Raw genomic sequence first — 69,503 nt, forward strand, 5'->3', positions numbered from 1 at the left:
GTTTTGAAAGAATCGAGAATGGATTCGTTGCACTATATACTCGTTGAGTTTTTGGTTACTGGGTTTTGATTTAGTGTATTCACTGTGCGGTAACCAAACTTGTTTATGCATAAATAATTATAGGAAAAGTGGTAAGAAAGATTTTTCGACTGCGATTTTAGAGCGAAAGAAGTCTGCCAATCATCTTGTTGTTGACGAGGCGATCAATGATGATAACTATGTGGTTGCTATGCATCCTGCTACAATGGAGAAGCTTCAGTTTTTTCGTGGTGACACTATGCTAATAAAGCCAAAAAAGTCCAAAAAAATGCATATAGGTTTTTCCGGTTTTTTGGATAAAAAACCGAACCGAAACCGGTCGGTTTAGGCCGGTTTCGGGTCTCTCTTTTTTTTGGTTTGGTTGTATTTTTTAGGTAAAAACCGAACCGAACCAAAAATGATCACTCCTAAATCTGACACTCCCAATATGGTCGCCAATTGTTTTGGGTTTTTTTGTAATTGCCTTGACTAAGATGACTTTGTAACTTGTATTCCATATTTAAACTTTTAGACTTTCACTATAATTCTTGATTTATAACTTTAGACTTACAATAATACCATAATATAATTCAAAACTCAATAAGTAATCAAATACTTTAATACATTGAATGTAAATACGAACTTTAATAATTCAAGATCATAGAACTTGCATTCATAGAATGATCTTTATTTTGATTACAACCACGCACTAAAATGCCTTGATAAAAGAGCATGAACTAATATTTTTGGTTTTTTATGGTTTTTTTTGTAATGAAAATTGCAAGCCTATTGATTATCGTTTACAAGTTACTTGCCTACTAGTTACTATTTACTAATAATCAGGTTTTGAAGTTCATGAAAACTTGATTGAAATGCAAGCATAGTGATTATTGCCCACATGTTGCTTGCCTACTAGTAAACAAGTTTTGAAGTTCCTACAAAATTGATTGACATGCAATGCGGTTGTTGTGATTTTTTTTATTAACGTAGGTGTCCAGGCCAGCTTGCTCGTACGTACCTCGACTAATCTCATGGGCCCTGAAGTTAACGACCATGTAATCTTCTAGTGGCCCTGAGGTTTGTGGAACTCGATCTGATAACCCCTAAGAAGCAAACCTATGATCTAACCAGTTGATCTATACCCCTTATATACTAATATTTCAGCTCATAACCAAATCCTAGTTCGCTAATAACCAAATACTGTTCTTCTTAATTTAGTTTAACTTTTGTGACACTCTTATCAAGTCTACCCTTCCTTAAATCTATCTTTCTTATCTTTCCTAGACTATATAACAATTAGATTATGAAAGTAAATCCATTCAATTATAAAAGTGAAAATATTTCATTTATTATCAATTAAGGAGAACATATATTAGAAAGAAAAACCCTTTTATTAATGTGAACCTAATATGAAACTAGATAATTTACTGTAGTGAGATAAAAACAAACTATGCCTCATAAGACATCCATTTCCAACATCTATGATTAATATAACTGAGTCACAGCACCACCAAACAGCCTACAAAGCTTCCCTTTCTCGACTCTCTTCACATTTGGCATCTAAGAAGAGTGTTGCTGGACCCATTCTACTAGGGTTAGGATGCCAAATCCTGTTGCGGTGCGCTTCTTCTCACTGGATACAGGACCAGCCATGTCAATGTGCATCCATTGAACCTTCTCATCAACAAACTGCAAAATCAGAGATGTTTTTTCAGGATTTCCTGGGATGTGAGATAATGTGATGCCAAGAACCAAGCACTTGCGACTGAAAAATTATCAAAGTTTTCTTTCTTTTTTCAAAAAAAAAAGATATACAAGGAATAACTTGATTTTTGTCAAGCTTAAAGTGGAAACAACCACAGTGCTTGGTGGTGCATTAGAAGCCTCGCCGGTTCTTCATCCAAAGGTGGTAGGCGACATTCCCTACCAAAACCTGTTGACAGTGTCTGTCCCAACTTAGACAGAACTCCAAAGGTGGTAGGCGACATTCCCTACCAAAACCTGTTGACAGTGTCTATCCCAACTTAGACAGAGTACCTTCTGGATGACAACATGCATTCAAGAATATTTAGAGAAACCACTTATTGTTTGGTACATTACCCAGAGTTCCAGACAATTTCAGCTTGAATTGCAGATACCCCATATCCAACACTTCTACATTGATAGGATATTGTTACTATAGAAAATAATGGAAAATATCCCAAGTAGATGAGCTCTACACATGGTTGCATACCCAACTGGACACTGCTTTGCAAGTCCATGTAACATGGGTAAGGGCATTGTAAAGAACACAAATAAAAATTGGACAGACAACTACAAGAATAGGCAGTGGATTATCATGATCACGTACCTGTTTCAAAAACAGAGCTGCCGTGATAGCACCACCCTGACGAGCACCAGTGTTTACCATATCTGCTACTCCTGACTTCATGGACTCCCAGTAACTTTCCTCTAATGGCATCCTCCAGAGTTTCTCTCCGCTGGCCTCTGCTGCTGTGAATACCTCATTTGCCAACTCATCACTGGGTGTAAAAACACCTGCATAAGAAAAGGTTTTCCACTATTTAAACAACAGGTAATTGAGTAATCTAGTCTTGAAAGGGTGTCAGTTCCATAAATGACCACAAATACCAAAGTTTACTAGCCACCATGTTAATGTCTTTGAGACACTAGCAGACTTGAGTTTAGAAGTTATAAACAGTTTTCTACAAACTGCATAGACAACTAATGCATGGCCACATCTTTTTCTGGTGACAGACTGCATTTAAACCTCTAGGTACTTTTATCATAACAGCTGTGTATTTGTTCAGCAGTCAAAAACTTGCTGTTCAGCAAAACCCCCACCCCTCCCTTCTCCCAACTATAGAAAGAAAAAGAATTTCTTAAAACTCTATCCCCACTAGAATCGGACTTCCCAGCATGATTAATAAAAATGTGTTCAAAACTTGCTTTTCAGCACAACCCTGCAGGATTATTGAAAACATGTGTGTACCTGCAATTGAGGGCCCGAGGGCAACTCTACAGGCTCCAGTTAGTGTTGCCAAGTCAATAATCTGCAAAATAATTAATAACATTCAGCAAAATTCCAAATCCAAACTAAACGATCATGACTATCAGCATGCTACATCCTTACTGTGTTAGCTTTAGCAATGATAATATGAGGTCATACAACTACAATTTTGATTGCTGATCAAATATCAAGGTACAAAAAGTTCAGCTTATGTCGCATATGAAAATTAAACAACTCCTACCCAGTAAACATGTATTTTAGCACGACCATTCCAAAGCATACAAAAATTTTCATCTGATTGTCACAATATTATATTTAAATGGTACCTTCTCTACACCCTGGTTACAGGCATAAACTAAAGCATCTGCAAGTGTAAGTCTGCCTTCAGCATCAGTGTTGTTCACCTGCAACGAGATTATCCAGCAAGATATTACATAACTGGCTGAAGGACTTAAAAGAATTTTATCCAACCTTCTAAAGATATGAAGACAAAAGGCTCTACATCCTTTTGGACTTTTTTGCCACGTATTTAAATGTACAAATAAACTACTTAGTGACAGCAATAGTAAAGGCTTATCTCTCTTTTGATGCTTTTATTTTATTTAATTCTTTTATTGTACCCTTTTGATGCATTGACAATAAGAAACTAAATGCATATATATAAAAAAAAACCCTTACAGACAACAAAAGGCATCACTAAAGGGGTCACTAACAAGAGGAGAAGAAAACCAAAACTGGAATGTTTGCAGTTAACAGAAAAACCATAGCTACCTGGCACAAACCCAACAAGTCACAGCTAAACTTTTCTATTGATACTAGAGAATGAATCAGAAAGTCCATATCATAAAACGGTGTGAGATAGCTGGCTTCTGGGATTTGTACGTGCCTAATTCAACCAACACAAACCTGAATTATTGCTGTCTCTACTCTACAATGACTAGCTGAAAACAAACAGGACATGCTTTCTAACAAAATGACTTGATTAAAATATTACAATATTGCAGGATGCACAAATTCCAATAGTGAGGTTACCATTGTTGGGTGGTGATGGTTGGGGGTTGGGGTGAGGTAATGACAACCAGAGACTCTTAAATGTATGTCTAATCCATGCAAAACACAATACTCAATCAAATAAAAAGAGCTTCTATTTTTGTCCAATCTTTTTCCCTGCAAGATGATGAAGCTATACCTCAATTGTCTTTCCATTAGAGGCTGTAACTATATCTCCTGGCCTCATACCAGTTCCACTGATCATATTCTCGCAAGCTGCAACAATGAAATGGACCTGCATAACAAAATTTCAGCTGAGTCACAAGGGCATTTAAATTTTTAAAAAAATATACATGTAATTGCAAACAAATGGTTAGAAAAAAAGGACGAAAAGAAACTAACATTTTAAATTGATATGAACATGGTTTTAGCAATGATTATGAGAACAAGGACAAGACAAACAGCTTACCTCAACCCCACGAGGTTTAACTTGACCAATGGCTTTAGCTGCACCTAAAACTGCTGCTGAACCTCCCATATCAAATTTCATGAACTCAATGGAACAGCCAGGTCCTGTCTTGATGTTGTAGCCACCACTGAAAACATAAAAGACACAGCATTCAGGAACCCCTACTGGCATCCAAAACAGCAGAAAGAATAAAAGACAAGAAGCACCACTTCCTATAAGAAGTGAAAAGCACATGCTGAGAAAGGATCAGAAGCATGGCCTCCTTCTTGACAGAGCATAACCAAGACCGCTTATCATGTGAATGATCACTATCTAAATGATGCTACATGACACCATCACACATTGAACTTCCAAAAGTCAGCACCATATCCCCACAGTTGGTTTTGGAACCAAAAACTAACATTTTGGAAAATATATAATCACCTGTCAAAAGTCAATCCTTTTCCAACTAATGCTAACTTGGCTTTAACAGGTCCACTTGAAGGCTTATAACACAAATGGATGAAATGGGGAGGATTTGCAGAAGCTGCAGCAACACCTAAATAGGATCCCATTTTCAACTCTATGCACTGCTCTGCACTCAAGATGGTAGCAGAAAGAACATCGCTGTATGTGGAAGCAATCTTTGAAGCTTCTTCTGCCAGTACCGCTGAAATATAGAAGTCATCGCACACAATTAAACATGTACACACATATACATATTATGGGTGCATACCTATGTCTTGGGATGGAAATATGAACTACGGCCTATTAAAATATTAGTTCAGACACAGGAAGTAGGTCAGGTTGTAATTCTAATTATTGCATTATGCATGCAAGCCTTAAGGGGAAGCTGGTACAAACCAGGGGTGAGTACATTGGCAGGTGAATTGACAAGCTCTTTTCCAAAAATTACAGCAGAAGAAACATCTTCAGCATATTTGAGCTTCTTCACTAGCTCAGGTCCAGTTCCAAGACCAAGAATATCCACAGATTTAAGCACAGGTCTCTTTGAATCCGACTTATACCTATTATCTTCATATGTCCCCAGCACAGTCCCTGTCACAGTTTAAACCATTCAACATAAATTATTTCTAACAGTTGAAACAATCAATCCACACAATAGCATCAACTCCTAATACAAGTACCAGATACTATCGCCGAAGCAGTATTAAGTTTTGATTCATTCGAGATGCTTCCAGTTGAAGCAAGCACAATGCCAACATCACTGGCTTGAGCAGTCTTAGCAGCAGCCGCAATGGCCTCACCAAAATTGCGAAAATTATATGTGTTTGTTGCAGACTGTCCAAGGCCAATCAAGCCGATTCTTTTGGAACCAAGACCTGGAAGTCTAAGAACCAATGACTGGCCAGGTTTTCCTGTGAAATCCTCCTCAGAAGAGGCTTCACTTAATTGACCACCCAGCTTAGCATCTAGCTTTTTCAAAAGAGAGTTCTCGAACTTCTTGCTGTCATCCTTGGCCATATCTTTCTCTGTAACACCAACAGCAAGTATATCCCCTTTCCATTCTGCCACGTCAATTTCTTTTGCAGAAAAAGCAATCTGTCAAGGATTACACAAACACATGATCCATCTTTTTAGTACCCAATAAACAACAATCAAAATGCAAAGAATCACAAACTTCACCAATTAATATTTGATCAAAGCACATATCGGCAGGGGAAAACACCAATCAGGTCGCATATATTTATCACAGCTTTAAGGCATAAATCACACGTAGAGACGCGAAATCAAGGAGGTTTGAAAGCAAAGAAATGAAACCCCACCAACAAAAAACAGTATGATTAGAATTTTAACCCTTGATGATCAATCAAAACTATAACTTTATGCGAAACAAAAACAAAATCACAGATTGGTTTCAACCAATATTACTCATATAGATGTAAAAAGACATGCAAATCTATAGTTGGCTTTAAAAACAAAAACCATTAACAAAAGTAAATAAAACATTCCAACCGCAAAAAAACACACAAATCTATTATTGACTTTAAAACTTATAGCCATCATAAAAAATCAATAATCTTGATAATCTAAACACAATATACAAAGAAACAAAATGTGGGGTTTATTCTTTTAGGGGAAACTACAAGAGATTGACCTTAGGGACATCGATGTTAGCAGGCTGAGTAAGGCCAAGAGTGGCACGAGCTGAGTGAGCCATGAGTTTGACTCCTCGTCTTCTGTAAGAACCAAAGGGTGAAACTGAAAAGGTGAATCTAAGACAAGGAGCTGACTTCAACTTCGTGAGAAACAACGACGGGGAAGAGGAGAAAGATGATCGGACAACAGCAGCAGTAAGTGAAGTGGCCAAGGATACTACGATACATAGTATTTGGCAACGTTACTATAGTTGATTTTTAAATAATTTTTTATATTAAAATACATGTTAATAATATTTTTTTATTTTTAAAAAATTATTTTTTACATTAACATATTAAAACAATTTAAAACATATTAAATTTTAATAAAAATAAATTTTGAATTTTTTAAAAACACGGTTTACACCGCGTTCTCAAATAATTTCTACAATAACAGCCTTTTTCAATGTGGGTTTCTCTATTTATTTATAATGAATCCATCCCTCAAACAATTTAACAAGATATAGTTTAAACTAGGTACATTGACCCACGTGATATCACGGGTTAATTTTTTTATATATATAAAATATCAAAAAAGGTTAAGATCTAAAAGTGTTACGTCTTTTTACATAGTTATACCCAAAAGTCTTGGATTTGACTGCAACACCTGACCTAAGAGCAATATTTATAATATTATTAATAACATTAAACTTGCATGACCCGGGTTTAAGTGGGTATGACTGCAATACCAAACCCAATAGCTTTGGATGTGGGTTTGGCTGTAAGGTCGTGTCATAAAAGTGTGATAATTAAATGGATTAATTAAAAAGAAAAAAAACCAACAAGAAGAAAAAAACTAATGAAGAAAAAGAAAAAAAATATGTATTAACTGGGTTAACCCGTCAAACCTGAGATTTGTGTCGTGAAACTTTGATAACTAAATAAGAAAAAAAATTAACAGGTTAACCCAGAATTAACTGGGTTAACCCGTCAAACCCGAGATCCGTGTCATGAAAGTTTGATAACTAAATACAAAAAATATTAACATTAACAAACTAAATTAAACGAAAAAAATAATTAAAAAGAAAAAAAAATTATGGGTTAACTCGTCAAACCTGGTTAACCCGTTAAATCCGGGATCCGTGTCATGAAAGTATGATAACTTAAATCCGGGATCCGTGTCATGAAAGTATGATAACTAAATAAAAAAAATTAACGATAACAAACTAAATTAAATAAAAAAATTATTAAAACAAAAAAAACAAAAAAAATTGACGGGTTAACCCAGAATTAACTGGGTTAACCCGTCAAACCTGAGATATGTGTCATGAAAGTCTGATAACTACATAGAAAGAAATTTAACATTAACAAACTAAAGCAAACGAAAAAAATTAATTAAAAAGAAAAAAAACAAAAAAAAATTATGGATTAACTCGTCAAACCAGGTTAACTTGTTAAACCCGGAATTCGTATCATGAAAGTCTGATAACTAAATAAAAAAATTAACATTAACAAACTAAATTAAACAAAAAAAATTATTAAAAGAAAAAAAACAAAGAAAGAAGCAAAAAAAAAAACCCGAAATGCATAAAAAAACAAAATACAAAACAGCTAAAAATAAAAAAACAAAAAAAAGACAACTAAAAAAAATAAACTAAAAAACCTTTTACTGTGAACTGCACTGTGCAGTCCACGGTAAAACACTGATGCATTTTAGTATATGTTACAATTATTTTTTATTTTAAAATAATAATTAAAATTTTATTTTTAATTTTAATACTTAAAATAATTGTATAAAATGATAGTTACATCGCTATCTCAAGTACACATTGTTTAAAATAGACATGAATGACCCGGTGGTAAGAGCTTGGGACCAAGAGGTTTGCTCCCTTTGTTACAGTGCAAGCTGGCCCGGACACCCACGTTAAACTAAAAAAAAAAAATAGTGATGAATGGTGCATTGACACCAGCTTAGTGTGCTGACCGACCAATTGGATTAGATATAGGCATGGCTCTTGCTTCGGTTAGCTAGTGATTGATAATTTTTAGAGGGATAAATTCCATATTGTATTCCTTGTTTCATGCTAAAGTCCTTGCCGTCTATGTATGCTAAATTCCATATTTCTACTGCAAATAAAAAAGTGAAAACGAGACAAAAAGCTAAAACATTCTTCATTCTCTATGATTTCTAGCTGCTACGTGTAATATGACATAACCACATGGTAACTTACACGTACCGTCCTCATGATTTTGGTCTTTTTAAAACTTGTTATTGCTTTGAAGGTCTTGATATAAATATGAAAATGGCTCAATCGAAATACCAGTTATATAAGAACATAGAATATAATTGATGTCGTAATTATGAATAGTGATATCAATTAAAATTTTATTATGTTTTCCAACTGCGATATCAATTTAAATATCACGATTATAAAACATGACATCATTTAAATGTTATGGTTCTTAAGAGCGACATGTAAAAGTATGTTATTTCACAAAAACTTCTTGTTGCTATGTTAATTCATATTTATTTAAGTTATGTGTGTTAATTGCTCATTTTTTTCTAATATATAGTGGTACTACTTTTTTTCTTTTTCCAAATATATTTAGACATATTTTTTATAAATTTTTCTAGATATAGCTTCTAAATTTCAAACTTAAAAATCTTCTCCTTAAAACTTAAAAAAAAATGCATCTTCTTAACCAATAAATAAATCTAAAAACCAGCTTAAAAAACTAATATGGTTGAATAACCAATGATATAACCAAAAAGTAAATTAAAAAAAGCCCGGCATGTTAAGTAAGAATATGGCGAGTTATCGACTACGAGTTTTAGACACTAAACCCGAGGCATAATGATGTAAGAGGTTATGATTAATTGGATATGAATTTATTATATTTGAATCACTTGTATAGTCTATTATAAATGTATTTGGATTAAATGGACATGTTCAAGCATAATAAAATGTGCAGTAAAAGGCACGGTCACATCAAATGTTATGTTTATGTAAAGGCATATGACTTTTGATGCGATATTTAAATCTAGCTCAAATTCAATTAGGAGATTTTATATGCCAAGTTCTATAAGGAGTTAGCTACCGCAGTTAGTTGAGGTTGGGAAGGCCTTCAAATTAGACATAAAAGTTATATTTTCATAAGTTCTGTTTTTTTTTTCTAGTTAATTTTGGATATTTTGCTTTATTTCTTGTTATATGTTATTTTTATATTTGAATTGGAATTGGAATTATTCTTGTCTTATAAAGGTTAGTTTAGGGCCTATTAAAAAGAGTTGTAACCTTCTTTTAATGATGGATTTTTAGAAAAGAAGTTTTGAGTAACAAAAATGTGAATTAGGATTTCCATGTAATTTTTTGTTCCAAAACATTTTTCTTCCTTGTTTTTGGATTCCTATTTCTTATGTTCAGTTATGTTGGTATCATAACATGACAATTCTTAGTGGTTTATTATTGTGTGTTGTTGAAAAACCATGGTTGGAAAAGGTTGCAAAATAGAACATGTTCAGGAGTGAAACATCTATGAACTAACAATTGAGGACTTACAAAGATAGGTAACAAAATTAATATGTCGATTGGAGGAGAGAAAATTGGAGTATCATATAAAGAGTGATCAGGGATAAGTAAATAGTTTTGAAAATCCTTTTCAAATGCACGAGGAGCAAATGAGGCAACCTCTTGAACAAGATTAATTTCATGGAGACATAAGCTTTTAATTAAAATTTTTTAGTTTTTAGGTATCTTACAAGTTGAGGAATTCATTGATTGAATGCTTTAAATGGAAAGATTTTTTTTTTAATTAAAGAAGGTCCTGGAATAAATAAGGATGAAAGTGATCGCTACCAGGTCAACTAGTTTACTTAGTGAGAGTAGCTAAAAAGAACTTGGGAGAGATAAGAAAAATCAAATATTAGCAATTAAGAATAAATGAAATGCCACTTTCTTTCTTTCAAGTACACTCAAACCCTATCCCAACGATTCCATACATTGAGGTAATGGGCTAGGTTTGTTAATGAGTATATCGATAATTTTTATTAGTTAGTGGGTAGAGATGATCTACCAGAAATGGAGGAGTAATTGGTAGCTCAGTACCTAATTGGATTATACCAATTTATGCAAGGCATGCTTTGTTTGCAATTATTATGGATATTTTTAAAAGTCCATCAGATAACTCTAACCATAGAGAAATAGAAAAATAAAGAAACCAATGGGGGTTTTCAAACTAGCCATAATAACAAATTTCAAGTTGATTAAAATGTTGAGGATGCGCGTATCAACGATTAATGAACAAAAAATCAACCTAAACATACTCCTACTCCTCAACAAATTGCAAGTTGGTTTAAAATTTTGATATTATAGATCCTGTAAGCAAGGGCATAATTATGTTAAATGCTATAAATCAAAGAGTCTTCAAACAATAATCTATTGATAAAAGAAGAACTCATAAATGAGAGTTTAGCCAAAAGAAATCCTACTTTTAATGATTCATATAGTAGGGAGATTTTATATATAGTTGATGATGCTATCTTAGTCATCTGAAAGTCTCTCAAAAGTGACTAGAGTAAAGATTGGTTGCGTACTAAAATCATCCATTCAACGTCTATAATCAAAGATAAGGTATGGAATCTAATCATCGATAATGGCAACTATGACAACGTTGTGTTTGTAAAGATAGTAAAGAAGTTATAGCTTAAAACAAACAGTCATCCAAAGCCCCATAAATTGACATGGGTGAAGCGAGATAATGAGATAATAATGGAATAACAATGTATTGTTTTATTTTTTATAGGTAAAAAATATTGTGATAATGTATGGTGCGATATAATTTTTATAGATATGTGTCATGTATTATTAAGGAGACCTTGTCAATATAATAGAAATGTCATGCATGATAAGCAACACAATAAGTACACTTTTAGTATAAAAAGAAAGTGTGTGGCATGGGCGTTAAGGAAAATACGGGCAATATTTAAGGTTGAACCAAATAAAAAAAAACTTTATTGTCTTTGTCAAAGTTTATGGAAGAGGTAGAAAATGAAAGGGTAGTTTTTGCATTGATGCTTATAAGCGGTTATATAGAGGAGACTGGTGATAGTTCCATAGAGGTTTAAAATGTTCTAATTGAATTTGCAGACCTCATACTAGAAGAATTACCCTAGATGTTGATAAGATAAAACTAGATAATCGATTAGTTATTAAGTAATAAAATTGTGTAGGATAATTACAAATTGATACCAATTTGTTAAGTTATAAATAGTTATTTCACCTGCGCTCAGCCGCAGGCTGGATATTATTTTTCTAATAAAAAAGTTGAACATGCAGGTTTTTTTTACACCTTTATTTATATAAAAAATAAAGTGTAAATTAAAAATTTTATACATACGTCTAATTAAATAAATCGAGAACCATCTATGTCAATAAATTTAAAAAAAATCATTAACAATAACTAAATACGGATCTGGAAAAGTCAAGAAACAAAAGTAGATAAATATACTTGATCTCGCAACACTAGTCATTTACCCGACAATGTTCAATGACCCTGTTAATTAAAATAATTTTTTATTTTATTAAATAATAGTAGAAATAGACACATATAAAATTGATTGAATAAAATCAAAGGAAAAAAATTTCTTGCAAGGTTGCACCTATTACAAATTCTATCCAAAAATAAATATTTTTAATCTTTAAAAATAAATTTCAATTATACAAAACATAAAAAAAATTATAGATAAATTAGAATAACCTCTTAAAAAATTAAATACACATAAAATAATGAAAAAACAACTACTATTTAAAAAGAGGTAAATAAAAAAATAAAAATCATAAAGAAGTGGTATTAATTTAAATATAAATTTAAAACTTATTTAAAAAACACATATAAAAAATGATTTTTTAAAAGGCAAAATTATATAAAAAAAAAAAAAAAATAAGGCCAAGCATTGCTAGGCCTGGCCCATTTAGAAAGGTCCGTGAGCGGGCCCTATTTAAAAAAAAAACTCAATTAGGGCAGATGACATGTCACCCGACCTAATGTTTTTTGAAAACAAAAATTTTAGATGACGCATCGCCTGGTTTTCCCTAGATTCCGGCCATTATAGCAACCGAAAAAACAAGGTCTATGTTTTTTTACCCAAAAACCTATTTTGACTCAAAACAACTAGAAAAGAACCAAACACCTTAACAAACACATAAATGACATTAAAAAACAAAACAAAAATACACACACATAGAAACCCGAAATAAAAAATATTCCTGAGTTTATATATGGTTTTTAGGCAATTTTGAGGTAAAAAAACACCTAAGCGGAACTCTCCTAACTAAATGGAACCTGTTGACACCAGTCAACAATTATGGTTGTTAGAATCGGTGTCAAAACTGATTTTTTCTTTCTACCACTAGAATCCAGTAATCTCTCTCTCCTCTCTCAAACCAAAGATTAAAAATATATAGGTTCATATATAAAATTATCCATAAAATAATTGCTAACATTACTTTAAAAACCTTTAATCTTATTTAAAAAGTATGGTATAATTTTAAAAAATCATTATAATTATTTTATTTAAAAATAATTTTATTTAAAAATATATTTTTTTAAAAGAAGAAATCTAGGAAAGGGTTAAGAAAGTCAATCACAATTACGCTTTGGCTTAAAAGGTTGTACCAGATATGTATCGGATTACTAGACTAGACCAAGGAGCCTATATCCTTTTTAAAAAAACAAAAAGAATGATATAACATTCAAGTACATTTAAACTCTTAGTTAATAATTTTATATTTTTTACTTGGAGAATAATTTAATTATTTTAGTTTTTTGAAAATTTAGAAAAGATGTAAAACCTTTAGATAATTTTTTAATAACCAATATGCCATATGAAAAGTTTAAATTACATGAACACCAAGATATTTCATTTTTTTTTTCTTCCAATGATAAAAAAATAATAATTTTATTATAGTAATGAATAGTAAACTAAGTGCAGTTACACAATTTTTTTTTTAGTCTTGTTAGATTTTTTTTGTTAATTATTTCCTCAAAATTGTTTTACACACACACACACACACACACACAAATCGTCATCTTTACAGTAATCACAAGAAAACACAACTCAACATTTTCCTAAATAGACATGAGGCATGCCAAATTGCTAAATTTAAATTTGGAAGGACATAAATGGAAATTAATCAGCCAACGACAGTGAACAAGAAGGTGGCATGATGCAAGGACTGTAGGTTTATGAAGCAAATGACATGTCGTTATTGAAAAATCCCAAGCAGGCATGAGAAGCCATCCCATCCCAGTCCAGAACGAACAAATTCAAAGACTCATCACAAATTTTGAATTTCTTTCTTCTTCTTATCCTCCTCCAAAAAGGAGACTCAAAAAGAAAAGAAAATGGTGGGAGCGAACTTGAAAGCAGAAACAATGAAACTGATGGAGAAGAGAAGTGCTTTGGAAACTGAGATGAATGTCATCATCGACCGCCTCTGTCAGCCTGGCGGTCCTGGTCTCTCCGGCAACCTCGTCGATTCTGAGGCACATAAATTCTCTTCTTCTTCTTTTTTTAGGGTTTTATGTATCCGTAGCTGTTAAGATTTGCCGAGTATTTTTGGTTTTAATTTATTTCTTAAATAAATTCTAGGGTTTTCCTCGGTCGGATATTGATATTCCAGTCGTTAGAGCTGAACGACACCGTCTTGCTGGTATTTCCCTTCCCTTTCCCTTTCCCTTATTTTATTTTACTTCAATCTCTGTAGTTTTTTTTTTGTGTTTTGTATCAATAGAGCTGCGGAATGATCATAAGGAGATTACAGAGAAAATAAATGAGAATATACAAGTTCTGCATTCAGCCAGGCTTGCAACCAAAGATTCAGGTACGTAGATATGTAATAATGTTATTAATTGAGCAATGTTATTTGCTCATATTTTCTCTCAATTATCATTGCATGTTGGGCATGGACTTGCAATACAAATACTTGCCTCGTTTGTATTGAATGATGACAAGTAGTTAACTGTGCTTATGTTCTTCATTGGAGAGGAACAAAATATAAAACTAATCAAATGATTAAACGATGATCAATCTTTATTTTCATGTTTTTTTTTTTAGAAAAACACATTTTCTGTTGGCAGTCATCTTTGATCGCTTCCTGTTCATATCTATAATAGAGTTTATATGTCTCCCACGAGCCAATTATCTCTGCTTAACTTCTATACTTCAAGATAGAAATACTTATGCTATATCTCAATAAGAGATTGGCTTCTTCTCTGTGATAAGTTGACTGACTAGTTCTTCCTCACTTGCATGGAAATGATGGGGTGTCAAATAATCAAAACTCAGTGGTTGGCAATGCTGTTCCATCTGCAACTTCCCACAATGTTGTTCTTAGAGATTCTCCCAGTTCCATGGATGTGGACATGATGGCTAGCATACCCTTTGCTGTGGTTTATGAAATTGCCGATGCATCCCCAACGGCAGAGGATGGTCTGCAACTTGGAGATCAACTTGTTAAATTTGGTACTGTGGAATATCAAGTTGGTGAGAATCTTTTGCAAAAGCTTGCTTCTGAGACTCAGGCAAATCAGGGTCATGCAGTACCAGTGATAGTTATGAGGCAAGGTGCTCCCATCAACTTATCAGTGACTCCTAGAGTGTGGCCTGGCAGGGGTCTACTGGGGTATGTCTGCCTTTCATTTTTCTTCTTTTCGTACAATTCCATGCAATTCATGATTGAGTCCTTGTTTATAATGTGTTCTATCCAACAATGTTTTCCCTTTACTAAAACTATTGGTATGTGCTACTGCCACCACCAAGATGAAGAATCTGACTAGCCTGAGTTGTTGTGTATAGTATTCTTAGCGGGATTTTTTTTTTGTTATTTGTTATTTGTTGCTTGTAGTCTACATACGATTTAGATTAGTTTGTGGAAAAAGTTTCCTACAAAAGGTGATAATATTGCAAATTCTGGAACATGACATCCTTAAAAATATGGATTTCAATGTATGTATGAAAAGGGGGGTGGGGGTGATGGCAGAAAATGATTCAGATGAGAATGAGGTGCTGAGGATGGTAATGCTGGGATATACTTAATCTGTAACCTTGTTAGATTGACCATAAAAATTTTCATGCATGCTTTTTTTTTTTTTTTTTGTATGCTTCTTTAATAATTCTTGGGAACACTGGTTGTGTTTTTCTTATTTATAAATATAAACTTCAATTGTCTTTTGCATACTGGTTGTTTTTTCACTGGTGTTCTAGCAAGTAAAAACATACTCGAATGGAACTTCTTGGAATACCGCAAGCAGGTCTTCAAATTGGGTTACCGCATTCTTTGAATAGGCAAGTATTGTATAGCCTTCAATGAAATCTACTATGAGACTATGACATATATTGTCACAAGTCACAACCAATAAATCATCCTTTTATAATTCTGGTTGGGCTTGTCTAGGTTTAGATGGAAAGAGAAGCTTCTTTCAAGGCCCCCTTAAGAGTTCTTATGATGTTTTTAAACTAATTGCTAAGTCTGGCTGTTGTGACTATACTAGATTTCTTTTCCCTACTTTTGTTCTTCTTTTTTTTCCAGTATCAACTCAGCTCTCCATCTAATTGGTGCCAAATTTAGATACAGCAGGAGGGGATTGCCACTGCTTAAGTTGTGTGTTACTTAGAATCATGGTTGTTAAATTGAGATTCGACTCCTGAATCAGAAAGCCCATTTTTGGAATCGTGAATCAAAAGATTCATTAACAAATGAAAACGGCACAATAAAAGATAACTAGCATTACTAAATAAAGTTAAAAATGATCATTTACTAAACAAAATGTGCATCAATTCATTTAATTTATTAGTTCCTGGTCATTAAACGACCCAGTCTCAAAATTCAACATATTATTCATCGGTTCTTGATCATTTTAACAACTCAATAACTTAAAAATACATCTAAAACTACCTTCTAACTAGCATACTGCTAAATTTCCTAGTTTAAATAATCTTTCCCAATGTTGATATCACCCTTGTCATTCTTGTGGTCTTTGAGACTCTTGCTTTCTTTCACCCTTTTTTTTCTGTGTGAAAAATTAATTTATAATCTGTTTCAGTTTCAAGTAGACATATTTGTTAAAGAAAATTGCTCATATGTTTTTGTCATCCATGACTTCTAGACTAAAGCTTCCTATTCTTACCATCTCTTTTAAAATTATGCATTTTACTTTCATTTTCTATTGGAGGGTTAGACTCGTAAAAAGCAATGAATCCTACTGAATTGAATCATGACTGATTCACAAGATTCATGTGCACCTGAGATTTAACCCATGTTTCGCATTGTTTTGAATGTGAATCGAGATGAATTGTATGATTCGAATTGTTAATCGTAAGATTCTAACAGCCATGCTTAGAACTGCTATAGCTAAGTTATTTTGGACATGTGTGCCTATATATCGATCATCACACATATGCCTTGCTACTGCTAATTCATGAGGTTACTAATTCTGTTCTTCCTTTTTTTTTATTTGATATGCTTGCAGATGCAGTTTCCGGATCTTATAACTGTTTCTGGGATAATGGGGAAGGTGGTTGGTTGGTTTTATTGCCAGTTGCAAGACTCTGTTTCAGATAGGTATTTAAGCATTAAAAATTGTTTCTTCCGTTTTCAAGAATCAGATATTGGTCTAGCAAGTTTTACTATGCACTCAAAAGTTGTCTGACTTGAGCTTGTTTCAAAGATGTCTAAAGAACTGCTTGATGCTAATTCGATTGTCTTTGTTTTGCCTGCCTTTCTCTCTTCTGGTTATGTGCGTTGTCCGTGTTTGCCTTGGAATATGCTGGGGGGGGGGGGGGGGGGGGGGAAGAGTGTGAGCTCCACTTTAGCATATGAATTTTGAAGGCAAAAATTCGTTCATGTTAGAAAACAGGAGCCCTCACAATCAAAGATCAGCCTTGCATTTCACGACACCTGCCCATTTCTATTCGCTGATTCACATACAATGACTGCAATACCTCTCTTTATGCTAATTGCTCTGAGATATGGCCGGAAAGTGTATAATGCGAGCTGGTATAAAAATTTGTTGATTCCAGCCCAAACGGGATATGCCAATGATCAAGCTGCAGTCTGCAGATCCGAAGCATCTCCTGCATGTGAAGATGGAACCTGTCACTCTTCTCTTCACTTCCCTAACTTGGGAAGTGAAGACTGCGGCACTCACGATCTTCACTGATCTTCCCTTTCTTTTACTAACTTGCCTCGTCACTGAATTTAACGTTAATTAACTGGATGAGTATGGCAGAGTACACAGTACACAGGAGATTAATTGACCTTGCTGCCCTTGCTGCATTGCATGACCCGTGAAATCCACGCTGCCCTTGCTGCATCTGCCTGTCCCGTGACATCCACGGTGATTTTAGGATTCGAGATGTACGTAAGTTAATTGGATATTCACGTTAATAAAAAAAAATTAATATATATTTGACAGTAATCATTTAGCAGGCAGCCATGCAGCAGGCAGGTAGTGAGGGTAAAGTCTCAAGAGCGGTCACTTCCTATAGATTTGCCAAAAAATCTAAAGGCATGCAGATGTAAATTGGTTGCCAAAAAGCGACCCATTGCCAATTTATTCCTCTCTTGATTGCTAAGCACTGCTGTATAGCTAATCCTTTTGAAATCTGGCATGAATACGAAATCATTGATCAACTTCAGTCTAAAAGTTCTTGCGGCACGCTTGACTCCCTTGACTCTCTTTTGGCTTTTACTATTTGGAGTTTGATGCTTAGCCTGCAACTTCAGCCTAAAAGCCTACTAGAAAGTTGCGGTGACAAGACATTTAGAGAAGATAGCTCACCTTAGTAATGCTTTTCTTGGATCAGCGAAAGGAATGTTGAAGCTGTTTCCTTTTGGGAAGTTGCAATGGACAGAAATAGAAAGACCTCGCCAGCTACCTGATCGTGTACTCACCATCTTTATAAAAGTTTGACACGGCAAAAGAAAGGAATTGTTAGAGTTGTTGGATTGTTGGCCATTAAAGTAAAAGATCAATCCAAATTTTAATAAATATCTGCATCAAAGCCCTAGTAGAACCAAAGTGACTCACAAAGTAGATATATTTTAGTTTGCCATATGGGAAGGTGGGGCGTTCCTAAATTCCTAATTTCATATTGTATTTGAAGAGGATGAGATTTAAAATATCAACTAAATCTTCAAATTTATTCCTAGAAATGAAAGAATCTCATTCATTATCATGAACACCACATAGATACTTCACTAAAATAAAGTATAAATAATCTATGATAGAGTGTTAAATGACATATAATAATAACAAGTGCTATGTATATACATAAAATTTTCCTATATGGTAGACGCTATACATCACTTTGATTTTATTTTTTTTTTCAAAAAGTCTTAACAATCTTAAGACATAACAATATGATGATGTCCTAAAAAATCCAAGTAGCTTAGAAAACAAGATTTATGTGTTGGATGATCGGTCATTATCTTGGTTCTAGCAATCCGATCCATTCTCCTTAGTCAATATGACTGGTAGCCGGTACCTGTAAAAGGTCTCATTTTGTAAATTTAGAGACTCCCAAATACTTAAGTAAATATCTTTTTAGAAGAAAAAAAAGTACAATAATATTCTAGAGAGATAGACTCTCTCTCTCTCTCTCTATATATATATATATATATATATATATATATATATAGAAAATGAAGACTGTGAACTTGGAGCTTGAAGGATTCATATGGTATTTATAACCCATGAATCTTTCTTTTTTTTGTGGAGAGGAGAAGATGGAGTGTAGTCTTGCCTTGATAGAATTTAATTAGGGATAAAAACGTCTTACATAAACATTAATGCGATGTAAATATGGTAAGCCCTTGGAAGATTTTTCATACACCTAGGGGTGTAAGGAGAGTAGGATACAAAATATAGTTAAGTCCATAAAGGCTAAACTCTTCTCCTAGGTTAGACCCAAGAGAGGTGGGTTCTTTCCTTGGTTGAGCCCAAGGGAGGTTGATCCTTTCTTTGGATGAGCCCAAGGAAGGTGGGTGGTGGGTCCTCAAGGTCTTTTAGGCCAATTAAATTTGGGTTTATTAGTAGCCCCTAAGTCTTTGTGATATTTATACATAAAGACTTGTAAAAATGCCCTATATAACGAGTTTATCGATTTTCTTCGTATGAGAAGAGGGGTGGAAACCCAAGGTAATTTACCAAAGAACTTGTATATAGAGGTGTGCACCATATTTAAAAAAAAAAAGGAATTTCTAAGTATGTAGAGGGGAACCATAAAGGAACCTATATTTATAACATTTTCTAGAAGCGTAAAGTGAAACAACAAAGGAATACATATTTAGAAAATTTTTCTAATAGGTAGAAAAACCTATAGAGAAGGAGTTTATACTTAGAAATATTTCTAAGTTATTGAGGGAAACCCATTGGAGGAACCTATTGGAGGAACCCATTAGAGAAACTTATTTGAGGAACTCTCATCTCCAAACTCATTGGAGGAACTCCCTTTGAAGGAACTCTCATTCAAAACTCATTGAAAGATCTCCCTTTGAAGGAACTCTCATCTTTGAACTCATTAGAGAAACTCCTTTTGAAGGAACTCTGTTTGGAGGAACTCAACTCCCATAGAAGGAACTCTCTTCTTTGAACTCATTGGAGGAACTCTCATCTTTGAACTCATTAAAGAAACTCCCTTTGAAGAAAGTCTCATCTCCGAACTCATTGAAGGAACTCTATTTGGAAAAACTCTCATCTCTGAACTCATTGGAGGAACTCTATTTGGAGAAACTCAACTCCTTTTAAAGGAACTCTCATTAGAGAAACTCCTATTAGAGGAACTCAACTCTTTTTGGAGGAACACTCTTTGGAGTAATTCCTATTTGAGGAACTCTCATCTCTAAGCTTATTGAAGAAATTCCATTTAGAGGGACTCAACTCCCTTTAGAAAAATTTCTTTAAAAGAACTCTCATCTCCGAACTCGTTGTAAGGACTCTCATTAGAGAAAATCTTATTGGAGGAACTCAACTCCCTTTGGGGGAACTCTCTCTGGAGGAACTCAACCTCTATTAGAGAATGAAAAACATACTTAGTAAATTTATCAGAGGCTGATGGAAACCCATTGAGGGTGATATTATTATACTAGTGAGACCAAGTCAATTCCTTTCTTAGAAAGTTGTATTATTGCACTAGGGATATCTTTGATCAATCCATTCCTATGAGAGTTGCGCTACTGCACTAAGGAGATCAAGTCAATCCACTTTCAAGAAGAGATGTGGCAGTAGAGTGTGGGAGGTATGTGACCTCCCTAAGATGACATGAGGCGTGAGAGCCCATCATTGAAGAGTGATCAATGGATTGTGAGAGGTATATAACCTCCCTAAGATGACATAGGGCATGAGAGCCCCCCGCTGAAGAGTGGTGCCAATTCGAAACTATATTGGAGAGGCGAGAGGTCCAAGATCAATCCTTGATGAATTAGTAAGAGGCCCTTTAACATCACCTAGAGACTGCACCAGTCCGAGACTAGAGAATAGAGGATCCAAAATCAACTCATAACAAATTGGTAAGAGGCTTTTAGGCATCACCAGGAAAATATGCCAGTTCAAGACTGCACTAAAGAATGAGGGATCCAAGATCAACCCCTTGTGAATTGGTGAGAGGCCCCTTGGCATCACATGAAGAATATATTAGTTCGAGACTGGAGAATGGAGGATTCGAGATCAACCATTGATAAATTGGTGAGAGACCTTTAGGCTTCTCTTGAAGAATAATGTTACTATATTAGAGAGTTGTCGTGCCAATCTTATAATTGAAGAGTTGTGCAATCACACAGGTTTTAGATTCATCCCTTCCAAGATAAATTATACAATCGTACTAGGAAGACCGAGTTAATCCATTTCAAGTTAAATTATGCAATAGCACTATGGAGACTAAGTTCATCCCATCCTTTAAAGGTTGTGGGGTTGTTGCCCTAAAAAGCCTTCTTGTCAATCTCATCCTTAAAAAGTTGTGCAATCACACTAGAGAGACCGAGTTGATCCATTCCAAGGTAAATTATGCAATCGTATTAGGGAGACTAAGTCCATCCTATTTTTGAAAGGTTGTGGAGTTATGAAATGACTTGAAAATATCAAAAACAAGCTTTAGAAATTGATGAATTTTTTATCAGTTCTCATAAACGACGCTAATGATGATCTCCTAAAAACAATCCAGGTAGTTTTAGAGTAAGACTTATTGGATAATCAGTTAATATCTTGATTATAACAATTTGATCCATTCTCCCTAGCCAAGATGACTAGTAGGACAAGGTGGCTGATGGCTAATTTTTGCAAAAAGTCTTTTTTTATATATAGATTTAGGGCTCTCAGATATTTAAGTATCTTTTTAGAGAGAGAAAATGCAATAATATTATATAGGGATATGCTTAGAAAATATGTATGCAACAGAGAATGAAGATTGTGAACCTAGAGCTTGAAGGATTCATGAGGTATTTACAACATATGAATCTTGTCATTTAATGAAAAGAATAGGCTGAAGTGTATTCTTGCTTTAATAACATTTAATGAAAGATAAAAATATCTTACACAAATATTAATATGATGAAAATATGGTAGGTCATTGAGAGATTTTTCATACACATAGAAGTATAAAGATAGTATGATATAAAATGTAGACAAGTCTATGAAAGCTGAGTTTTTCCCTAAGCTGGACGCAAGGGAGGTAGGCCATTCCCTTGTATAAGCTCAAGAGAGATGGGTCCTCAAGAATTTTTAAATTCATTAAATTTGAGTTTATCATAATCTAATCTAACTTTAGAATTTACCCATTTAAAAAAAAAAAGGTAATGTAATGACTTCTTTGTCCATGTAAGGACATTATTACTCTTTTTTTCATGTATATTTTACATGTGCAGTGACACTCACCATTTGTTGGTGAAATCATCCATCTCAACTTTAACTTATCTTATCACCATAACACTCCAAATTAAAGGGATGAAAGTATCATAAAGGATCATGCATCTAGTCATATCATACTTATTATAATGTAATTAATTCCATGTTAACTGGTTAGCTAATCTTGATATTTTTGCAAATCATTTTTTTTGTCATTCTTTTCCTATTAACATTACAATTCTTGAAAGTTAGATAGATAGATAGTTTCTTTAAAACTTGTTCAAAGATTTAATTTGCAATCTTGAGAAATCAAAATGCATAGAAAAGCTAACATAACGGGGTAGCACTTATCATTTTAATTTTTTTACGAGTTGTTTGAATTTTTTGAATTAAAATCAATTTAAAAGTTTTAATAAAATATCATATATTAAACAATTTGAGTATTAAAAAGTAAATCTCAAATAAATTCAATCTTTAAAAATTATATAATAATAAATTAGAGACTAATCCCTCTTAATTAATGTTAAAACTAACCTTTTAAAATACCCATCCATCTATTTATTTTTTAAGAAACATGAATAATATAAAAAATAAAATAAAATAAATTATATATATATATATATATATATATATATATATATATATATATATATATATAAAATCAATTGAATGAACAATTGTGATCTTTGACAACCTTTTCATTTTTTTTTTTAATCTAGTGTGAGACACAAGAAAAGCATAAGATAAAAACCGGAGACAGCAAGTAAATTACAGCTCTAAACCGACTGTCCCAGTCAACATCACTCCCTCACTCAACCAAGAACCCCAATCTTCTCTCTCTCTCTCACTCACTCATTCGCTCTCACTTTCTATCTCTAGAAATAGAGAGACTTCAATTCTCTTCCATAATAGATCACATTTTCTCTGCAATTTTCCCTTCCATTTTTCTCAAGAAAAAACAACACAAAAAAAAAAAAAATGAAAATTCCAAGTAGTGTAGAGAAATGTGTCAGCTTTATTTACCATGTGGTGGTGTTGGATTGACTGAAACGACACAGTTCAAAAACCTTACCTTTTTTAAGGAGGTAACAGTACCTTTCTCTCTCTTTCCATCTCGTTTTTAACAATGCAGAATGGAATCATTGTGTTTCGAGGCGTATTTTGAATATACAATGGAGGGCCTTATGTAGTTTACTGTGATTTTTTTTCTTGTTGTAGTGTATAAAAATCCTGTCTTTGATGAATAGTTGAAGTTATTTTGGTGTGTTTTGAAGTGGGTTGCTTTTAAAAGTGAGTTTTTGGGGCTGATTTGAGGGGAAAAGTTAAGGGATTTTTGTGTTTTTATTTGAGGTTCAGTGGAGTGAGCCCTAGTGGTGGTTGAAGTGTAAATTTGTTGAAAAGGTAAGCTATTTTTTGGGAGCTTCAGGGTTTGGCTGGTGAATGTGGGTACTGGAGGTGGATAACTGTAATGGGTTTGTGATATTCAAGCGTTTTGTGCTGGTTGGAGCTTCAGTTATTTTGCAAAATGGGGTCTTAGTGAATTCTCTTGGTGGGTTTCTGGTGATTTTGTTTAATTTGAGGAGGATTTGAGGGAAGCTTGATAAATTTGGAAATCTCGGGTGGCTTTGAGGCAAACAAGGTGAAGATCTCTTGAAAAACAGTGTCAAATTGAAGTTGGTTTGGACAATGTCAGGAGCTCCAAGAGTGAGGTCAATGAATGTGGCTGACTCTGAGGCTAGGCCTGTGTTAGGACCTACTGGAAACACTAAGGCAGGGCCATTGACGAGTGCTCGGAAACCTGCCTCAAAGCAATTAAGAAAGGATGGGAAATCGCCTGAGGAGGCTAAATTAGGGGAAGAGAAGAAAGTCCTTACGGTGCCCACTGTCGGTAATTTATCCCCCAAATCACTTTCTGGCAATTTTTCTTCAGTGCTTCGCCGCCATGAACAGTTGTTGCATTCGAATTTGTCACTAAATGCTTCTTGTTCATCCGATGCCTCCACTGATTCATTTCATAGCCGAGCATCTACTGGGAGGTTGATTCGGTCAAATAATGTAGGGACTAGAAGGAAGCAGTATGTTTCAAAGCCAAGAAGTGTTGTTTCTGATGGGGGTTTAGAATCTCTACCTTCTTCTGATGGTTCACAGTCCAAGAAAAGTTGTGCCTGGGTGACACCAAATACTGGTATGTTCTCACTTCTTTGATTTAATTTTTTTCCTTTTTTTAATGAAAGATACAGTTGAATTGTGACACTGATAATATGTAGAGCCTTGCATACTGTATATATTAACTGTTATCAGTTTGTCTTTCTGAACCATATAAAAAATTTACCAGAGATCTCGTTTGAGTTTAATGCTATGAATGTGGAATAGGTTTGGGTAGTTTATTTTGGAAGTTATGTTTTACATACCTTTTAAGTTCCCAGCACCAAAATGAAACGTATTTTGGAAGTGCTATAGTTAGTGCTATTCGTAGTGCTTATATGGAGTTGCATTGCAAGGCGAGACATTTATATGATATGTGATGGTTTTGGTTGAATAGATGATGCCGCCCTGCTTTCTGCTGCTTCACTCAAATGTTGTTTCTGAAACTTGGTTCAGACATTCAGTTAACCATGATTTCTACTTGGAATCAAACCTCATAAAAGTTGGTTCAATTACCAAGTTGAACCTCATTTTATTAACTGGAGGTCAATTATAATTGCTAAAGAACTGAGTTAAACCAGCCGAAAACTGGGCTTGATTTATTTGTGGATTGTTCTAAACAAGTGTTGTGTTAATATAACAAATATAATTTGATGCTACTCCTAATTTGTAAAGCTTGCCAAGTGCTCTTTGTAGTAGATTTTAAGAATTTGATGTAACTATCAGGCTATAGCTCCATAGGTAGGCATTTTTACTTTCCATCATGCTGATTTATTGACTTGGACTGTCTGGTTTAGATTTGCAAGCTTTTTTCCTTTCAACCATAACTATTTAATAGTAGATAAAGTGGAGCATATACTTTTTCTGATTTTTGGAATTTTTTCCACAAACATGGATACTTGCTGTATGTTTGTGCTTTCCGTTTTGTGTCTTAAGAGTAAATATTTTGATTAAATAATGAAATTATGCAGTTTTTCATTCTCTTTTCCTTGCTGTTGTATAATATGCCTCATCCAATGTTTTTACTTACGTTGGTGTTAGAAAGGAATGCACAAGTCTGTTAAATTGAAATTGCTTTCTTGTATCATTTCTGCAAAAAAATGAAAGACATTGTGCACTTGCCTTTTGTAAATATTGACTGGATTCAATTTCATGTTTGATGGAGGTAATAATCAAAGCATATAAATGTCACTTAGGAATTGTTGTGTCATGTGTTACTTAAGCATGTCGATTTGCTATATAGCATTGTCCACATGCTTTAGCCATGCTTATTTTGGATTTAATTGCTGACTGGTTTTCATATTGAAACCAGATCCATGTTATACCGCTTTCCATGATGAAGAATGGGGACTCCCAGTACATGATGACAGGTATGTAATTGCAATATTGTTCGCATCTGTCTGCTTGTTAAAAGATCTGTCGTTCCTGGTATGATGATCTGTTTTAACTGTTATTTGCTTGCTACTTTTGTCCGCATGCAGGAAGTTGTTTGAGCTTCTTGTCCTTTCAGGTGCTTTGGCTGAACTTACCTGGCCTGCTATTCTAAGTAAAAGGCACATGTTTAGGTACTTTGCCTATCCAAGTTCCTATATGTTTCAACAACCAACATGCTCATCGATGAACTCTGACCATCCACATCATTTGTCCTTTTAGTTGCAGTCTCCTCCTTATCTGAATTGTATTGCTAGATAGAGTTTATAAAAAACTTTTATTTGCAGGGAAGTTTTTGCAGATTTTGATCCAATTGCAGTCTCAAAATTTAATGAGAAGAAGATCATAGCACCTGGAAGCACCGCAGCTTCCCTGTTATCAGAGCTTAAGCTCCGTGCTATCATTGAGAATGCTCGCCAAATATCCAAGGTAGATTCTCATTTTTTAAGCATTGATTTATTCTGAATAGCAGAAAGATGTGTTTACATAGGACACTGTAAATTGTGCTTAAATGTGGAAGATAGAAAGAGTAGCCTGGCCATCCAAGTAAAGCCAAATTTAATCCTGGTTTTTGACGTTACCCTGAGTTTAGATGAGTGTTAAAAATCATAACTGGTAGAGCTCGTTTTGTGCTTCAATATCCTAGTGCTGATTGCCTTAATTAGATCAGTGCAGTCCTAATGGGGACCGCTCATGATGTTCTCTTATTTGTGAAAGTATTAAATGGCACATAATGTGAGCTTAATGATTACTCGACCAGTTTGGTTTGGTGAAAAGTAGTTGAGTGGTGGTCCTGGTTTCCCCTGCAATTTGCATGAACCATATAGGACAAACTATACTATTACAACCAAACAGCTTGACCTTGATAACTTTATCTTATCTCAGGAGTTGCTCATGCAACCTAATTATTCCTTTTCTTCAAGATGCCAGCTTGCTTGGTTGGTAACTTACAAATGATTTATCTGACTTGATGACTTCCAGTCTTTAACCCCTTTAACTTTGTTAATGAAGTCAGCCATGATTACTTACTCCATATATTTGCCATGATTATCATTTGCAATTAACTTTTTACAGGTTTTGTTGATGCCAGGTCATTGATGAGTTTGGGTCATTTGACAAGTATATTTGGAGCTTTGTGAACTACAAGCCTATAGTTAGCAGATTCCGGTATCCTCGACAGGTCCCTGCGAAAACTCCCAAAGCAGATGCGATAAGCAAGGACCTTGTAAGAAGAGGGTTCCGCTCTGTGGGGCCCACAGTCATCTACTCGTTCATGCAGGTAGCAGGGGTAACAAACGATCACCTCATTAGTTGCTTCAGATTCCAGGAGTGTATAGATGCAGCAGAAGGGAAAGAAGAAAATGGCATCAAGTCTGAAGATGTAAAAACCGATGACATCATGGAATCCAAAATATCCATATCTATTGATGAATTGAGTTTCTCCTCGGAATGATGGAGGTGGCACTTGGAACACCATGTTCAGTCATCAGTTTACCGTAGTAACTGATTCTCAGCTGTTCTTCGGGTAGCAATGAATATGGTTTTTTTTTTTTTTGTATAAATTTTAATGAATTCTTATGCATATTACGGATTCCTAGATTGTAGATTACTAAAAACGAATTAAATCAACAGATGAATGGACTGTAGATGGGGCCTGTTCGAGCGAGCCTTGAAAAATTAATGTTGATTTTTTGTACAGTTGAAATAGCCAGTAATCAGAATCATCTTTTGAACCCAACTTGGACATTAGGAAGCAGAGTTTACCATTTATCAGTTCTGTGAAAAAGAGAGGAAACGTAATTTGTAGGAGAATTGTATTGTTGTAATTGATCGCATACATCGAAAATCAAATTTTATTTATTAAAAAAAAAATTGTACCAACATAAAATATAAAATATAATGATTGCTTATAAATGGGCAGGATAGAAAGGTAATGTATATGTATTTTTTTTAGGCTATTGGTAATAATAATATAAAATTTTCTAATCTAATTGAATGATAGGTAAATATTATTTGGTTGATGATGGATATCCTAATAAGTATGAATATTTAGATTAATATAAAGATGAAAGGTATCACTTATAAGATTTTAAATATCATGGATAATCAAGAAATTAGAATGAAGTATTTAATCGTTCATAATCACCATAACATAATGTGATAGAATGTTCTTTGAAGCATGAAAACAAAGGTGAAGATTTTACAAAATATATTCGTTTATCCATACAAAACACAAGTTTAGATTATAATGATATCAATGACACTACATAATTACATTAGAAGAAGATCATATGATAATGTAATATTTATAAAAGGAGATCACATGATGATATAGCATTTATAGAATTTGATTGTATTTTCAATTTTGTTCCTAATGATTTTTAGCTGATATTGTTGCATGCTTAGAAAGCAATGGATACCATAGACTTTTTCATATGGATTTTGTACGTGATGAAACTGCAAATAGTTTAATAGGATAATAATAATATTTTTTCATAAAGTATTATTTATTTCATAATATAATAATAATTAAATCTACAATATTTTAATAAAAAACCATCAATATTAATATATATTTTTTAATCATTTTATAATCAGACCTTAATTTAAAAAATATTTTTAACTAAATACATTAAACTACTTTTTATTCAAACCATAATTTTAACTAAAAATATTTTATCAAATCAACTTTCATTAAAAATATTTTTTATAATTTTTTTTTAAAAAAAGCTACCCCAGCACTTACTTCATGCTCATGATCTTCCGGGTGGACAGCCTCAGAAGTTGCATGACAGCTCAAATCTCTCAGCTCATCAGTGGAGACAATTTGATGTCCCCTTAGGGCAAGACATGCTTGTAGGGTATGCCTGTTTCAGGATTTGAATTAAATAAAATAAAATAATGACTGGTGGATACACCGACTTGGGAGATCTTCCTTGCCCCAGATCATTTTATATGATCCTAGCGATCTGGGGAGGAGGAGAACTGAGACAATAATTGATGGATGCCTGGTCTTGCAAATCCTTGAAGTTCTCCTCCACTCTTGTACGTGTATATTCTGGAGGCACTGGGCTGTTGCCATCTTCTTTGCAAGCATCAGATATTAGCTGTCCACTTTTTTCTACAAATGCAGTTTTCTTTCAGACTATCTGCAGGCTAGTTTTTGTACATCAAAACTAAGTGAGAAAGCTGTCTACCTGTCTTAATTATCCGATGTCTACCCGCAGAAAAAATGAGAAAGCTGCTCCAGATATGGAGATATTGAAATGGGTCTCAATCAAGACAAGGAAAAGTGGATGCCAACAAATTCTCCGTTTTCCACTCCTATTAGGCTGTTTCAGAGTCGGGACGGTGTACAACACCAAATATACAGCTGAAATACTGAAGTAGAAGAAAAAAACGAAAAGACATCCTCAAACCTGATAATTTACATTGAAAGAAAGCTACATGATTTTCATATAAATGAGGACAGCCCACTGGTAATCTTTATACTGTAACCTAGACAGAAAGGATCTTTTCAGCTTTTCAGCAAGGTTTGATTTCAAACCCAATGCTCAGAAGCGTCCGAGCTGATTCTATCGCCGCCTCCTTCTCACCCCCGAGATCAAGGGTTTCACCAGTTAATTCGCCTTCTTTGCCCACCGACCACTGGGTTGAAGCAACTTGGTTTTGCAATGTATCGGTTTTCTTAATTGGCAAGCTGCTCAAGGACGCAGGAGCAGCAGCAGCAGCAGCAGGCGGAGCACTTGGTGGGCCATGTCGCTTCTTCGGTACAGGCATGTCATGGTCATGTACTCCCTTATATGTTATAATGACAGCGTTCGTGTTATCTACTGCTGTTTCAATGTGCTTTCGGACAGGACATCCAGCAGAAGTGCATCGATAATAGTTCCTGTAAAATTCATTCAAGCAATAAATCAGAAGTATGATTCAATACAGGAGCCAGTTTATATTTTGAAGTTACAACTCGGATTGCCGAAGGAAATGCATCATGTAAGGCTTTTGAGCTGGATATTTTTCTGGAAGTCACTCCCTCAATTTAATGAGGTTGAGATTCAATAAAAATCCTTGATCATGGAGTTTAAATCATCGGCTCTAAAGAGTCATTTAAATACAGAGGGACAGATATCGCATGCAAAAGCAATGTTGTAAAGCCCGTTCAGCAAGGTGGTTTTCAGGGATCTAACTCAAAAGTATATCAATAGGCATAGACAAGTGACGATCTAGAGGAAGTAAGCACAGGACCAGTTTCTATCTGGCAGTTTCCCTACTTTACAAGTCACTCACATGGCATGCTTTGCAAGACATGCAGTTGTGGGGTTAAGAGTTAAACTTCAATCCCATCAAGTATACAAGTCCTGGTCTGGTTATTGATTGATAAACCAACTTGAGTCAACGTGCAAGATTAGTGCTTGAATTTTCTCATAGAAACAACCATGGCCCTGAAATGACATCAGTTGCCAGAATAGGTATTAGGTTTTTTTTATTCTTCCAAATATGAAATACCATCTATTTTATACTAAAAATAAGTACCTTCAGAGTTTTCTCAACTGAGACTCTTGGAACAGTTCAATACAAAGCGCCTCTAGCATTTACATGAAATGATAGCTGAGACCACATGCATTGACCAAAAACCAACTTATAGAGTTGTTATTTGAGAAAGCTAAAGATGCTATCATCTTGTAAAGAAGGGATTGAGTGGGCTGAAATACATCCAAGTTTTTTTCTTCCAAGAATGAATGTGCTTACAAAGTATGAAAACAGTGACATGCCTGCACAAAATGGAACAATACACGGTGCAAACATAAGTGCATGAATATGAATAAGTCAACTCCACCCCTTTGAATCATCAAGCATTAGTTACTCCTTTACCTCAACTATTGTTCTTTCTAAATAGTAACTAAGGGTATTTTGGGTATAATAGGGAGTTTCTGTCAAATCTTCAAACTTTTGGGTGGTTCGTGTAATTTCATGATACCTAGGTGGGTTATTGTAATTTACCCGTATTAGAATACTGTTCCATCTGAAGCTTCCATGCCAGCTCTGGAATAGGTAAAGCACAAATCTTAGCAATCTCCACAAAAGGAAGCCGAGCTGTCAGAACTCTGATGGCTTATCATTATGACAGTACCAAATGAACCAAGTCACCACCACATTACACTAACAGCAGTGCCTCATGAGAGTCTGCCATGCCTTAATCTGACTATCCACAATCAGAACTCAGAAAAACAGCTGTTCACACAAAGCACACCTTCAAAAACACATTTTAAGTTTTATCCCTCTCTTTTCAAGCAACCCCCCACCTTTCAAGCTCCTGAAAATAATCAAGTTCACCTCAAAATTTAGCATTTGAAAGTGGCTCATAATACAGTTCCACTGCCCTTTACTCGGCGGATAATCAAGAGAGAGACCTCAAGCTACTTCCAATCCTCAAGTCCCAGCAAACTTCAGGCTCCCCTAGTGCTCGTTCCTCCTACCCCATTGAGAAAAGAAAAGGAAGAAAAAAGGAAGAAGCAAAAGAATCACCAAAACTTAAGAGGCAATTGCTGCACTGTCTCAACATGTCATTTGCACAATGATATCCATCAGGGTGGCAGGGATGCAGAATATAACACAAATCCCAAATTCCTTATTTACAACCATATTGAAATAAATGTGGAAAACGCCCTACCAACTTCATTTGGTTGTTTTGTATTATAAGTGCTCCAGTCATGTTACAAGGAGTAACTAGCACGGATACAGATCTAGAGAACATGATTTACGAGAAACACCCTGTAGGCCATAAGTGCTTCAGTCATTTATAGGTTGGAAAATAATTTCACTCCTGCCAAATCTAAAAGCACTTCAACATTTATGCCACCTAGAATTTTCCACATGTTGTCCATGAAAATGTCTGATAGCTAAGAACAAAATGGTAGGGATATTATCAAGGTTCAACATGTAATCAAACCAACCGAGCAGCTAATAGTGTGAGCATTGCAAAAAACAAGAATGGATAACAAACTAAAACTTTGCAAGTCAAAACCACACTGCATTTTATAAGAACAGATAACAAACTGAAGCTTTGCAATTCAAAATCATACTGTATTTTATGTACCATTGTCATATGATAACATCTTATTGATTTATTAAATCAAAATTGTTACAAATACACAGAAAAAACAAGAAATAAACATGAACCTGGGATGGGGATTTCCCTTCACCATCTTCTGTCCATACTTGCGCCATCTATATCCATCACCTGAGATCCCCACGTCACCTGCTGCATGCACGACAAATTTAGTTTTTTTTCCGGGTTTTAAAGCAGCCTTTGAACACTCTAAGTTTCCCTTCTTCAATCTGGTCAGAAATGAGCAAAAAAAAATATTAAATCTCCAACAGTGCCTTTACAGAAGAACAGTGAGAAGTGCTAACATCACTAAGAAATAAAATTTGTGGAAACCAAATTGATGGGAAAACTTGCCTTCGTTTTGGCTCAGGTTCACCGACATCCTCCTCTTTGATTTGAGTTTCCTTGTTCTCATCCGAGCTGCTTGAACTCTGTCGTTTTCTTTCAGAAACTGTCGGTGTTTCTTGTGCAGGTTCTATTGACAATGTGACTGGTTCTGAATCCTTGAGCATTCTGACAGTACGCTCAGTTACAGTAGTCTGCAAAATAGGCCCAACAGATAATCCACTCCTACTTTCCCTAGTGCTGTTATTCTTCCGAGGTGGATGACTGTGCATTCCTTTATTAACAATCTCTATCACACGGCCTGAGTGATCAGAACATTCGATCTTTTTAGCACAGCAGTCAGAATAAGTACACTTGTAATAACTTCGAGAACCTTTAGGGCTCTTCACTTGCTTCTGACCATATTTCCGCCAGTTGTACCCATCTGGAATTGATGTCCTTGCTACAGGAACATGGAGAGCCTTAAGCTTGGCAGAACTTTGGTGCCCTGCTTCTGGTATACATGCATTCTTAACCTCTGGGGGAGACAATCTTTTTTCTGGTGGAGTTGGACTTGGAGCAGATGATATAGGTTGTGTAACAGAAGTTAGTGACAGTTCTGACGAGGAAGTTGGACATGCAGAAGGTGGAAGCTGATTTTGGGTCTGGGCTTTAGCACTCTGGGCTGTTACGCTTCCCAGAACTTCCTGGTGCGACAAGCCTACTTGCTCCTATGAAAAAAAGAAAGAAAATGCACAACTAAAAAAATCATAGATTTGACAGACTTAAATTGTACTAAGCAGGTAAAAGTTTGTGAATATGATATAATGTTCATGCAAATGGGAAGTTCACTAGAGTGTACATCGAGAAATTTGAGGAAAGGCATAAAGTGCTCTCACTGACATATTGTGATTTGTGAGGTTGGTCCATGCCTCAGAAACATTGTTTTATATATGATCCAACATATTTGAAATTTGTTCTAAACCTTGTCAGCAGGCAAAAACATAAAAAAGAAAACTACCAAGTAATGTGAAACGAAGAAATTTGTATATCACATTGAGAGTGTTGGTTCTGATCACTCGGGTCAGAAACCAAGTTGAAATTCATCACAGAATTTACTAACTGACAAAGTCTTCACCCCTTCTGATTTCAGAGACAACCACAAGACCCAGAAATCAAACTCTCTGTCAATGGCATATAAACTTTCAGGTTATACTCAAAATCAAAATCATTGAAATTTCCTTATTGATGCTTAAGTTGAGTCTCTCCTTCCAGTTTTAAAAGTTTTCACTGACAATCAATAACTTCTAGTGATAAAACCTAAACCCTCAGAACAAATTACTTCATCATCTCCTTAAATCCTAGAACTAAAACTTTCCATCAGTAACAACAAATTACACACCAGTTCTCAAAAAATTCTATTTATACAGACAAATTTTGAAGACTACGCGTTAGTTACATGCATATAGAAATAATTAAAGTATCACAAATTGTTAAAAAATGTTCACAAAAGAAAGGGGAATAAATAAATAAATTATCTTGCACGCCTAACCTTGAATTCAGCTTCCACGTGCGTTTTCAATGCTGAATTTCCTTTCAAACCTGCCAGATCATCTACAGAAATTCAAAAAAAAAAAAAAACACACACAAACAAAAAAAAATTAATAAAGAAAAAACCTACCTACATGCTGATCATTCTCCTTCGATAGTATCGCCGTGGAAGAAGACGGCACCACCGTTAGGGTTTCCACTTGCCCATCCCTCATCTCCTCCTCCACCTGCGAACTCGGCAACTCGACAAGTTGCTGCAACTCACTGAGTTGACTCTCCTCCTCCTCCTCAATATAATCGCCTTCTAATTCCTCTTCTTCTACAAAATTACCGTTGTTTTGTTCATTTCCTTGTCGTTTCTGTTCATTATTTTGCACTTCGAGAGCTTCGAAGCTCTCACTCCCTGCCATGGCCACTTGAGTGAAGTTCGAAAACAGTTACAACTGCCCTTTATACACTGTACCGAAATGGAAAACCGAAACCGATTAATCGGCTTTTTAGATGCTATGCTTTGCTTTTCCAGTGAGGGTATCTGTGTCTTTGACTAGAATTGACTCGTGGTTTTTTGAGTACGTGACGTGAGTGTTGGGAACCAACGCCGTTCATTTCTCCGTTTGTTTAGGTGATCGTGACTCGCGGGTTCGCTTAACGGCGCAGGTGGCCGTTTTTTGCCTCGCATCTTTAATTCCTACATGCACAGAGTCATAGCACACAGGAGTAAATTATAAATTATAGGATATGGTGGACACTACAAAACATCTCAAGGATATGTATTTATTATTATTTGAATTGAATTTTTGAAAAGAAAAAAAAGAAGAAGCTTAGGATATGCCGAATCAATAATAATATTGGATCATCTAGGTGATGGTCCAGTAATAAAAGCTTGGGATTAAAAGGTTTGCTTCCTCTGTGATCTCAAGTTCGAGCCTTGTGGCTGCTCATATGATGGCTGCTGGAGACTTACATGATCGTTAACTTCAGGGCCCGTGAAATTAATCGAGGTGTGTGAAAACTGGTTCGGACAGTCATGTTAAACTAAAAAAAAAAAAAATAATATAGACTGACCAGATGAGAATGAAGTATGATTGCTTTTAAATAATCATAGGAACTAGGCATGCGGTGGTACATTCATTAATGGTGGGGGAAGAGAAGAAATATCGCATGTGTTGGCTGGAATGTAGGAAGCATGATGGTACTCCAACAAGATGAGACATTCTAGTTTTTTGGAAAATATTTGCAACAAACATGTAAGATCTTATTGAAACATCAATTGCTTTTTCAGGAAGTGCTAAATGGAAAACGGAGTTTTATATATATATATATATATATATATATATATATATATATATATATATATAGTAAAAAATAACTATTACAATTTGGGTAATCATTAAACATTATTCAAATTCATTTATTATTGGATAATAATAATAATAATAATAAAAATAATAAAAGATTATAGATATTGGATATGTGTTATTTTACATAGCAGTATTTTTAAATTATTATAATAAATGCTATGGCTAAAAAGAAAAGTATAAGTTGATTTGAAGCATTAATAATTATTTTATTGGTGTTAATTTTTTTTTTATTAATTAGTAGTGAAACTTCACACTGTTTACTATAGATTGCAATAATAAAATTATTATTTTATCATCGTCAAAAAAACTCATACAACTTCGTCTTAAGTGTAAAAAGATCTTTTCATGGGATTCATTCGTTATTATCATATTGATCAGAGACAAATAATTTTTTTCTATTTTAAATATATAGTGTAATGACTTACATACCATTAAAATTTAAAATTAGAAAGAAAGGCTTTTCGGTCTCTTAACACTTTGAAAGCACAATTAAATGACTACATTGCTCTTAAAAGCAAAAAGAATAAAACTTACAGTTAGGGGTACTTAAGTCTTTTTTATGCAATTTTTTTGTAATGACCTATTTGAATGAGGGGTAATTAAGTCTTTTGACATATATAAAAATAATTAAAAAAATAAAAGTAGTTGACACATGCAACATACGTGTTAGCGAATGAGAGGTGCTCGCACTCTTTGGATAGTACATGTGGCACCTCTCGGTAGTTAAATGCCGCCATCTATGATAGCGTTGGAAGTGACACGTCGTCCTCTTCGCGATGAGGGGGCACGTGTTCACGGCGGAGCTACAGTTGAGTTCTAATGAATTTTTTTTCTTTTCCTCTCTCTTTTCTATCCCTTGGCCTTAAATTCCGTGCCAGCCCTTCCAAAAATCAATTGTGTCCTTCAATTTATATTTATATCAATTTTGGATCTTATTCTTTTGATTGTTATTTGTTTTTCTTTTAATGTTTTTTGAAGTTTATTTGCTTGAAATTTCATCCCTAGATATTTTATCTCGTTTAATTTTTGTATCCAATCTGGTCCTTATTTTTTTAATTGTTATTTTTAATTTTTAATTTTTTATCTTTTTTATCTGATTCTCTACTAGAAAAAGAATTATCAACATCTAAATATTTTTTATATTACAAAATGATCTAATACGCAGCGTAATGTCAAGCAAAATAATCTAGTTTGAATTCTATAAGTTTAGATAGAGGTAATTGTCTATGGAAAAACTTATAGAGTATTTATTTGAGATTTTGAGTGTATTTATTAAATTCAATTTATTATTGATTTTTATTAAAAGGGAATCAAAATCAATAATATTAATTAAAGACATTAAATAAGTAATATTTCATATAGTAATATTTTTTAAGTGTTTACAATAAACTTAACAAAACAAATATTGTAAATGATTTTTAACAAGTGTCCTAAGAACACCCATTAGCCTGACCCATTGTAAATTATTAGTCTTTATGAATTAATTAATTCCCCAAGTATGAAAAATAATTTAATAATAGTTGTAATTTTATGTAGATTAGTAGCTTTGTTCTTCGATATTTCTCGTAAATGAAGTTACGAGCTGTCACGAATTTAGTGTTTTGATTCTTAAAATGCCCTTTTTTTTAGTTAAATTTTCAAATACAGCAAAATCAACATAAACAAATAAAATTTAATTTCAATCCAATCACAACATCACCATTGCACCAACTAGCAAGTTAGAAATAATAAAACTCACAATAAATTTCTCCTTCCATTCTTTCTCATTACTTTTTTTTTTTTCAAACAACCATTAACCAAAACTAAAATACTTTGAAAAAATATTATTCACTCACTAAAAAATAATATTCACATAAACAATATAATAGTGATTTTGATCTTTACACCAAAAATCTTAAAACTAGTTATTGAGAATATTAAGATCTTTTTATAAGGCGTGTTATTCATTAACAAATTTAATTGAGGGGGGCAAATAAATCCTCTTACATTTCAAAAGCACGAACAATTAAAATACTTTTAAAAATAAAATTTTTTAAATTAGCGTTAATTAAAAATTTGATATATATATATATATAAAAGTGTGCGGGTGGTGCTTGCAGTAGCTCCCACTAACCAAAAATACCATTCCGCTGTATCGTTGGAAGTATCGAGGTTTTCTCATCCTGTTGGTACGATACGTGTTAGTCGTGGTAGAGATAGTTGTTGTTGGTGGACCTTTTTCCCCCTTTCTATTCACTCTTCTCCCATGAAGATTATCGCTTTGCCCTTTTTATTGTTGGTATTTAAATTTAATTTTTTTTTTATTTCTAATTTTTTTTCTTTGCGTTTTTTTAGAAGCTTTATTGATTTTCAATTTCATCATTCTATCCAAATTTATGGTATTATGTTTTTCAATTTGATCCTCATTATTTTGATTTCTAATTTTTCCTTAGCCCTTAAGTTTTATTTGTTTTCAATTTTATCCTTCAATCCAAATTTATGATATATTATTTTTACCAATTTTGTCCTCATCCTTTTTTATTTTTTTTCCTTTTTTTAAAGTTTTTTTCTTTTCAATTTCACCCTTCAATCAAAAAATTATTATTAATTTTTTTATCAATTTTGATCATCATTCTTTTAATCCCTATTTTGTTTTGAATCATTTTGTATAATTGATTTGTTTTCAATTTTATCCTTCAATATTTGATTGATTGAGAATTGGGCTTCATGATTTTTTTTTTCTGATAAAGTGCTTCGGGTCTAATGACTCGGGTCATGAGTTTGAAAAGTTAACACGAGTTGATAATTTTATTTTAAATTGGCTTTATAATTTTATCTATTGAGTTATTCTGATCTCATGATCTAGAATGCGAGTTTGACGGAATATCTCGGGTTAGCTTGATCTTGATTACTGGGGTTATAGGTTTTTCCTGCTAATTTGGGTTGACTAGAGTTAATTTTTTAGATCTATTCTTTACCCCATTTCATCTTGTCGCATTTAATGTGTTGTGAATTGAATTACATCGTTTGTCCTCTTTTGAAAAAAATACTTTTTTTCTCAAGTTATCGTGATTATTTAAAAAAAAATTAAATCATCTATCATTATTGCCTTTTTAATTAAAATAAAATCAACTTCCAATCAAGTATATAATTTGAGTTGCATATTTAATTTATTTTTCTTAAAATATGCTTATGATACAGGAACATCATTTTCTAAAAAAATAAAACAGTCCAGCTCCACCAGCGCTAGTAAAATATACAAGCCATAACACACCACAACCACCATTTTAAGCTAACAAATTAGCAACACGGGCTTTCCCCCCATAAAACCTAACATTAAAGTAGATGGATTTTTTTTTTTTTTTAATCAAAATGCTCTTATTTTCAAGTTAAATCTTTAGATACAACAAAATAATAAAAACAAAACAAATAAAACTCAACTTCAATCCAATTTCAATATCGACATTACACCAACCAATAATCAAACTGATAAAACAAAATTTGCTTTCATTTTACTCCTTATCTTTATATATATATATATATATATATATATATATATATAAGCCACAAGAGACGTCATTTTTGTCGTTAAACATCATGATCATCACCATTAAAGTGAATAAAGATCTTCAGAATCCTGAGAGATTAGATATTTTGAAAAAAGAGGGAGACATGCATCTTAAAAAGAAATACCATATGTATTATGTAAATGATGGTCAACTACGATCAATGAGGTGTAAAGTAATTTTATCATGCAAGAGGGATTGATTCATTTATTTTGATAAAATATTATGATTCATTTTATTTTATTTTACATTGAAGCTGAGATTTTTCACTCTCTAATGCCCGCTCACTATTAAAAGTTGATCTTATAAGAAATAACTAGTTGGATGGACGTGCAAGTTTATTTTTTATTTTTATAAAATATATTGTAAAAATTTATTAATTATTTTATTAATAATATTAATTATAATAAAAATAATAATATTTATAACACAATGATAATATTTTTAATATTCATACTATTAATCATAATAAAAATAATAATATTTATAAAACAAATAATACTATTTTTTATATGAATATTTAAAATTATAATAAAAATAATAATATTTATAACATAAATAATTATATTAAGAATTCCAAGGATGTTTATAACACAAATAATAATATTTTTTTATATCAATACTTTGAGTTATAATAAAAATAATAATATTTATAACACAAATAATAATATTTTTGATATGAACACTTTGAATTATAAGAAAAATAATAATATTTATAACACAAAATTTTTGTATTGTTATAATTGAAAGTATTAATATTAAAAATAGTATTATTTATGTTCTGAATATTATGATTTTTATTATAATTTAAAGTATTAATATCAACAATACTATTATTTGGGGTATAAATACTATCATTTGTATTACAATTGAACTAATAATATTTAGAACACAAATTATAATATGTTTGATATTAATACTTTCAACTATAATAAAAAATAATAATATTTATAAGAAAAATAATTATATTTAGAAACCCAAGACCCAATAGCCCCAGGTCCTGACAAAGGACCCATGAAAATTGGGTCACAAAGGACCCATGAAAATTGGGTCCCGACGAAGGACCCATTAGCCCTGGGCTCAGGGCAAGCCAGCCTCAGCGCCACGTCGGGTCTGACCCAGCACATAGGCAGGGCAGCCCAAGTGTCAGGTCTCACCACGTGACGCGCGGGTCTAGCTATGTGCCTTGGGCAAGGCAGCTGCAGCGCCACGTGGCGCGTGTGTCTGACCCAGCGCAAGGGCAGGCAGCCCAAGTGTCAGGTGTCCCCACGTGGGGGCGCGGGCCTGGCTGACGCCGAGAGCAGCCCTACCAAAACTTGAATTTATCGTTTTCTTTTCATCCAATGTCAAATGCATCTCAGTGAAAAGGCAACCTCACCCCTCCCCCGCTACCCTTGCAACTCTTTATGGAAAGAGTTGGGCTGCCATTACATTGTTTCAATCTACAATGCTTTAAGTTTAGTTAAATAGTATGAGGGACACTGAGCTTTTTTAATATATTGTATAATTCTTTTTTATTAAAAAATTATTTTTTAGTTTTTAATGTGCAAAACTTTTTTTTTTAATTTGCAAAACTTTGAACTATGTGTTTCGTGTGTGTGTGTGTATGTATCTGCACATTCATTTTAGGAAAAACAAAAACAGAAGAAAAATAAATACATTAATCCATAACAAAAACTTTGTAACTGTACCCTTACATTAAGAAAAAAATTAAAATAGCTAAATGTTTTACAGAGTACCAGACTTATTGCATTGTAAATTTGGAACATATCAATTTACTATCCTCAATAAAAATCAATAGGCTAATTATTAAAGATAATATAATTTTTTTAAAAATTGTATTAGTTATTATCATATTAATCGAGAATAACTATATCTTTTTATATTTTTAAAGCATAATAAATAAATTAAATTATCCTTAAAATAAAAATTTATTTAACTGACATCTAGGATCATTTTTTACTTTTCAAATTTTTTAAGTAGGGTAGAATAATTATATTATTTTTAAAAGCAAACTTTATTTAACCAGCGTCTAAGTTCTTTCTGGTCGTGAGAAAGTGTCCAAAGCAAAATGACGATGAGTCTCAAACAAGCTTTTTTTTTTTTTTTTCCGGGTATGATATTGACAACTCCTTTTTTATATTTAATTATTGATAGTTTTCTTATTCGATTTATCTATTGTTATTATTTTTTACCATATTATTAAATTAACTAAATTTATTGAAAACAGTCGGGACTAAGTTTTGAATTTTTTTTCCTTCTTTACAAACATGGCTATCCTTTAAGCATTTTTTTCATGTTAAAAAAGATTTAATCTTGCCATAGCATAGCACAACACTTGACACCGATATAGTACAAAACTAAATTAAGTAGCTTTACTTGGAATTAACCTAAGAAGGATGAATTGTAAATACCGGTTAAATTCATAGTTGTTGACGATGTCAAATTTGAACGGAACACGTTTAAGAAAATTGAGAGGATGGATTTGGAATGCATTGAGTAGGTGTGACTGAACTCTAGCGTAAAATTGTTGCTAATGTGACTCGGATTATTAAACAAAAAAAAATAATTCCACGCCTATACCTGAATCTAGATGTGTTGTGAGGAGGAGGATGAAGAATAATGGGAGCATTTGGAAACGCGGATGAATTCGTGTTTTTAAAAGAATTAATTTTTTTTTGTTAAAAATTATTTTTTTTATGTTTTGGATCATTTTGATGTGCTGATCTAAAAAATGATTTTTAAAAAATAAAAAAAAATTATTTTGATGCATTTCAGCAAGAAAAATATTTTGAAAAACAATCGCAACTATATTTCCAAACAAACTTAAAGAAGATGAAGTAATAGCAGCTGAAAGAATGACATGTTCCCATTAACGATGACACCGCCATCATTTATTTTTTAAATTTACATCGATTTTCAAAATGAGTCTTAACCTTAAATATAAAAATTCAGTAGAGCTGTGATGATAGTGATTTATCAATATTTTTTTAATTATTTTTTATTGTTTGAATTTTTCTTTTTTCTGATTTTGAATGGGATTTGAAAACTAGTTTTGTGCTTGGGCATAGCACCTAAACTTGGTGCTCATGGACACAAAGCCTGACGCGAGGCACTTCCTTGGTGCTCATGGACTCAGGCATGGCTTGTACAAGGTGTCAAGTATGTGTTTGGTGCCCCTGAGCTCAGGTATTATGCCTGAGCCCAATCATCAAATGTATGTTCGGGCCTTTTCTTATAGTCTGTGGAGGGTTTTTTTTATCAAACCTAATTTTTTTTTTTTTAATCCTTCAATCTGCACCTCCAAGTATACAGGAATTTCTTATGATTTATTATATTTTTATCTTATTAATACATATAAAAAAGATATTTTTTTTATTAATATTTGTGCAATAAATATTTATTCATTTTTAATACATGTGTAAGAGATATTTATTTATCTTTAATACTATTAGGGAGAAATGACTTTCCATCCTTCTCCTTCGAGCCAAAGGACAAAGTTCATAAGGTATAAATATCTCATAGCATAGCACAACACTTGACACCGATATAGTACAAAACTAAATTAAGTAGCTTTACTTGGAATTAACCTAAGAAGGATGAATTGTAAATACCGGTTAAATTCATAGTTGTTGACGATGTCAAATTTGAACGGAACACGTTTAAGAAAATTGAGAGGATGGATTTGGAATGCATTGAGTAGGTGTGACTGAACTCTAGCGTAAAATTGTTGCTAATGTGACTCGGATTATTAAACAAAAAAAAAAAATTCATGCCTATACCTGAATCTAGATGTGTTGTGAGGAAGAAGAAGAAGAAGAATGAGAGCATTTAGAAACGAGGATCAATCGTGTTTTTAAAAAATTTAATTTTTTTATTAAAAATTATTTTTTTTATGTTTTGAATTATTTCGATGTGTTGATCTAAAAAATAATTTTTAAAAAATAAAAAAAAATCATTTTGATGCATTTCAGCAAGAAAAATATTTTGAAAAGCAATCACAACTACACTTCCAAACAAACTTAAAGAAGATGAAGTAGTAGCAGTTAAAAGAATGACATGTTTCCATTAACAATGACACCGCCATCATTTATTTTTTAAATTTACATCGATTTTCAAAATGAGTCTTAACCTTAAATATAAAAATTCAGTAGAGCTGTGATGATAGTGATTTATCAATATTTTTTAAATTATTTTTTATTGTTTTAATTTTTCTTTTTTCTGATTTTGAATGGGATTTGAAAACTAGTTTTGTGCTTGGGCATAGCACCTAAACTTGGACACAAAGCCTGACGCTAGGCACTTCCTTGGTGCTCATGGACTCAGGCATGGCTTGTACAAGATGTCAAGTATGTGTTTGGTGCCCCTGAGCTCAGGTATTATGCCTGAGCCCAATCATCAAATGTATGTTCGGGCCTTTTCTTATAGTCTGTGGAGGGTTTTTTTTTTATCAAACCTAATTTTTTATTTTTTGAATCCTTCAATCTGCACCTCCAAGTATACAGGAATTTCTTATGATTTATTATATTTTTATCTTATTAATACATATAAAAGAGATATTTTTTTATTAATGTTTGTGCAATAAATATTTATCTATTTTTAATATATGTGTAAGAGATATTTATTTATCTTTAATACTATTAGGGAGAAATGACTTTCCATCCTTCTCCCTCGAGACAAAGAACAAAGTTTATAAGGTATAAATATCTCTTGAACTGTCTAGACAAGAGATTCATAATTTATCAATTCTGAACATATATACATAATACAATTTTCTTTTATAGAGTATTTATATCAAAACAAGAACAAACAACCTTATTTTTAGAATTTAATGTTCTTTTGCGTATTTATCATGTTCTTTGCAAAGATATTGACTTAAATATCCGGAAGTTCTCAAATTCATCAAAGATGATTGTTTTGCATGTTAGTGGCTTTTTCCATTAAGCTACTATTTAGCTTAATTAAGGAGAATGAATTATATTACTCTTGATTAAACTATTATCAAACCACAAAGCATTTTGAAGTTTAAAATATTATCAAATTGAGTCGAGTCAGATTGAAGGTTAGATTGTCTAAACTTGATCAAATTCATAGCGGTTCATACTAAGCTTAAAAATAGTATGCAAAATAGGTATGTTAATATATAGATTAAGTATAATGTTTACAAACATAGAAAATCAAATGAATATAATATGAACAATGTAAACGTAGGTTTTAATTGATAATGCGATTGGTTTATCTTCAATTTGTATACTAAAAGCATTTAATTTTATAAGTTGAAACTAACATAGTATAACAACATCATTTTTAAAATAACAAAAAAAATCAGGTTTTAAAATTGTTATCAAATTTGCCTTGTATGTTCAACTAGGGATCAAACTCAAACACGAGTAATTATTGAGTTGAGCTCGAGTCTGACGGCCCTAGCCAGACACTGGGACAAAAAAATGTGGCCTTTAATTGTTCGTTCCTTTCCTCATGCAGATTGATGCCCGAATAGGATAATTAATTGGGTTTTTTTTAATTATTATTATTATTATTATTTCTTATGAACTTGCGTGGTTGATGAGGAATGAAATGGAAATGATCAAGAAGTCGTGCCGTTTACGAGGAAGAATTGGAGGAGGTCAGAATTTGATGTGGTAACTGCATATGATTATTTGTTAAGGATATTAAAGCATTGTTTATCACATCTAGATAGCCTCGGGGTGATTATTTTTTGTTCGATTTGGTTATTATAAAAAAAAAATAACCAAACTGATTTAAAAAAAAAAAAAAAACAAAACCGAACCGAAACCGGTTCAAACCGGTTTGGCTCGGTTTTTTCGGTTTTGCTTGGTTTTGGCTCGGTTTTTTCCAGTTTGACTCAGTTTTTTCGGGTTTTTTTCCGGTTTGGGTTTAGTTCGGTTTTTTCGGTTTTAGGCTTATAAAACCGAACCGAACCGGTTGGTTTTTTCAAAATTTTAATTAATTTTTTTTCACGGTTCGGTTTTTCGGTTATTTTTTTTCAGTTTTCTCGGTTTAATCGGTTTTTTCCCTCACTCTTACTAATAGTTAAGGTGGCGTTTAATAGTGTAGAAACTGTTGTTTTTCAAAATATTTTTCACATGAAAATATATCAAAATAATATATTTTTATTTTTAAATTTATTTGTAACATATTATATTAAAACAATTCAAAAATATTTAAAAAAAAATTAAATTAAAAAAAATCAAATTTTTATCAAACAACATTTATGCTTACCTAACTAGAAGACTTGCAATAAATTATTTTGTCCCCACAACTCAAGAAAACGCAGTAGTGTTGTGGTAGAAATGTTGCAGCTTGCAAAATTTAAAGGGGGACGACAAAGACGTATCTCCTAAAATTGTTGTCCGGAAACACAAGTTAGATCAAAGAATTCTGCATTTACCGTTTAGTAGCTCCCATGTTGTTTGAAGTTGCATGCTCTAACCCATTCAACTAGGGTTCAAGTTTTGGCATCATCCAAAGTTAATAAAATTAGACTAAAATCAAGTAAAATTAAGTAAATTCACAATTTTAAAACTGTTTTTATAATTTCAACTAAAATATATATACTACACCAGATTTGTACCTCCATGTCAGCATTAGCCACCCATCACATCCAACATATTGCCACTATTTGTTTTTTTATTTTAAAAGTATTTTTGAAAAAAATTGAAAAGTTTTTATTTTTTATTTGCTTCAGATTAATATTTTTTGATGTTTTAAGATCATTTTAATGTACTGATGTTAAAAATAATTTTTAAAAAATAAAAAATATATTATTTTAATGCATTTCTAAACAAAAAATACCTTAAAAAAAAATCACTACCATGCTCTCAAACACACCCCAGCCCTAGCCTCTCTTAGTCTCTTTCTCTCAACCATTCAACAATTAACCAGCCATAATGAGATCGGCAACTTCCTCTTCACCAACAGCCTTCTCTCTTTTTTTTCATCACCAACAACTTTCTCTTCATCGGACACCGTGAGATCCAGAGCCCGAAGTCCAGACAACAACAACTTCATGTCTACATCTTTCCACCAGCCAGCCATTGTAAGTATGTTCACTACTCTGAAGTCAGGAAATAGAACTGAGCTAGAAAACTACGTCGTGTCTTGGAGTTCTGCAAGTTAATTAGTGCCTCACCAACCAGTCCAATCATTTCGTTGTTTTGTCCCTCCCCATCGTGCCTCTGTTGAACCCATTATAATTAGTGGGTCTGGATGTCTAATACACATGCTTTCAGATAGACAGATATGATTCCTCAAGTTGTAAGATTTTTTTTTAAAAAAAATAAGACCTCCACTTCATTTTATTTTTTTATTGAATTAAATCCCTTATCTTGGTTTTTCAATACTTCAATCCCTCGGTCCACTTATTTGTATATATTCCTGCAAATGACAATACGTATAAGGCACGTATTACATAAATGAAGGGACTCAAATTACTTTTAACTTGGAAATTGGAGGTTCAACTTTATCAAAAAAATAAATAAATTAATAAAGCTATTGGTTGAAAGTCAAGACAAAAAATTTTATTTTACCCTAAATTTTTTTCACATGTGAGATTTTTTTTTAAATTAGCACTACTCAAAAAATAAATTGTTAAAATAACACATGTATAAAAAGTTTTTGTGAAATAATACATTTATTTTAAGCATGTTGGGGTTCTCACCAACTACTTTTTAAAAAATCATTAGTGAGAAATACAATTTTTTAAAATTTCATGGTTTTGACCTGCTATATTTTACCGTTTATAAACGTAATTTTCTCTTTTTTTTCCACCGTAAATCCACCACCCTCCAACCTCTTACAAACAACCACCTCTCCTCCTCACCTTTGCAAATCGACTTCTCCTGCCTTATAACACCCACACGATGTCTTTTTCTTTTTTCTTTCTTTTTTGTCTTTAAGCCCCCGCAGTATATTTTCATAACAAATCACCTCCAGTGTCTTAGTCGTTGACAAATCAAGATAAGCACCCTATATTACTCTTAATTTTATGGATTTCATTGTTAATTTGTGATTAATTTGGTTTTGATTTGATTATTGTCTAGAGTTGAGTTTGATAGATTAAGGTTTATTTGAATTGAGATCAACCAGGTATGAATTGATGTAATTAGGTATGATTGCATGCAATTGATGATGTAAATAACACCAATTAGTTATAATTTAGATTAATTAGGGTTTGTATTGAATTTCAGAATTAATTACCATAATTAAAGATTTTGTTTGAATTGATATAAATTAGATGTGAATCGATACAATTAGGTATGATTTCATGTTACTGAGCATGAGCATGTAAATAACATCAATTGTATATAAATTCGATCAATTAGGACTTGAGATGAATTTAATGATTAATTATCATAGTTGAAGATTTTGTTTGAATTGAGATAAATTTAGTATGAATTGTAAGTAATATTAATTATGTAGAAATTTGATTAATTAGGGTTTGCGATGAATTTAGCATTTGTCATAGTTTGAGATGTTATTTAGTTGAGATAAATTAGATATGAATCGATGCAATGATTTTTTTAGGAATTTTATCCAATTAATCAAAATATGTTTTCTTGTTATACATAATGTCTTATAATATATTTATGTTATGTTATTATGATGATGCTATTATGCTCAATATAAAAAATAATATCACTTACAATGACGAAAGCAATGTCTTATTAAATGCTATTTTAGGCATGTCATTAGAAGATATTAAACAAGTTACATGTCAAGGATTTGGGTGAAATTATAATGACGTTGATGTAGATATTACTTGGAGGTTTCATGTTGAGGAAACATCAATATTTTTCCATTTTGATTTCAAGTGATGTGAGTTTTGGGACTACAATTGAATTGTTCGTCCAAAGTGGATTGAACATGATAGAGTTGTATCTGGGTAGTTTACCTAAATGAATCGATTCCTCCTATACTATGAAGAATGATCATACTTTTATCTCGATCCCCATGTATACTCGAATGGCTAGACAAACATCACAATCCGCTAGTCAATTTAGGACAACGAGGAGTAGATTAAACTCGTATGATAATTTATAGAAAGGTGATCAAAGTATGTTTAAGAATCTATACAATGATCAATGTAGGTATGACTCCTCTAAGCTTAATGAAAATGAAGATGAAGATATGTTGGGCTTGGTTGATATTGTAATATCTCATATTGGCGGGTGAGGATTTGGTAGCTGGCTTTATTAGTAGTGTTGGTTGCTAACATAATGTATGCGTTTTGGGGCGTCAGACTCAAAATTAGGCTCGCGTCACCAGGAACAAAACCGTGAAGGCGGTAAGGCCCAAAGCGGACAATATACAACATGTTGGGCCGGGATGTTACAAATATATTAGATGATTATGATGATGAGACCTCCTACTCCTGAATCCAAGGATGGTACTAGAGTTGATGCCATAATTTGTAATGATTTGGCTTTTACTTATAGAAATTCTGATGGTAATGCTGATTTGGCAGATAAACAAACTTTTAACTTTAATAATGATTTGATAAATACAGTTATGCATTATCATATTGTACATTCACTTTAATATTAAGTTTAACATTCGACAATAACTTTATGCAATTATAATATATCTAAGCACTTGAATGTCAATGGTACTTGCTTGAGTGTATCATAAAAGGTTGGATTTCAATAAGATAGCAAAGTTAAAAGGTCCTCACACATGTACTATTGTATTCATACAAAAAAACTACCATCAAGATGTTGCGAAATTTGTTACATCAACTGTTTTGCCTCTTTTGAGTGCTAACATTTCTATGATAATAATAAGCATTCAAGGGAAAAAAAAACATTATAAGTCACAAGAGAAGTCATTTGAAGTGTTACCTGAATTATTGTTGGCACTCCAAGAATCAAGTCTTGGTACTATTATTCAACAGGGTCACAATGAAGATTTTGATAGTGAAACAACTATTTTTAAAAGAGTTTTCTAGTCATTTCGGCCTGTAATTAAAGGGTTCAAGTTTTGTAACCCATTTATCAATATTGACAGCACCCATCTATATAGAAGGTTTGATAGGAAGTTGTTGATTGTAGTTATTTTTATGTAAATAATGGGATATTGCATCTAGATTTTGCTCTAGTTGAAGAAGAAAATAATTACAACTGGAAATGGTTCTTACTTTACCTTCAACGATTCATTATTGTGATCGTACCAATACACATACACATACACACACACATGCTAAAATTAAGAATGGAATAATATAAATATAGTCTGAGTTGATTGGATATCATTCACTTGAATATTAAGTTCAACATTTAACAATAATATAGTCTGAGTTGACTGGATATCATTCACTTGAATATTAAATTCAACATTTAACAATATTAAGTTCAACATTTAACAATAATATAGTCTGAGTTGACTAGATATCATTCACTTGAATATTAAATTCAACATTTAACAATAACTTTTATACAATTATAATATATTCAAGCACTTAAATGTCAATAGTACTTGCTTGGGTGTATCATAAAAGGTCGGATTTCATTAAGATAGCAAATTTAAAAGGTCTTCACATATGTACCATTATATTAATATAAAATCATCAGCATCAAGATGTTGTAAAATTTGTTGTATCAGCTGTTTCAACTCTTGTGAATGCTAACATTTCTATGATAGTAGTGACTAGTGAGTTTTCAAGGAAAAAAAATAAAATTACATTATAAATATAAAATTTTATACAATAAGGAATGAGTTACAAAACAGAAGGTGTTTGGGTTGTTTTTTAGTAACACAAGAAGTTATTTGAAGCATAGTTTTCAGACCCGGTCCGGTCCAAGGCCCGGGTTCCGGGTTTTGACCGGTCACCCGGGTCAATTTTTTTTAAAATCAAAATGACGTCATTTTAGTAAAAAAAACAAAAGTCAGCATGTTGCAACCGGGTTTTTGACCGGGTCAACCCGCCAGGTCACATCGGGTTTTTCTTTCCCTAATTTTTTCTTTAACCCGGCCCGGTTCCAGCCCTGGGTCTGCCAGGTCCCGGGTCGACCCGCCGGGCCGGGTTTCAAAACTATGATTTGAAGTGTTGCCTAAATTATTATTGGCACTCCAAGAATAAAATCCTGGTACTATTATTAAATGGGATCACAATGAAGATTTTGATAGTGAAACAACTATTTTTAAAAGAGATTTTTGGTCATTTAGGCCTATAATTAAAGGGTTCAAGTTTTGTAACCCATTTACAAGCATTGATAAAACCCATCTATATGGAAGGTTTGATGGGGAGTTGTGATTGCAGTTACTTTCGATGCAAATAATGAGATATTGCATCTAGATTTTGCTCTAGTTGAGGAAGAAAATAATTACAAATGGAAATGATTTTTACTTTACTTGCAACGATACATTACTGTGATCATACCAACACACACACACACACACACACTGACATTAATAATGGAATGGCATAAATATGGTCTGAGCTGATTGGATATCATTGGTATTGTTCTTGACACTTTTTAAACAATTTTAATCATAAATTCAAAGATTTGACTGCAAGAAAAGAAAAAACAAAGATTTAATGTAGATATGTTATGAAGCTTTAAAACATAAATTTAATGTATGGTTTGATGAAAGAATGACTTAAGCATGAATCGAAAGAAAGATAAACACTTTTTTTTATGATGGAGTTAACTGGTATGACAATATGCCAACCAATATGTCAGAAACCTTTAATCAAATATTGAAATGCACATGCAATCCTTCTTTCTACTTTAGTTTAATTGAGCTTTTTATAGGAGTGCTGTATATTTTTTCGAATAAAAAAGAAATGAATGTGACTTCATTGATTGTAGGATAGTGTCCTCTAGTTATATAAATAGAACTAACAATAAATAAGGATTGATTGAGAGATCATAATGCAATACTATTCAATATTGAAAATGGGTTATTTCAGGTCAATGCACTTCTAAAAACCCGATGGAAATAAGATATTCATCAAACAATTAAATTGCAAAAAGGAACATGCATTTATGGTAAATGGAAAGTTCATCGATTATATCCACATGTTCTTGCACGTAACGTGAAAAATCATATTAATTATATCTAGTTTTTAATCTGCATTATAATATTCAGAACCACAAAAAAGCTTATAAGACTTCACCCCATCCTTTACCTAACAAATTAGATTATAACGAATATACTAATCTTCAAATAGAATTAGACATGTCTAGGTGAAAACTTGATCGAGGTCAAAAAGAGTCCACTCGGTTGCATAATAAGATGTGTGTAAGGGAGGAGATTCCCATTATAGATATAGCATATGTAGTTAAACAAACCATAATAAGAAAACTTGTGAAATAAGAAAACATATGTTTCTCATCCAGTAACTTTGACCATTTGAAATAATCCCTTCCTGAACCCCGAATGTCGATTTCAAGACCCCAAATGAATATTTTGTTATTTATATGTTTAGTTTTTTGTATGCCTATATTTTTTTGTATGAACTTGATTTATATATTTGTCTGAGTTCAAATATTTTTAGTACCAGTATTCTAAAAAAGTTAAATAAAAAATAAATTTTAATTTTTAAAATATATTTTATTAATGTGAACTTATTCATGAGTGAGATATAATAATTTTGGCTAGGTCAACGTGACCTCATTAAGGCCCATTGAGTTAGGTGGTACCTTTCGAGTTTGTTTTAAAATTAGCCAAAGTAAATGGGCCAAAGCCCAATTTAATTCTCATCATCACTAAAGGTCCAATACCCATACTAGAAATGACTTGTTTGACAAATCTATTTTTTTAAAAGGGACTTATGTCAAAATTTTGTGAATTGTTAAAATTTTGTGAATGGCCTATTCGATAAATATTTTTTTTTAGGGATCGATGTCAAAATTTTTATGCATAGTCAAATTAATATGTCTTCTTCTTTTAGGGACTGACATCAAATTCTTCACAAATAATTAGAAATAAATTAAAATATAAATTATAAACAAGCTTAGAAAATAACTAAGATATTTAATGGTAATTAAAAGACAAATTTAAAAGAAAATATATAGTAAATGTAACATTTTATTTGATAATATACGATCGGGGTGACATTGTTCTTTCGTTAAGCATAATTAATCCCTTACATGAATCTCTAGAACTAGTGTTTATTTTAGGATCCCTAATTTTCTTTAATTATTAGGTGGAGACTTTAATTTTCCATATATTTTTTCATTTTATTTCAAAGAGTCATTTATGTTCGAGTACGAAAGCATGACACTTAAATAATTTGAATTTTTATACTTAGATTGTTTAGAATTTCAAATCATACATTTATAAGTGAACGAAAACAACTTTGCTGTGTTGCATATTGCTAACACTAATTACCATTATACTGGTTACATTGTGTTGCTATTATAATCAAATTAAAAAAAATGAAATGTTAATGTAAGTTTAATTTTGATGCTCGTTACATGTTGAAGTATTTTTGTTCTAGTAAATTTCAACTCGTTCTTCCCGATATAGACTTTGCATTGCTCCACTTTGAGCCTTTCCTACTTCCAAGCATCCATAATATCACAAAGGAAAAAAAAAAAATCAAAATCCAATGGTAAAAAATCAAAACCCTTGCAAGTCACCACTATCTAGAACGAAAACTCTCTCTCTAGAACTTGTGATTTCTTGTTGGTATATAAGATTATTGATTGTATTATTAACCATGTATGATTTTTTGAACTTACCTATAAAAAAAACCATGCATGTGATAGAACCGACATAATAGATTGGTTTAGAATTTTAAATTAGTGTTAAGAGTGTGAGATTTGAGGTTAGAATGTAGGGTTATTGTTTTTTTATTACATGTCATGATTTCTATCAACAATCATTTTTAAAAGTTGCTGTGGGAATCTTATGATATGTACCAATTTGTGCTATCTCATTAAAGAAATTTTTACCATATATTATTAAAAAAAAATCAAATTGTAGCAAAAATACACCATGATTCACATATACCTAGAAATTGGTGGGACCAATTCACTCAATTACTCTCTTTATTAAAAAGAAAAGAAAAGAAGGAGTCATTATCAATCAGTAGCAATATCAATTAAAATATCAACATGAATGGATATGGATGGATGCGAGGGAAGGAAAAAAAAAAAAAAGGGGAGGGGTGGTTAACAAAACCTAAGAAAATAAAAAGAAATGGCACTGCCACCGTGGTTTTCATGGTCAAGGGAAAAATAAGATTGGTTGGAGTTTAAGGTCTCTCCTAACTAAGTCAGTTCTCACACGTTGTAGCTCTCTCTCTTTCTATTTCATGATAGAAACACGACTTCTCCAGCCAGGTTTACTTCCTTACTTTCTATCTATATTTTAACGTCATGATTACGTATTAGTATCTGGATTTCTTGTTTCTTTTCTTGGCTGTTCTTTATATTTCTTAGTGTCATTTTCTTGCTTCTTGTATTGTTTATGTTGATTGGCTTTGGAATGGAAGTAATTTTATGAAGTTTTGGATTGTGAATTGCTGTCCCTTTAACTGTAAAAACTGTGAGATTCTGTTTGGCCTCTAAGAAACAAAGGGAGAGTGTATAGAGAATCTTAAGGCTGTGTTTTGCAATGTTGTGAACTCTCAAGAATTCTCATGAACAACTTTTTTTCTCTGGGCTATGGTAAAATTAGCCCTTGATGATACTTGATATATTAACAAAAAATTGAATTTTGGTTAAAGCGAAGTGCTAAAAGAAAAATTCTGAAGCTAATCTTTGGCTAAAGAAGATTATGGCTGATCTTGAATATCTGTTTCTATTAAAGATCTCTGAATATGAATGGGCTACTCTTCAAATTACTAAGATTTTATCACTGTGAGCTGAGGCTTTTTATGTGATATGGTCTATTGTTGTTCCGCAGAGTCTGATCTCTTAAGCAGTTTTGAGGTTTAACCTTGCATTTGTTTTTAGTATGAATAAAACACATGATGACGTTGTTCATTTGTTTGAGTTATTTAGTCTTGGAAGGAAGGCAGGGCTGTAATGATTCTTAGGCATAAACTACCTAGCATGTAGTTTTATAACTACACAGTTTTATGCATATTAATCTTGCCTTGCTACTGCTGGTGATTGTGAGGCTCTAAGAACATCATACTTATTACCTCTTCTACTAGCTCACATTTTGGTGAATGTGGAGATCTCTTCCTCAATGTTTGCACAGTTCCTTTGACTATTTGTGATTTTATTTTTAAAATGGAGTGTCTTTCAATGGTAGATTCTCTTGTATCATTTATGAGATCAAGTATTGTCTTACTATCAAGAGGTCTTACTACTGCATTGTTGAGGATGGATTCTGTTAAGCTTAATCCTCTAGATTGATTTATTCATCGGTGCTGGCTTTTCTGAACTGGAATACTTTCTGCAACTGCTTCTAATTGGCCTGCACTGGGAGAAAATGATGGTGTTTAACCCCTAGAAGACTCATACGCACAAAGGCACGCACACATTTCACTGACTTCTAACAGAATTTTGTACATAGGCACAGCCTTTTCGAAGAATATATTTGATTCTAGTGCCATTGTTTTTTATTATGTTTCCCATGTTCCTTGATTATTATCAGAAACAATTATGGAGGAGGGATCATCAAAACCTTCAAATTCATTGTGGGACAAAATTCGCAACTTGAAGCACATTACTATGGAAGGATACAAAAGAAAGCCAATCTCGCACTGGATTCTTCTGGCTTTGAGCATCGTGGCCATGCTTGTGGCTTTTCCTGCATCAAGCCTTCTCACACGGGTCTATTATTCGAATGGGGGTGCAAGCAAGTGGATTATTTCATGGGTGGCAGTTGCTGGGTGGCCTTTAACTGCTTTAATTTTGTTTCCTTCTTACTTCTTTCTTGATAATTCTCCCACTCCTCTGACCTTCAAACTCCTTGTTTCTTATATTGTGCTGGGTTTCTTAAGTGCTGCGGACAATCTCATGTATGCATATGCCTACGCATACCTCCCAGCATCAACTGCTGCTCTTCTGGCTTCATCATCCCTAGTGTTTTCTGCTCTATGTGGATATTTTATTGTGCACAACAAACTGAATGCTTCCATGGTAAATGCTATTGTCATAATTACTGCTGCCATGGCAATGATTGCATTAGATTCGGATTCAGACAGGTACGATTATGTTACTGATCACCAATATACCATGGGTTTTATATGGGATATTTTGGGATCCGCTCTTCATGGCCTCATCTTTGCTCTCTCGGAGCTAGTTTTCGTTAAGTTGATGGGAAGAAGATCCTTCCATGTTGTGTTGGAGCAGCAGGTCATGGTTTCTTTCTTTGGTTTTGTATTTACCACCATTGGGGTTATTTTAAACAACGATTTTGAAGGGATGGCATCCGAGGCTAGATCATTCAAGGGAGGTAAATCTTCATATATCCTGGTTCTTGTATGGGGTACCATTACTTTTCAGCTGGGGGTATTGGGAGGAACTGCTGTGCTTTATTTGGCTTCCACTGTGATGGCCGGTGTTCTCAATGCAATAAGGGTACCAATCACAGCTATTGCTGCTGTTATTTTGCTACATGATCCCATGAGTGGTTTCAAGATTCTTTCCTTATTAATCACATTTTGGGGATTTACTTCTTACATATATGGAAATTCCTCAGCTAGTAGTGAAGAGTCCCCGTCATAATTTCATGGTAAGCTCCCATTGTATCTTTTTGTTCTTTTTTGTTCTTGCTATATAGCCTAGATTACGTCTCTGCACTACATGTTGTAACGCTATGTTATTATTTATTTTTTTATTAACATGAGTGTTCGAGCTAGTTTGCGCGTATCTTGACTAATCTTATAAGCCCTGGAGTTAACGACCATGTAAGTTTTCAATAACCCTGAAAGGACTCGAACTTGTGAGTATTGAGAAGCAACCTAAGACCTGACTAGTTTAACTACATCTCAGGGTTTGTAACACTATGTTATTGCTTTTCTTGTAAGTTGTATGGCACATTCAGAAATGTGTAAAATAAATACATAAAATTTCTACAGAATGATTTACATAAATTGACGCTACTAAAGTGGTATTTTCCTCCTTCACAGATTATATTATATTGGAGTAGCCAACCTCTTTGTAAACTTTACATCTATCTGATAACATTACTGCCAATGATAAAAGAAAAGCTTTACTTGTCTGTTTTAGAAGACTTATTAGGGTGGTTTGTCACATAAATAACTAAGGCTGGAATCAAATATTTGTAGGGAACAAGAATGGTTGAAAAATAAACATAGTGCTGTGTATAAATCGCTAGCCTGAAGAACGGATACTTATTCTTTGCACCCAAGGGAAAACAATTTAAAAAGATGGATTGAGCGTTTAACACATGAAGGTGGTAAATTGCTCTATCCAAAATCCTGGAAATAAGAACAGAATCTTGGTAATGAAGCATTGTACAATAAACATTATGTTAGGGATTCACCATAACTTAGGCAACCATCCTCTTCAACCCTCAGTGCCACAGGCCATGGCCATCCATTGTCATCCAGAAGGTATATCATGGCCATAATTGAAACTTGCAGGGCATTTTACATCGTTTGCATAATGATATTCTATAAACTCAAGGGGGAATTTTGACATCCTCCATCCTCTGGCCTACATTGCAAATCCATTTTGAGCGCTTATCATTTGACAACCACGCACTAGGATTATATGACCAAATAAAAATGCACAAGGTGGTCAATGGTCCTGGAAGAAACAAAAACCTGACCAGACCAAACTTGTTATGTCAGGTGACAAATGAAAATTTGGTCTGCCCTAACTGATCCAAGTAAAAAATCATCTCAACTAGTCGAATTGAGATTTTTCTGACGACAAGACATTATTATATGCCTCAGGCATAACTTCGAGTCATGGTTTTAACTTGGAAACACCTTGTGGCTGGCAGCAGCTAAATCTAAGAGTACGTGCCCGTCTTTTGACCCGACAAACTACTCATTAATCTTGTATTGTGCTGATAACTGACCATGAATAGAAATTGGGGTATCCCAGCTTGGCATGCTTAAACTGGAAAGAAGCACCATAACTGGAGGAATTTTTCCAACCCTTAAAAGGATTTCTCGTAACCAAGCTTAAAATAATCACTAAGGCTAGCAGCCTCCACCTAATCCAGTAGCTACTAGAACTTGTGTTGTGATTAGAGGATGGATCCAGACACAGCACGGCACAAGATTCCTCGTCACATTCAGATTAATCACAAAGGAGAGCACCACTCACCTAACCAGTAGCTACTGTAATTAATGTTGTGATTAGTAGACGTTGGTCCAGACACAACACGCCTTAGCGACAGTGACAATGACTGTAGACATGGCTTGGCTTTTAGATCTATCATTTTATAAGCTGAAAGGAAAAAGGATTGGCCTCATACCTTCATCGATCTGTACGTAACACAGATGAATGCGAAATAGAAATATATATAAATTCCAACCTGCTGATAACACAAGTTCCCTGCATCAGGGAATCAGCATTTCCGGGGTCCTTCCCACCTCCTCCATTACATGCCTTGCGAGTTTCAATTCCATAGCTAAAATACCGTCTTATAAGTTTGATGTACACATGCATAGTGGATAAAAATCCTTGTTAGCAACATAAAAGAAATCGTTTTGCCATCAGCTACAGCTACTGCTATAGCATCATATTCAATTTTTTGGGCCAATGTCCTTAAGGGCACAGATCTGCTCCTCTCCCATGGCAGACATGACAGACACCACAAGGTCCTTCCCTTCGCCAAATCCATCTTTAATCTATATACACGAAATAACAAACACAAAATTTCAGTTTTTGGGAAGAAAACCAAGTAGAGCCTATGGGAATAGAGAAAGCTCAATAAATAATAATGTACAACCAAGCCAAGCACTAAACATGCTTCAGAAAAGATAACGCATGTAAAATACCTGAGTAAGTAGACTGTCATCAGTGGGAAGCCTCAGATCATCCTTGGTATTTCCATTTTCAGTCAAAAGACTCACCTACATGATGTTAAACATCAATTAGTTAAGTAGCTATGTTTAAAAGAACAAAACTGAAAAGAGAGACAACTGGCTCAATTGGAAACATTTGCTTTTGCCATTTTCTCTTCTGTCTAGGGCTCTACAGTCTTCCTTGAAGGATGGTATTATTCAATATGCATCCAAACAATGGTTGATATTAATACTTCGACTTTTGAATTCTGCGGTTTATGCTCCCATTTTAGTTGAATATACACCAGAGCGCCTTAGGGACTCATGTAATTTAGCACTACACATCAGATTTTAAATTCCAAGTCTTTTATACATGTAGATGAAAACATCAATTTAAAATTATTCATAGCAAAGATGCATGCAAGAGATTATAAGGTTCCCAACTTGCCCCAAGCCAGTCTAGTAATCAGGCACAAAACAGAATTCACCCAGACAAACATTGGAAGGTAAACAAACTTACAAAACCATCTTCAGAGATATCAATCAATTGATAATCAACACGATTAACATGGGGAACCTGTCAAAGCATAAATTTATCAAAATGAGACCAAGAGGACTTGTGAAAGAAGAAAAAAACATGTATGAAATGTAAGATTAGCAAGAGTATTACATCACAGTTGTGAGATGAGGGAACAATATCTTCAAGCTTTTTCCCATTAAATATATCAATTCCCACAAAGTGGCACTTAGCATGTCCGTGCTTGCCTGTCTTTGAGGTGGAAACCTCAACAACCTGTTTTTTTTTAGAAAGCAAAATGTAAATGTTAAGAGATGAAAAGGAAACATGAACTGTGAAGATTGAAACATTGACACCATTAAGGAATCACAATATACCAAATACAAAAACTTCCAATACAATATCACCTCTTTCAAGAAAGTTTCTCATAATATGATACAAAAGCCATATTATAAACTGAGCCCACCATAAACCTACCGTTTTTGGGTTGTTCTATTCTAGCTAAGGTGTGATGGTTTCAGTTATGATGGGGTTTTAGTAAGTAAAATATTCTATGAAAATCAAGACTAAGAAGAGTACTATACTTGCATGCCTCAAAGTTTCAGTCGATGTTGAGGTACAAAAGCTTCTATACTATTTTTTCCGTGAGGGAATTGGATAACTTGCATCCATAATTTTTTAGATACTAGTATCATTACTTTTATGAAAAAGTCTCTATGATTCCAGCTAATCTGTTGTATATAAACACAAAAAAGACACTCAAATGGCTGCACCCTATCAAATTCATTAGAAGGCATGGCAAGATGGAGCAAAATTACTTCCAGCCATCTTTGGGACAACTCGTGTATTTTCTTTTGGTTGTTACATTGCGAGGAGTCTCAGGTACTAAAGTCACAAAAGCGAGGGAGACTTGAGGGCATCACACACGTGCACCCTGTGAAAGCTCAAAACTTTCTAAACTTTTGAGACGATAATTCCCACTGTCTGAAATCTTGACACGCAAAGATTTCTAAGCTTTAAATACGATAGTTCCCAATCTGAAATCTTGACACAAATAGCACATAAAGACATCAACCTTTAAATCTACCATTAAAATGCACAAACACACATAACAAAGCCAAACAGACATGCTTGAAAAATTGAAAGCTTTCAGATACATAAAACCCCAACTAGAAAACAACAAATCTCGGGTACACCATCAACACCAAAATCAAAGTCAACTTTTTTGTAACATACCCACACAGATTTAATTAATTCTCAATACATCCAAACATTAAATTTGCTAGAAATAACTTCTTTAAAATTGAACTTTATAAAAAACGATAATCAAATTAAAAAGAACACGCAAGAGATCTGGTAAAAACAACAAAAAACCAGATAGAAATCCGTAACAAGAAAAAAAAAATAAAAACAGAGATAGACCTTGCAAGGGCGGTTCTTAATGACTATGTAACCATTCTTACGGATGGTACCAGCTTGCTGAGGGTAAGTCTTGGAGGCTCCTGCATCAGCCTTGGATTCAAAGTGGTGCTCCTCGTCCGACATGATGATTTAGTTAGGCTTGGATCGATTCACTCTCAAGCAGAAAAAAGAAGAACAGGTGAAAGAGGACGATGACTCTGAAGACACAAGAGGACACCAACACTTCTATTTTATGCCTTCCTTGATATAGATAGAGAAAGACATTGAGTCTGAGACACCCACTTCTTCTTAAACCCAATCTTGGCCGTTGGATTTTTCCTTGGGTTTAGATTAAGCTCAAGCATTTATTTTCTTTTCTAATTTTGTCTTTTTTAAAAAAAAGAAGAAGAAGAAGAAGATAAGTGTCCTTACTGTGGAGTCCCGCATTTGTTGTTATTCCCTTGTTACTGTCTCTTATTTAAATTTTAAGGATAATAAAAAAAATCTAAAATAACTTATTTTGAACTTGAATACTTGAAAAATGAGTCATATTTTAAGAGATTTAATTATGATTGCATTTTGAGCATAATGTTGCTTATATTTATTTTTTAAATTATTTTTTATTTTAAAATGTATTAAAATTATATTTATTTTATTTTTAAAAAATTTATTTTTGATTTCAGGACATTAAAATAATTAAAAAATATAAAAAAATTAAAACAAAAAAATTCAAAATTTATTAAAACTCTAGCACAAACATAGACTCATGTTGTGATTGGTTGCTTCTTGAAAAATTTCAATTTTATTGATTTACTTATAAGTATTATGCCTTTTAAAACTTTCATTTACGAAGGTAAAAAAACAATTAACTATTTCTAATTTAATCAATCACAACATTTACAAAGGTAAAAAAGACTTTCATGAGGTAAAAAAACAATCACAACATTTTGTTTCTAATTTAATCACAAATTAAATATTTCTATTTTTAGTTATTATTATGAATTTTTATTCTTATTACTGACTGATGAACTATACACTTAATGAAGAACTTGCAAAATTAATTTTTTTTCATTGATAGACATATTTTGTTCTTTACAGTTTACAGATATCAAGCCTTATTGGAGATCTTCAAAAAGATATAGAAAAAAGAAGAGCTGAAAGAGTTTAAATTTAATATTAAAATTAACAATAACATAAAAGATGTGGGAAAACAAAAGTTTTCTCATATACAAAATATTATGGATTGAAACATTTTTTTTCTTTTTCTTTTTCATTTTGATTCTTTTTTTCCAATCATCAAAATCTTTATTTTCAATTCCATACTTTGATATGATGTTGATGGTTTGTTTTGATTTGTATTTTTTATGGTTTTCAGGATCTCAAAAAAACTCCAACATCATGTTAGTGCTTGATTTTACAAAAAACAAATTGGATTTTATTATATCAAAAAAATTAAAAATGAGAGGATCAAAATTGAAATAAAAAAAATAGCGGTCATTTGTAAAAAAAAAAACTATTGTGTCAACTCTGATCCTCTTTTTTTTTTTTTGTTATAGGTCATTAATTTTTTTTCTTTTTAGTTTTATCTTTCGATGTTGTGTTGATTGGAATTTGTGGGTTTCAATCTACTTTGTATAAAGTTATTTTGATCTCAAACTAAATCCAATTTATTGTTTGAAAATAAAAATAAAAATAAAAGAGCCAAAATTGAAATAAAGAAAAAGTGGGAGCTTTTTTTTAAAATAAAAATTGGCATTGGTGCCTTTTTGCTAGTTTTGACTTTTGCCTTATAATTTTTTCAATATTCTTTTTTATCCTTTTTAGTTTGGTTCACCTTTTAGTCATTGAGCTTTAAAGAGAAGAAAAAGAATCATAAAAAAAAAATGAAAAAAGACATAAAAAGATTTTGATTTCAAGTTGATTTCGAGTTTTTGCGTGGTCTTTTTAGTTTTTTTTTATGGCAATTTATGGGGCTATAAAGGTATTTAAATTCTTTTCTATGTGTTTTAAGTCAAAAATAGGTTGAAAATAAATTTTTATGTCTAAAAAATATAGACCTTGTTTCTTTCGGGCACCATAGTGGCTGAAATTTGAGAAATATCAAATGATGTGTTGTTTGCCTCTTTTTTAAAAAAAAAAAACAATGGGGCAAACAACAATTTTTTTTTTTAAAAAAAGGGTTAGCACATAGGCCCTTTCTAGATGAGCCAAGCCTTGTAGCGCCTGGCCTCTTTCTTCTTCTTCTTTCTTTTTTGCCTTTTTTTTTTAAGAAAAACATGCCTTTATAATTTTTTTAAAATAATTTTTTTAAAATTTATATTTAAATTAATACCCCCTTCTCTATAATTTTTTATTTTTTGTATTTAGTTTTTTTTTAAATAGTGGTTGTTTTTTTTATTATTTTGTTTGTATTTAATTTTTGAAGCAATTATTTTAATTCATCTATGAATTTTTATATTTTATATAATTGAAATTTATTTTTAAAGATAAAAAATATTTATTTTTGGATGGTATTTCTAATGAGTGCAACCTTGTGAGATATTTTTTTCTTTGATTTTATTTAATCAATTATATGTGTGTGTCTATTTCTACTATCGTTTGATTAGATAAAAAAAATTAATTTAATAAATAAAGTAATTGAATATAATTGGGTAAATATATCATGTTATGAGATTAAATATCTTGATCTACATTCGCCTCTTGACTTTTCTAGATATGTATTTAGTTATCGTTAATGACTTTTTTTTCATTTATTAACACAAATAGTTCTCAATTTATTTAATTAGATGCATGCATTAACTTTTTTATGTATACTTTATATTTTATATATATAAAAAAAACATTTTGAAAAAGCCAACATGTTTAATTTTTTGTAGAAAACAAATATCCGATTCGCAATGGAGTGCGAGTCAAATAACTAGTATTTTCTGATTATCAAAAGGAAAACAGGAGAGCCAAGGGGTATTCTAGAATTCTAACATAATTTCATAAGATATTTGGAAAAGTAACACATGTTGGAAAATTATTAGAAAAATAACATAGTTTGAACATAACTGCTGTTGAGAATAGCGATTGAACACAACTATTATTGGGAATAACAGTTTTTCCAAAAACCATGTCCCTCGCTATATAATTAACATGCATAAAAATCAACTCAAAATTTTATGAATATCCAAAATGGGTCACTGGGACACACCAAAGCTTTGTTTTCGACACATTCGGCACCATTAAAAAGATCTCAACGAGATGATTCTAACAGCACCTTGAGATACCACCAAACATGGTCGTAATTTGTTAGTGGTTTTGTTTAGGGTTAATTTAGAGTTAATTATGACCTCATTTGATGTTCTTTCAAGGTGTAGTTAGAATCATGTCGTCGAGATCTTTGTAACAGTATCAGGTATGTAAAAAACAAAGTCTCAGTATGTCTTGAGTGAGACTTTCTTTCTTTTTCTTCCCTTATTTTTTTCTCCTGCCACATCATCTTATTTCCTCTTTCTTTTTTGGCCAAAGGATCTTCAATCTTATTTTTTAGCCATTAGATCTTCATAAACTTTTTGGTTGATTTTTGTTGAGGTTAATTCATTTGCAAAAGAAAAATGTTTTGAAATATTCACTAAACAACCGCTATTTCAAATAGCGGTTGTGTAGAAATATATATTTTAAGACGCAACCGCTATTACAAATAGGTTGCGTATAAAAATGATATTCTAAATACTTTATTAGCTCATGTTATTGTCCCAAAATTCCAAGCCGAGGCCCTTCTATTTTCTTGACTTTTTCAGTGTTTGACTTATCAATTCCTGATTTTTTTCTTTTCTTTTCTTCATGTTATAACTTTTATTTTCCTTTTCTTTTCTCTTATGTTTTTGCTATTTTTCTTTTCAAACTTTTCTCTTAACTTGGATGGGATGCTTTGCCAACTTATGTTTTACCTCTTTCAATCGCATCAGTGGACTATTTTTTCTAGCAAGATTATCTTCTTTTGGATATTCAAATCCTAGTGGAGCATATTTTCTTTTCTTAATTTTATTTTCCACATGTATTTCATGAAGCAACATTTGGCACTCAAAGGGGAAGATGCTTAGGGTCCTACATGGAATATATTCTTGAAATACTCATCCTTGATCTTGTGAAGAGATGCTATTTAGAAGAGTCATATTTTGATAATATGAATTTTTGAATAGTATAAATATATATTTTTTTATTTATATATATCTTAATGGTGAAAAATTATTTAAAAGAGTCAGTTGTATTTTAATATATTTGATACACAAATATTTTAACAATTCAATATGATCCGGTTGACTTGGCGGATCTAAAAACAATTCAGATAATTTTCAATTAACCCAATATTAAATAATAAAATTAAAAGAAAAAAAAACTGGAATCAACTCGGATAAACTCACCAAACTCATGACATGGGTCGTGACATCAAGATAATCTCATAGAAATTAAACCAAAAAAACATAGATTTAAAAAAAATAAAAGGAAAAAAAAACTAGTAAAAAAACACTAATACAATGAATATTATTTTGATATTTTTATAAAAAAAATGCTAAATTAACATTTTGTTCAGCTTTCCTGCATGAAAAACAAGTAAAGAAAAACTAAAATATTGTTTGTTTTTTTTTTTTTAATTTTTGGCTATCCATTTATCGTTGAAGTTGCCCTTACTTTCTCTTGCATTGAAAATATTTCCCTTCTTTTGATATATATATATATATATATATATATATATATATATAAAAGCATTGGTCCCTGGTGACCCACCCAGGCTCGTGGAAAAATCAACCCAGAGAATGATTGTTATTATGAAATTGAAAAAAGGAAGGATGCTTATATCATTCTAATAGTTTATAAAAAATAAAACTTCAACATATCATTCTTTGTTGACTTTAGTGTAAACAAGGCATGATTAGATAAGAAACAAAAATAATTTCTTGGTAGATAACAGTTTTTTTTTGTGATATGCAAGTGAAGGAGGTGATCTCCTCAGGAATTTAGAATATTAGATTTTTACCAAAAAAAAAAAGAAAAAGTTGAAGATGGATAATTACAAAAAAAATCATAACTTTTTTATTAAAAAATTATAAAAAATAATTTTATAACATTAAATCTCAAGTTTATGAAAAACCAGTTATTGCCCATCTTAAAAATCACTTTCCAAGTCATATACTTTTAAAAATATAAAGGATAATTACATGAGATTCATTGGGATTTTAGATTCCACGTAATCAGCTAAAGCCATCTCCTTGCTGGGTAAACCAGCATAAACCCAGAAGATTAAACACAGGAAAAAAGCATAAAAACCATCCTTAAAGAAAGCATTTTTAAAAACATGCATTAGTTTACTCTTCTGGGTTTATGCTAATCTGTTCTGATTATTCATAGTGCAAGTATAAAATAGAAATGGAATGAGGGAACTAAGATCGGTGTAAAGGAGCATGAATTCCGATGACAACAAGGAACAAAGAAAACGAAAAGAACTCTGTGAACATACAAGCTTTTTCAATTTTGTTCATTCGAGTTCTCTTGTTATATAAACATATTCAACAGTCGTTTTGGTGGCATCGACAACAAGAAAGGAAAGGCGGGCCTGCCCTGGATCTTTGAAATGAGGCAACTTGGTTGGCTTCCTCTCATCACGATTTGGAGGGAAGTAGATTGAGCGTGGATGTGTGCATTCTCTGGAATCCGATTCAAATTTCAAGCTCAGATTTGAGAGGGGAGGTGAACCTGTTGGGTGAGATACCATTACCCATCATTTTATAGTAGAAAAGGAAAGGTGAACAGAATGGACCATTCTAATTCTTCATTTTCTTTGGAGAGTTTTGAAGATAAAAATATTGGAAATTGGATTTTATGAGGTTTTGGGTATAGAAATTATAGTAGGAATTATGGGTTTTTGATAGTCTCAAAAGTGTTGTGCAAGAAAAGATCGAGGGAGAGGAGAGGCTTAAGTTTTGATATTGAATTGGGGAATTTAGGGTTAGGATTTAGAAATTAATAATGGTATATACAAGGGTAATTTAGTTATTTTATTTAATTTAAAAATACTGGTTGACCAAGAATATAAAATGTGATTTATGAAGGAGCAGAGATAAAAAAAATATATATATATATATATATAAGATTTTTTGTAATTTTCCTAAAATACCGAGTTTGTTAAATTTAATTTTTATGTTATGAGATGTGAAGAAATTTTATAGTGTTCAGAGAGTAATTAGTGACATCAAATTAATTACCTTTTGAATCCATTTTAAAGAAATAAAGAGATACAAGTAGGAGAAAGAAATCATAGGTAAATATATTCTTATAATTTTTGGTTGGTCATGAATTGTGTTTTCTCTCTTCTCTTTGTGTCCTTTTCTTTCTTCAAAGTCGTTTTAACGAGTAATAAATAGAATATCACTAGTTAATCTTTGAGCACCATAAAAATTTCCTAGAATAGAATAGAAAATAAAGTTGTTAGACCAAAAAAGTATAAAGAGAAATTAGCAAGATTTCATGGGTTTAGAAATTAGTAAGGTTTGGAAACATAGTTATTAGGCCTGACGGGTTAACCTGTGACCTGAGGCTCTAGCCGAGTCTGAAGTAGGTAAAAATCAGGCCTGCAATTAGTCCAATAATTTTTTATTGATCCACCGGGTTAACCCATGACCCAGCAAAACTCCAAAAAGACCCATTTTCATTTTTTTCATGTCAGCATCTTTGCAATAAAATGAAAAGGTTGATCTTTTATTTAATTGACATCTTTAAAGCTTTTTTAGATATATTTATATAGCATATCCATGAAAAAATTACATAATCAATTAATAACTAGGTTTATAGAATGTCTATAGACATCTTTATGTAGAATAAGAGGGACAGAAACAAGTTGTTTTAGTTAAAGGAGTGACAAAAATAAAATACTAATAAAGATAAAAAGTGAGGTTCAGAAAGCATAGTTGTTGTCTGGCGTGCATGGCTGACAATTAGAGGTTTTTCTCTTGCTCTATCCATTTTTGTACGTGTGAGCCTACCTGCTACATTTTTCTTATTGGTTACTAATTTATATCAAAGTTCACTATATAAACACTAGAAGAAGCTTTTATTTTTCTAATGTGGAATTGGAAACCCATTAATATATATACTCTATGTTCATAATTAAAAAAAATATGTGTTTTTCTAATGTGGGATAAGAAACCTTTTTTGTTTAAATACTTCAACTACAAAGAAAAAGATATTATTTTTTCAATGTGGGATAAAAAAACCTTTTGAAATAATCTTTTAAACTTTATTATTTACAATATGTATAGTCTACATCTATATGAATTGTTTCTTAACATTTTCATGTGGGATATTAAAATCTCAAATATTTTTTTTAAAATTTTCCCGGTTTGACTTAGACCTGACTTGGGTTTGAAACTATGTTTGGGGATGATATGTAGTTATGTCAAAAAATAAATAAATTAAACTTTGTAGTAGAGAGTTGAGTTAGTGTCATGGAGAATAGGCTTAGATAGAGGAATTTTTAAAAAAAAAAAATTAGCACATTTTTTTTAAATTGACAAAATAACATATTTTAAAAAAGAATTAGTGAAATAACATGGTTTGTATATGTCGCGATTAGAAAATGTGACATTCAAGCTTGTTGCTAATTAGAAATATGACATTTCAAAAAAATTATAAAACAGGTTGCACAAATTACAAATCCAAGACACAATGAAAGTTTATCAACGATGACCATAATGGTTCACATTTGCCCTCCAAAGATGGTGGGTGGTTCACTTGCTTTGGCAGTAAGAGTGACATACTTTGATCATCGTTGATGACCTTTTTGGTATCACTTGATTTGTTTTATCGGGATCTTTTTAATGATATTAGTGACGTCATAAAGCTTTTAATGTGTCTTTAATGTTTTTTTTTTCTTTTTCCCTCCTTATTGTAATTTGCGAGGAGAGAGAAAAAAATAAAGAAAAAAAATGAAGACACACCAAAGTTTCGATTAGGATATCGCGTGTACCACTCAAAAGATCTCAATAAGAAAAATCTAACAACAATAAGTAAGGTCATTAACGGTGATCAGAGTGAGCCATGCTTGCTGTCAAATGCAAGTATGGCCATCTCCAGTAACTATTGATGATCTTTTTTAGTGTTGATGGATTTATATCATTAAAATATTTTGATGGTACTGATAATGTTATAATCAAAACTTCGATATATTTTCAAGATTTTTTTTTTTCTTTTATCCTCTCATGTTTTTCAATCACAACATTTATAATTTGACCTCTTTGTAACTGTATTATTTTATTATTTTTTTTATATAAAAACATGCTAATGAGGAAAAATAGGAAAAGGATACAATCAAAGTTGGACACGTGCTTACTGATAAGATAAAAAACTTGACATGTACAAACTGCAAGATAAAAGGCACATTTAAGTCTAAAATATCTAAAAGAAGACAAAGAACTTTGTCTAAGATAGTTAAAGGCTGGGCTATGGTGGGCTATGGTGGCCCGCTAGAACAATGAAAAGGTTGCGATTTTATAACACAGAGAATATTAACTTAATTGAAAATTGAGAATTAATAATGATACGAACAAATCTCTCAAAATAGAAAAAGGGGGCAGGTCCATTCATTATGCATTCAATAACAATATTTAGTAAATTGATATTTTAATATTAATAATTTTAATTTATTTCATTGTCATATGAAACTATAAAGGATCCCCTCAAGTTAAAATTGTCTTTATATATCGAAAATCTTAACAATTAATTTTAACTTTAATGGCACTATACATTAAAAAAAGAGAGACTATATTTTAGATAGAATCTTTACTTTATTAACCTTAACAAAAATAATATTAAAATCAGTATAATCAACGTTAATCAAATAATCAAATAATTAGTTTTAAAATAAGAAAAACTAATTAATTCATTTCTCAAAAAATACGTCACACTAATTAATTCGTTTCTTTCTTGTCATAATATAATGAAATAAGATTATTTTATTGTATAGTTTAGAATTCATTAAACCTCCCAACCAAAAGAGAGAGAGAGAGAGAGAGAGAGAGAAATAGGCACAATATGAAAATATCTCGCAATATAATTCTAGCATACAGCAAGTTTTATAAACTCATTGAGAAAGAGAGAAAAGAGAATGTGAGGAGCTGAATAATATTACAAAAAGCAACTTGAACTTCCTTTCAAGAGCAACCAGAGAAAGCAACATGGAAATGTCAAACGATTCTCCATTGGACAAACCGACCAACATAAAGCACCACCCACTTCAATCAATCAACCAAGCAGCTCCAGCTCTCCTTTTTTTCTCCTCCTTTGTCGATTGAGATCTTCCTTTTTGCTAATTCTATAGACAAACCTTAGCAAAACATTCAAGAAAAAATGAAAAAGAAAAAGAAAAACCTGGGTGCTTTCGTACCTTAGAGCTTGGTCTAGCATATATCAGTTAGGGCTTTAATGGTTTGCTCCTCCCAGGTTTCAAGTTTGCTAACAAAAATCTTTTTAGGCTCTGAGGCGAGGGTGCAAAACATCCTGTGTGTGAAGGCTAGTTCCAGATCGCAGAGGTTTATAGGGTATTTGGAAGTGTGGTAGCGGTTGTTTTTCATTCCAAAACATATTAAAATAATATATTTTTTTATTTTTAAAAAATTATTTTTAAATTTTAACGTCAGTACATCAAAATGATACGAAAACATCAAAAATATATTAATTTAAAAAAAAAAAAATTAAATTTTTTAA

The 69,503-nt window shown here is 32.5% G+C and overlaps 6 protein-coding genes across 12 annotated transcripts; 3 read left to right on the forward strand and 3 right to left on the reverse strand.

Moving 5' to 3' along the window:
• Positions 1-1,341: 1,341 nt before the first annotated feature.
• LOC7485245 (leucine aminopeptidase 2, chloroplastic) lies at positions 1,342-6,821 on the reverse strand. The gene is made up of 10 exons (XM_052453466.1): positions 6,586-6,821; positions 5,615-6,029; positions 5,331-5,525; positions 4,911-5,136; positions 4,488-4,614; positions 4,218-4,313; positions 3,355-3,432; positions 3,011-3,071; positions 2,369-2,556; positions 1,342-1,707 (listed from the first exon to the last, which is right to left on the reverse strand). The coding sequence occupies exons 1-10, from the start codon at positions 6,646-6,648 to the stop codon at positions 1,579-1,581; spliced, it is 1,578 nt and encodes a 525-aa protein (XP_052309426.1). The 5' UTR covers positions 6,649-6,821; the 3' UTR covers positions 1,342-1,578.
• A 6,992-nt stretch (positions 6,822-13,813) lies between these two features.
• On the forward strand, positions 13,814-17,344 carry LOC7485244 (uncharacterized). 2 transcript variants are annotated; one of them, XR_002982600.2, is made up of 6 exons: positions 13,814-14,110; positions 14,217-14,277; positions 14,359-14,448; positions 14,913-15,249; positions 15,831-15,911; positions 17,096-17,344. XR_002982600.2 is itself a non-coding variant. In XM_006381823.3 (5 exons), exons 1-5 carry the CDS (start codon positions 13,970-13,972, stop codon positions 17,115-17,117), a joined length of 651 nt encoding a protein of 216 aa, XP_006381885.1. In that variant the 5' UTR covers positions 13,819-13,969; the 3' UTR covers positions 17,118-17,344. The 2 variants fall into 2 exon arrangements, 1 of the variants encoding a protein (XP_006381885.1); XM_006381823.3 differs by lacking the exon at positions 15,831-15,911 and having other exon boundaries at positions 13,819-14,110.
• Positions 17,345-23,270: 5,926 nt separating this feature from the next.
• LOC7465959 (uncharacterized) lies at positions 23,271-27,779 on the forward strand. Of its 2 annotated transcripts, XM_002309310.4 has the most exons (6): positions 23,271-23,550; positions 23,684-24,650; positions 25,923-25,980; positions 26,092-26,175; positions 26,329-26,470; positions 27,132-27,779. In XM_002309310.4, the coding sequence occupies exons 2-6, from the start codon at positions 24,152-24,154 to the stop codon at positions 27,492-27,494; spliced, it is 1,146 nt and encodes a 381-aa protein (XP_002309346.1). In that variant the 5' UTR covers positions 23,271-23,550; positions 23,684-24,151; the 3' UTR covers positions 27,495-27,779. The 2 variants fall into 2 exon arrangements, with proteins under 2 accessions (XP_002309346.1, XP_024460537.1); XM_024604769.2 differs by having other exon boundaries at positions 23,271-24,650.
• A 1,555-nt stretch (positions 27,780-29,334) lies between these two features.
• On the reverse strand, positions 29,335-34,725 carry LOC18100572 (probable WRKY transcription factor 32). 2 transcript variants are annotated; one of them, XM_024604661.2, is made up of 5 exons: positions 34,156-34,725; positions 34,027-34,088; positions 32,505-33,205; positions 32,222-32,380; positions 29,335-29,933 (listed from the first exon to the last, which is right to left on the reverse strand). In XM_024604661.2, the coding sequence occupies exons 1-5, from the start codon at positions 34,433-34,435 to the stop codon at positions 29,567-29,569; spliced, it is 1,569 nt and encodes a 522-aa protein (XP_024460429.2). In that variant the 5' UTR covers positions 34,436-34,725; the 3' UTR covers positions 29,335-29,566. The 2 variants fall into 2 exon arrangements, with proteins under 2 accessions (XP_024460429.2, XP_024460430.2); XM_024604662.2 differs by having other exon boundaries at positions 34,027-34,076; positions 34,156-34,724.
• Positions 34,726-53,060: 18,335 nt separating this feature from the next.
• LOC7465958 (probable purine permease 5) lies at positions 53,061-55,938 on the forward strand. 4 transcript variants are annotated; one of them, XM_024603504.2, is made up of 3 exons: positions 53,061-53,243; positions 54,508-55,590; positions 55,718-55,938. In XM_024603504.2, exons 1-2 carry the CDS (start codon positions 53,216-53,218, stop codon positions 55,581-55,583), a joined length of 1,104 nt encoding a protein of 367 aa, XP_024459272.2. In that variant the 5' UTR covers positions 53,061-53,215; the 3' UTR covers positions 55,584-55,590; positions 55,718-55,938. The 4 variants fall into 4 exon arrangements, with proteins under 4 accessions (XP_024459272.2, XP_002309345.3, XP_024459275.2 ...); XM_024603507.2 differs by lacking the exon at positions 55,718-55,938 and adding an exon at positions 54,163-54,382 and having other exon boundaries at positions 53,070-53,243; positions 54,508-55,716; XM_024603508.2 differs by lacking the exon at positions 55,718-55,938 and adding an exon at positions 54,209-54,382 and having other exon boundaries at positions 53,070-53,243; positions 54,508-55,716.
• A 1,401-nt stretch (positions 55,939-57,339) lies between these two features.
• Positions 57,340-60,083, reverse strand: LOC7465957 (eukaryotic translation initiation factor 5A). The gene is made up of 5 exons (XM_002308364.4): positions 59,781-60,083; positions 58,512-58,634; positions 58,362-58,418; positions 57,836-57,910; positions 57,340-57,685 (listed from the first exon to the last, which is right to left on the reverse strand). The coding sequence occupies exons 1-5, from the start codon at positions 59,901-59,903 to the stop codon at positions 57,581-57,583; spliced, it is 483 nt and encodes a 160-aa protein (XP_002308400.1). The 5' UTR covers positions 59,904-60,083; the 3' UTR covers positions 57,340-57,580.
• Between the last annotated feature and the right edge of the window lie 9,420 nt (positions 60,084-69,503).

The sequence above is a fragment of the Populus trichocarpa genome, chromosome 6 (genome assembly GCF_000002775.5).
Source record: "Populus trichocarpa isolate Nisqually-1 chromosome 6, P.trichocarpa_v4.1, whole genome shotgun sequence".
In the NCBI taxonomy this organism is placed as follows: Eukaryota; Viridiplantae; Streptophyta; class Magnoliopsida; order Malpighiales; family Salicaceae; genus Populus; species Populus trichocarpa.

Coding starts and splice junctions, on each gene's coding strand:
- LOC7485245 (XM_052453466.1), bottom strand. CDS start 6,648: ATGGCTCACTCAGCTCGTGCCACTCTTGGCCTTACTCAGCCTGCTAAC. Junction 6,030..6,585: donor CTAACATCGATGTCCCTAAG/GTCAATCTCTTG, acceptor AATCCTTGACAG/ATTGCTTTTTCTGCAAAAGA. Junction 4,314..4,487: donor TTAAACCTCGTGGGGTTGAG/GTAAGCTGTTTG, acceptor TTTGTTATGCAG/GTCCATTTCATTGTTGCAGC.
- LOC7485244 (XM_006381823.3), top strand. CDS start 13,970: ATGGTGGGAGCGAACTTGAAAGCAGAAACAATGAAACTGATGGAGAAG. Junction 14,111..14,216: donor GCAACCTCGTCGATTCTGAG/GCACATAAATTC, acceptor AATAAATTCTAG/GGTTTTCCTCGGTCGGATAT. Junction 14,278..14,358: donor TGAACGACACCGTCTTGCTG/GTATTTCCCTTC, acceptor TTGTATCAATAG/AGCTGCGGAATGATCATAAG.
- LOC7465959 (XM_024604769.2), top strand. CDS start 24,152: ATGTCAGGAGCTCCAAGAGTGAGGTCAATGAATGTGGCTGACTCTGAG. Junction 24,651..25,922: donor CTGGGTGACACCAAATACTG/GTATGTTCTCAC, acceptor TATTGAAACCAG/ATCCATGTTATACCGCTTTC. Junction 25,981..26,091: donor CTCCCAGTACATGATGACAG/GTATGTAATTGC, acceptor GTCCGCATGCAG/GAAGTTGTTTGAGCTTCTTG.
- LOC18100572 (XM_024604661.2), bottom strand. CDS start 34,435: ATGGCAGGGAGTGAGAGCTTCGAAGCTCTCGAAGTGCAAAATAATGAA. Junction 34,089..34,155: donor GGAGAATGATCAGCATGTAG/GTAGGTTTTTTC, acceptor GAATTTCTGTAG/ATGATCTGGCAGGTTTGAAA. Junction 32,381..32,504: donor GAACCTGAGCCAAAACGAAG/GCAAGTTTTCCC, acceptor ATTTCTGACCAG/ATTGAAGAAGGGAAACTTAG.
- LOC7465958 (XM_024603504.2), top strand. CDS start 53,216: ATGATAGAAACACGACTTCTCCAGCCAG. Junction 53,244..54,507: donor AACACGACTTCTCCAGCCAG/GTTTACTTCCTT, acceptor GATTATTATCAG/AAACAATTATGGAGGAGGGA.
- LOC7465957 (XM_002308364.4), bottom strand. CDS start 59,903: ATGTCGGACGAGGAGCACCACTTTGAATCCAAGGCTGATGCAGGAGCC. Junction 58,419..58,511: donor CCTCATCTCACAACTGTGAT/GTAATACTCTTG, acceptor ATGCTTTGACAG/GTTCCCCATGTTAATCGTGT. Junction 57,686..57,835: donor ATGACAGTCTACTTACTCAG/GTATTTTACATG, acceptor TCGTGTATATAG/ATTAAAGATGGATTTGGCGA.